The following is a 71,767-nucleotide window of genomic DNA, read 5'->3' on the forward strand; positions in this document are numbered from 1 at the left end:
GACTTCTGGGTACCACTGAGGCACGGCACCGCACTAACAGCTCCCAAAGGCCCTTGGGGTCTTGCTGGGGGATGTCCAAATGACCTGGGGCACGGCAATGAGCACGGCCCCTCAGGGCTCGGGGACGGGCACCGGTCCTGCTTTGTCCTCACTGTGCTCCATTCCCACGGCTTTTCCTCTGGAGCCCACCAGGGCTTTCCTTGTCTCGTGGGAGATGGAGCTTGATACAGTACAGACACCTTCTTACTATCGCTTTGAGTGTCACTCACTCCCGCTGAGAGGTACAAGACAGCAGCTGAGGCAGAAAAGGGATTTTTCCTCTGGAATTACATAAACTATTATTAAAAGCAGAGGATGTGTGTCACTGGTGCATATTGCTTATCAGAAAGGATGTCTCTTCCAAGCAATGCCGATACTTGCGAGCGCAGTTCAGCCTGAACTGTGAAATATTTATTAGAAAATGTTCCAGAGTGGCTTATCTATTCTTGAGACATAACACCCACCTCACGAGGGAGCCCAATCTGTACCTGGAAGAGTGCCCTTCCTCTGGAAACTCTGGAGGGCTTTAAGCACGATGAAACGAGGCTGAAAAAAATAGAAGAAAACACAAATGCCTGCTATGATAATGGATATAAACTTTCCTTGGCTCAAGATAATGAAACAGTCAAAGGGTAGGACAATATTTAAACCATCTCAGCAAGGAATTCACTGCATGGAGCCATCACACGTCAGCTCAGTTGAGTCAGAAACACCCGACCTGCAGCCTGCCCACCAGCGAGTGCGGAGCGTGGGCTCCGGTGGCCCCGGCGCTGGGCTGCGATAACCCGCTCGAGGTCTGCGGAGGAGATTTGGGAAGCCGTCGCCAACCAGCGACATTCGGAGCGGCTGCTGGAAGAGGGCTGGATGCCACGGAAAGGAGGACTAATCGCATTAGCTTATCTCAGCCCAGTAATCAGAATTAATGGCAGTGAAAGCAAGCCCTTCCAGCGGGAACCTGGCAGCCTGAAAGAGCAATTCATGGAAATGCCTCAGCAAGATGTGCCTGAGTAACGGCAGCAAAACAGAGGCCCCGGAGCGGCCGCCCCTGCGCGGGGAAGGCTTGCCCTGCGCAGCACCAGCTCGACACCGACCTCTTACCCGCGGCAGAGATTGAGAGGCAGAAGGTGCCAACAATTATGGCCATGATAAGATCTTGTATTTGATTTAAAACTCTAGATCTAAGGCCTGAAGTTTGTATCGATTTCCCGTAATAGCCTCTGACAAGGGAAAAACTGAAAGAGCCATCGGCTCCTGTACGGCATAATGTCAGGTGCCAAGTAGGAAAGCAGACCCGTGACGCACGTCTGTGTGCCAGCCACAGAGCAGAGTCCTTCCAAAAATAAATCTCTCGCTGCTTCTGGCTTATTTTACCCCACTAAAAACGCACCGTGTCTCATCTTTGAGAGCGGGAGTGACAGTCGCTTATAACAAGAACCGGAGCAGCCGTGAGCAGCACCCCCAGCTCCGAAGGTCGCGTCTCCTACAGTTCAGTCTCCTGCAGTTCTTTCCCCGGCAATACAGCCAACGCTTTCTGTTCATCATAACGAACTCCCGCACTCTAGCCTTGGACCACAGGATTTGTGGTGGGAAAGGAGACGTGTTTCAGCATCCCACAGCGTACTGACTGTCGGGGGCCTGTGCGGAGCGGGTTCAAAAGGCACAAGGAGAAAACGCCAGCACCTCTCTCCCCGCAGCCGGTGCTCATCAGCACCACTGGCCACGGGCTCGGATCGCTGCCGGGGCACTCAATCCCACCCAGTCACAAGTTGCAGCTTCCATTTTTAAGCTGGGAAACACAGGCCGGGTCCAACCTGCAAGCCTTGCTGCTGGAGCTTGTGGCCAGCAGGCACGCGGCGAGACGCAGCCAGGTGCCCTTCAGTCATTTTTGTCACCCTTCCCCGAGCCTTTGCTAGACCTAACGTGCCCTTTCAGAGGGGTCACAAGCCCAGTTCCCCCAGTACCTCCCAGAACATCACTGCAAGCATCGCAGCACAGACTTCTCGTGGCTCCTTTGCTGTCGACGGGTCCCTCCGGAGGGAGGGAGCACAGGGAGCTCCAGGCATCGCCGTCACCCCGCGCCGAGGTTTCTGTTTGAAGGCAGATCAGCCCAGCGCCGCTCGCTTGCGCCTCACCTCGCGCCAGCGCGGCTGGGAGCAAAGGAACGGCAGACAAGGCCGCGTCGGAGCTGCTGCGGCTCCTCGCTTTGCTCCTCAGTCACAAACCGGTTTTTGAGCCGAAAGAGACCCTGATCCCGGACTTCTCCTAGGAAAACGCAGAAAGTTGCCTACTAAGAAAACCAGTCAAACTGTTCCAACCACAGACCGTTTGCTGATTCCAAGAGCCACGGTCCCCAGCTCACCCACAAAGGTCTACTGTAACCCATTTCCCTTCTCCTACTAACTTTGGCTGCTCGTAGCAACACCAGATAGCCTTTTAAAGAAACGCTCGGGTAGTTTTTCCCATTCCTCTCCAGTTCTCGCCATGTCCCTGCCCAGCGGCACAGAAGCACGAAGCTCCTGGGGCAGCCCTGATCCTATGCAGCACCTTGCAGGTAATAGGAACTTCTACACATAAGCAAATTTCCCAGGTTTTGAGAGGCGAGGGATTTTTTTTTTTATTTTATCCTGGCTGAAAGCCATGTTCTGCTGGCAGCAGAGGGCAGCCGCGGCCTGCCAGGGCCCCAGCCAGCAAAGCGCTTGAGTAAGTAACCTGGGAAGGGAAGCTGTGTGGGAGGGTGGCAGTGGTTTTTACAGTTATTTAAAATTCATGAACTTGCTCTTTTGAAATTCATTAGATCCTGAAAGTGCTGCACTGCCTCTAGTTTGTCTTTGAGCAGCTCCGGTTCCTCGCCGTGGCAGAGAGGCTGTAGCCAACACAGGGTAGCCTGAAACTCAGCGTGCCATTTTATCAAGGCGGCCCCTGTTGCACTGGGAACTTCAAGCTGTTGATATTGAACTTGATCTGTTGTCATCAAATTTTCCATTACTCCTTAAGCGCAAGGCCTGGGAAACTCGCCCCCCCCCCCAGGATTATAGACAGAACGACAATGTGGGGAGCAGCAGGTGGCTGCAGCAGATGGAGGAGGACGCCCAAGTCTTGCCGTCGCGGTGGGGTAAGAGCCAACGTGCAAAGCTCGCAGCAAGGCTGTGACAACTCCGGGGCTGGCAAGAGGGGACAAGGCAGGTCCAGGGGACAGAGCCCGAAGGAAAACTCAACGGTTGTGCCCCGCCGTGGGAACGGGGGGCTCACACCCTACTGCTGGTCCCGGTCCCGCGGGCGAGGGGAGCTGTAACCGACGCTCCAGAGACAAGGCAGAAAGGGCTCTGCTAACAGTCAGTCCTAAAGCAAAGGTTTTAAAGTCAAAAAGCCACGAGCGTCGAAGCACCGTGTTCCTGCACCGCAAAGCCTTTGGAGAGAGATGCGGGAGAAGATCGTCCAAGTGAGTCAACTGTTTTCCCCAGCAACAAGTTGGGCGACTGGCAACTGCCTGAAGTAAACAGCCGAATAAAAGCAAACTAGATCACAGCAGATGAGCTGTGATTTCTCAGTCAGTGAAGCAGGCCGACCACAAATCCACAATATTGTGTATTTTATTTAAATTAACAAAACTACGTGTTTTCCAGGTTGCTTAAAGCATTCCGTAAAAACTGCACTCAATCTAAACAAAAAAGGATGTATTTTAATAAGACCCAGGGACTATTTCTGAGACTTATGAGTAGGGCTTAGGGAGTAAGAAATAAAAAACCCATGCACGCACGCACGCATACACGCGCCCCATAAACAGATCGTTAGTGTTTGACACACAGTTTGGTTTTTAAAGCTGCAATTCCCCATTTGTAAGGAGCCTTTACAAAATGCAGTGCTATACCTAAGCTGTAAAAGAAACCACGGACTCATCTATCAGAACAACATAAATATCACGTAAGAACCCAAAGTAAAAAGGACGTTAAAGTTGCAAAGTCGAGCACTCGGCCAGGAACATGCCAGAGTTACAACGATGTGCGTTAATTTAATTCACTTTGTAATTGAACAACTACTGCAAGCAGGAACATTGCTTGTACCTACTAGGACTTGTTTTCCTTATGTAAATTCCTTGTGTAAACTGCTTACAAGTTACTTTTTGCCATCCGTGTTGAAGGTGTGGTCCCAGCACCTACAGCTGGCGTGCCCCCTCCTTGGCCTTTTTCTCCTTTTAAACTACATTTCCTTTCAGTCTGGGGGCACTGTCACCCCGCTTTACAAAAAAAACCCCAAACTTACAAAAAATTGTTAGTGTTCCATTTCAAGTATCCAAGATCACCCAAAGCTACTTCCTTGAGTAGCGTTCAGCACTTTTCCTGTGCTACAGTGACTTCACACGCTCAGAGCGAGCGGCACGCGAGGGACTTCACCCGGAGCGATGCATTCAGCGTTCCTCAGCCGAGATGCCGCCGGGGATCCCGGTGGGGGCGAACAGAATGATGAACAGAATTGCTTTCTTTAAAAAAACCACTGTAACAGCTTGAATTAATACAAACAGGGTAACCCTTCCGCAGATGGGGTCCGCCCGCTGTGCTGCACCCTGATGGGAGACCCGTTCGATGGTGCACAACTCGGGGCTCCCACCAGCCGGGGGGATGTGAGATTACCTACGCTATCCTCTCTTTACAGCCTTGAGCTCTAGTAAACGGTGTTTTAAATGCTGCAAGTGCCGTTCTCACAGCCCAGCACCTCCTGGTGCGATTTGTCTGGCACGGTCAGCAGGTCCCCGTGAGAAATCCCTTCTGGGGAAAGGCCAGCGAGGGGAGGGACGGGGCGCCTGGCCGGCCCCGCACGCGGTCCAGGGCATTCCCTGGTGGATTGGGGAAATAAGGAGGAATTATCTGAACGCCTCACCCCAGCTGAAGTATTGACTTGCCTCAAGAAACACAGGGAAGGGAAAGCAAAAGGCAGGGAAAGTTGGGGCTGTATTTGGTTACTTGCCGTGCTTGAAGCGGTGACGGGGATGGTTAGAGCCGAACTGAGCCACCCCACCGGAGCTGCCGCCCCATGCAAACAGTGGGGTGGGCGCACGGGGCAGCCAGGGACGGGCATCCTGCCCACAGCCCCCAACTGACGTACACACCAGCGCGTGACAGTCAAGCCAGCATGTAATGGGCTTTAACCACACATGGTAACGCAAACCTTGGCTACAGGTGGATTAAGGTTTCACAGGTGATCTCACTTCTGACATTTCCTAATTATACTTCTGTTTTTACAGCACTGATACTCGAACAATTGATGTGTAATTTCAGAAGTTTTAAGAATCCAAGGACAACGTGTCGCCTTTTCCAGGACAGTGTTGCTACCGGTACCCACGCTGACTGCCTGTCAGCAGCTTTGGAAGCTTTCCCCCGCTCTCCCTGGCCCTTCAGTGACGGACAGCAGTAGCAGATTCTTATCTTTTAGGGACAAAACTGGGAGGTTGAGTTACATGTTACTAGCAGTTAACACAGGCATTTACTAGTGCCAGGTGATGAAGACCTCTGAATCCTCAGGTTCTCTTCCAGGCCCTGAAAGGTGTGCCCTGAGCAGCAAAGACCTTTCTGGCCGCTCTTTTTCCAGCACATGCCATTAACACTTCTCTTAACTGGTCCCCAGCACAGTCCAGTTTATGCCTCCATTCCATACTGGTTCCCATTCCCCTTGCACTGCCAACAGCCTCACAGCCAGACCCGCCCAGGCACAGCACAAGGGTGAGCGATCTCATCGTCTGCTTTTGCTCTGAAAAGCAAATATCCACATTAGCGCGTGAAAAGCGGATTTTTTTCCAAGTCCTATAATCCCTGGAAGAATCCAGCTCTGCCAAGCGTGCTCCATCCCGGCAGCACAAAGAGGAGCGGGACTGCCCAGCTCACAGGCACGGGGACAGAGAACACTGTCCCTCCCGTGGCCCTTCTCTTCTCCCCATGGCACATAAGCAGCATAAAAATGAATGAGCTGTAACAAAAAGGCAAGATGGAGGAGGACAACAAAAGCAAGGGAAGCCAAAGGGGCTGCGAACAGGCAGGAGCCGGCTGCTGGACCGTTACCTCTGGGAACTCGGACCAGGAGCGCTCCTTTCTCCCGCAGCTTAGCGCAGGCACACAGCTTTGACGTTCCCCTATATTTGACAAACAGCTGTAACGCTCACCGAGAAAGCGCGTTGCTACTTCTGCTAAGATCTCACATATTACAAAGAGTCTCCTCCTTTCCCATCCTTCATTCAAGCGACAGGCTTGCTGCGGCACTGCAGGGCTGTGCTAAAGACCTCAAACAAGGTTCCATACAATTAGAGACTGTGGAATTAAACGTTTTTAAAACGACCAACACCTTGTTTAAAGTTGTGCGCAAGAGGAGAACTCGACGTACTGAATACGTGCTCACCGACTGAGGTCCCTGCTCCACCTTTATGCACAGGCACACGGTAGCCGAATAAAAACTGCCCGATGTCAGCTCTGCCCCTCGCTAACCTCTGAGTGTGCGACTTTGCAGCCTTAATGCTTTTCTAGCAGGTTTTTACGTGCTTGAGTGTAACACAATATACATATCCCTCCCCCCAGAAATAACTACACCATATTAAAGAGTTTACAAATGTTCTGCTCGGTGTCACTGCTCTGTGAAAATACTCTAGGTACGAGGTGCTCGAGAAGCAAGTTAGGTCAGGGAGGTCTCCTCTCGGAGGGCGTTGTGCTGTCCTCTGCTCTCCAGCCCGGTCTGCGTCCCTGCTGAGGCCATCTCAGCGTTACTCCTGAGCCTCCTTGCGAGCCAGCTTATAAACCTCCGTCGGCCCATCCACGTGGGTGATGGTGGTGGTGAGCTGAAGCTCTTCCCCACTGTTCACTCCCAGGTCACCTGAGAAAGGTCATTCTTCTGTTAGCCAGGTCTCACAATAAAATATTTGACAATTAGAAAGCAAAAGGTTCGTTTTATTCCCTCCAGGCTTTCAGGAGCTACCTGAGCTCTGGACTATGCAACTTTTCTATAAATGCTCTTATTTACAGTTACTTAAATACAAGCATATCAGCAAAGGATGATTTCTGTGCTACTGAAGACTATTGATAAAGGAATCCAACTGCATTGCCATTTTCCACTTGCCCAGATTTCTATTTTCGCCTTTCCCCGTCCCTCCATTTGAGCTACTCAGTTACAACTGGGCGACGCTAAAAAGTACAAAAAACATCTAGAAGGTTTAAGACAGCCTTGGCTAAATACTCAAACCTGTCTAACCTCATCATTAGTTAAAATGTCTGCTAGGAAAAACAAACCATCATTTGCATAACATTTCAATGTGCTGAATGTGCACTTTGGTTAAAAAAAAAAGTGCACAAGAGGTATCACCCACTTTCTATCGCTTTCTTCCCACGACAGCCTTCAGATCATTTAAAGGCATTTACCATTCGACTGGTCTTCACCGTAATTCTTGTGTGACGGCGCATACAGGAACATCAGGGCAAAGACGTAGAGGTTCCACATCCCATAGATGCCGGTGAAAAAGGCGCTGTTCGCTTGTATCGTTATGTCCCCCCACTTCCAGTGGCCTTCGGTCACCTGCCCGGGAGAAAACAGACACGCATGGGCTGGTCAGTAAGACCAAATTCTGTAAAAATACAGAAGTGACCCTCTAAAGCACTAACTTAGGGTAAATCAACAAGAACAGCATCAATTCAACAGGATCGAGTAAATGGAGTATAGCAGATTCAGTGATGCAAGTCAGGCTAGGATTCTCCTCTTTAGCCTTAATCTGCAAGAAAAAAGTGGTCCTTACAAAATTATTGCACCAGGATTTCTTTAACTTTGATTTACTGTTCTTAAATGTGCCAAAATCTCTCATGTTCTGCAATATATCCCTGCCATAACCGATGTGTTCAGCAAAGATCACCACATAAAGGCCAGTACCTAGGAGACAACTAGTTACATCTGAGAACATTAGACTTCTATAAAGAGACCTTCTATAGAAGGAAAAACAGCATGAATAATGCGAAGAGCTAATGTGCTGAAGGCTGCCTTGCTGCTTCTGTCTTATTTATGACAAGATCATCAATATTACTATTACTTGAAGATAAGGCAGACTATTCACACTGAAATGCTGGCTTCCCATTAAAGAAAAACCCATGAGGGGGAAAAGACGAAAGCTAAACTAGCTTGAAAAGCGTAGCTGGACAAGATTGTTTGCGTTCTGCCCACGCGCAGTGACGGTTATGGTCATCGGCACTCAGGGATGAATCAAATTGCCAAGTGGCAGTTCTCAAACCATTGCTTCAGTCCAACAGATTCTTAAGAGCAAAAGCATCTGCTGCTGTATTTTGCATTGGGACCCACCACGTACTCCAAAGCGTTAAGTGGTGCAGTGGGGGAGAAACTGCTCCTGCACCAGTAATTCTCCAACACTGGACTTGCGAGGCTGTACCCACGGCTCTCCTGAAGCTACGAGCTGCCTATGCTTAGGAACAACCAGAAATGACATCTTTGAAACAGATGCAATCTTAAAAGTCACTTGGAGTGAACTATCAAGGTACATTTAAGTATCGATAAAAGCTCATTTATACAGGGACCACATCAGAGCTCAGAATAAAACAGGTACAGATACTGTTGGAAACAGCATGGTTGCAAAGTCAACCCAGGGAAGATCGAATTCTGTTATTTCTCTGTGGGCATACAAAGCCGTTGGATTTTTTTTTCAACGTGAACAGAAGATTTTCCTCTTGCTGAGTTCTCAGAAGTGACTAAACCATGTTGGCTGATATTTCAAACAGCAGAGCCCCAAACCTTACCGTGAGCCAAAGGCCTTTGTGAAGGCTTCAGCCTAAGCAATTTTATGGCAGTGCTTCAAATAAATGAAAACGACTTCTTAAAAAGCAACTTATTATTAAATCTGCTTATAACAGGCATGCCTTGTCAGAACAGCAAGGGAGCCGACGTCTTTAGCAGCTAGGGAATCGGAGGCTGATGTTCTCAGACAGAGCCAAGTTTCGTCACTCACCTGGCTCACGATGAAGAAGATGACAGTCATCGCTGCACAAGCCAGGGTAATGAGCATCAGGAACTTGAACCTAAAAATCAGCCCCTACTTAGAGAGAAATGTCACTGGTCACATTAACAAAATCCACAAAACCCATTTTTGTTTTTAGCATATACAAGACACAAGTATGAAAAAAAAAAAAAGGCAAAGGAAAAAAAAGGGTCCAACCCACGAAACCCCAAAGCAAAACAACCTCCACCCACTCCTCTGCGCCGTGTTCATATTCTCCGCTCCCCACACGTCTGCATTCCTCCCGGATGCTCCGAGCAGGGTGTGCATGTCTGGACAGCTCTTGCTTTCCATTACATTTGCTTTTGTGACTGATGTACCAAGAGTTAACGTGGAAGAGGAGGCAGGTCGGCGTAAGCCATGGGTTTCACCAGGGGCCAGCCTCACAGCTCATCGCTTTTGTAAAACAAACATCTGCAGAGCGCTTGCACGGCTTAGCAAGACGAGTTGGCGTTTCTACAGCACGCGTACGGGTAGCGAGCTAACCCTCACCTCCACGGTCTGGCTGGAAACTGCAGCGATTCCCAACACTTGTCAAAACTACGCTGGCTATTACAGAATAGTGTAGATTATAAGACAAACTATGGCCCATGATCACTTCGTTGGGAATTTGCATACTGTACTTGCTTTCACCAGTTCTACATTTTTACTTACAAATTCTTCTGGTTTTGTTTGTGTGTATGTGTGTGTGTGTGTTGTTTTTTTTAACCTGTTTCTGGAATTTTGGTGGAAATGTCAGTGTGTGCGTAATTACCATGCCACACTGCGACAACAAATGACTATTAATTTAACTCTTCCAGACCAGATTCATGCTTGCCAGATGTTTGTATGCAGAGCCTCTTGCTAAAAGGAAAGATGGAAAAAACCATCAATATCTTGATCACATTCTCTCAAGTCCAATTTTCTACTTTTTTTATGTGCATTCCTGATGTGTGATAATGGACTTGTTTAAATCAGAAATGACCATCATTTAAGGGAACAACATTAGCAATAAATATTTACACACACAGAGAAAAAACACTTAAGTGAGCTCCTTGTGTTTTGCAGCAGTTAAAGACCGCTAGGACAGAAACAACATACGAAATCATGGGCTAAAAATGGGGATAATGGGCTGAACATGTCACATTTTGATCCTAGCGGGACAGTTTCCCTCTGGCAACTTGGTTAGGAAAAGACAAACCCATGAATCTGAATGCATGCCATGAAAAAACAGGGTGCTCTTAGTCATATTTTCCACTAAACACAATCATTAATATTACAGAAGGAGGAACAGAGATAGAGGGAGCCGATGGTTTTACATCCCATAGTAATTTAAATGGTCATTTGGCCAATTTCCTTCTAACCTCCAACACCGGTCAGTAAGCTGGGAGATAGCAACTACTCATAAGAAAGGAGAGGTAGCTTACATACCCTCCTGACAGCTTAAAACACTTCACAGGGACTAAAGACCCAAAGAGAGAAGAAACCTCATGACAGTCAAACAAAAAAAGCATTTAGAGGATTTGAGCAACACAAAAAAGCCAATAAAGATCAGATCTTTCAATTCAGGACTATATGGCTAGAGAAGGTCTCAGTATAGACTTTAAGATCAAAAATGCATTTTAAAAATAAAGAATCTGTGCAGCAAGGAGGGATGTTACCTCATAATGAAGGCGGCGAGCCTTGCTCATGGCTGGGAGGCTTGACTGCTTTCCACTGATGTTTCTGAAAACTTGGAAGACCATAAAACACAGGAAGAGAAAATAGAGACACAAGCAGATTCCCGCGACTATAATAAAGGCCATCTGGGCAGCGTAGGTTAAGAGAAAATGCTATGAGCTAAACAGAAATAACAGCAAACATTATTCAGGCAATTCACTTATTTTAGTATCATCCTAAAGATCATCATTAAACTCCTAGCGGGCAGCAATCGCTCAGGACGGCAGCCTGCCCACGAGCGGGGCAGTGCTGGGGGAGCCCCCCAGCGAGTGGGGAGCGTGGGCTCCGAGCTGGGATAACCCGCGGAAAACGCCTGCCCGCTCGAGGTCTGCGGAGGAGATTTGGGAAGCTGTCACCAACCAACGACCTTCGGAGAGGCTGCTGGAAGAGGGCTGGATGCCGCGGAAAGGGGGACTAATTGCATTAGCTTATCTCAGCCCAGTAATCAAAATTAATGGCAGTGAAAGCAAGCCCTTCCAGTGGGATGGGAAAGAGCAGTTCATGGAAATGCCTCAGCAATGCCTGCCCCCGGAACGGCAGCAAGTGGAGGGCCCCGGCGCGGCTGCCATCACAGCTGAGGCCGTGGGGAAAGCAAGAGTGGGTGCTGCTGGAGCAGCACAGGCTCAGGGATTACCGTGATGACACCCAGGACCTAATCCCCTGTGCTTTCCCCCCAAATCATAGACATCCTGAGGAGAAGTTCAGTGCTCCAGGGATTCCCCAGGCACAGCACCAGTCCCTGGCGGCACCCAGCACCAAACCTGCCAGGACTGCTTCTTCCAAACGACACCGGCATCTCCCGCAGCGGCCAAGCCCCCCCTCACAGCCCCAGTCCGCCAGAAGGAGGAGGGTTTCCCCACACCCCGCAGGCATCTGGCAGGACAGGGACACCTCCCTCTCCTACCGATGCAGACCAAGCCTGGCCCGAGCCTGGTGGGAGGATACAGCCAGCTCCGTGCCAACTTCGGTGGTCCAGATGCTGTAGAAGGGGTTCTTCAGCTGCACTCCCCTGCAAAGAGAGAAAACACTGAGCTGCCACAGAAGCCAAGGCAGAGAGCCCCAAGTCTGCTCTGCAGCCTGGGAAGAGCCAGCCACGCTGCTTTCCTGTGGGGCCAAGGAGGAGACCAGGTGGGTGGCGTTTCTTTACAGCCCTGTGAGACAAGATACGCTGCTGGGAAACACCAGCATGCTTCAGTGCTCTCACCGGTGCCTCTCCTCGCTTCACGAGATGGGGCTGTGCATCAAGCCACGGGGGTTAAACTGCTGGTCCCTGCTGCAGGAGGTGGCCAGGAGCCTCCGCTCGCTGCGTGGGGAAGGGTCGCCCCGGGGAGCGGCACGTGCGGGCTGGAGCGCAGCGCTGCACCTACCTCTCGCACATGTCGAAGATGAAGAGGCAGAAGGAGCCAACAGCTATGGGTCCAACCTGCTTCCAGTACCCCGAGAGACGATTCCGCTCATTCTGGTCCTAATTGGAGGAGAAAAAGGAAAAGCAAGTTAGCCTGAAGTCCTCTCATCTGGAGCAAGTCCCCACAGCGCTGTTTCCAACACTCAGTAAGTACAAGGGAGTTGCCAGGTATCGCTGCAAGTGGGGCTGGAAACCACCTTCCCTTCCGTGTTGTACCCACCATCATGTGCTCTCCGCAGAAAATGATCCAAAACGACAGGAGCATGGCATAGAAGATGCCTTGTCGAATGTCTCCGAAGAGCAACATCCAGGTCCAGTCAAATCCAATGGAAAACCACTCCACGGGGATGTTAATGAACGTCATGGAAATTCCCAGAGCAAAGATGACCCTGGGGAGGCAGAAACACCATCTCTTTCCAGTTTGCAAGGCAAGGACACAGAGCTCCAGAAGCCAAAGCTGTGCATGAAGAGAACCAGAAGGAAGTCTGGCACTGTTTGGGCAGTAGTGGTGGGGTGTCACCTGCCAGCAAACCCTCTGGGGATAAGCCCCTCTGAGCAGCCACGGGCAGATGCAGCTGCTCCTCCTCTGTGGGTTTAATAATAAAGAAAAGAGAAGCTATGGAGGTCTCGAGGTCTCTTGCTCCCAGTGTGCCTGGGTGGAGGGAGGGCACAGAGAAGAGACCGTTCCCATCTCGCCAAACATGGGCTCTGCCAGGGAGCAGCGACCACCTCAGTCTGGGTCCTCTTGCTTGAGGGTCACCTTAGCCAGCGAGCAAGCGCCTACTCACTTCTCCAGCAGGACAGGAGCGCGTGTCATCAGCGTGATCCGTCTCCAGTACCAGACCATGATAATTAAAATGCTGGGGGTGAGGAAGGTCTTCATGGCAAACCACACTTTTGTAAAGCCTCCGTTTTGATGGATGCCCTAAGGAAAACCAAGGCAAAATGCAACAGCTGTACAGGGTTCAACATCACTCCGTGCTTCTCCTTACAGGAGCTGACAGGAGAGGCAAGTACACGGCAGTATGTGTAAGCACACGTAGATGCAACTATTCTTTGAAAGATGAAGTTTGCCTAACTCAGGAAAGGGAGCAGGTGCCTACTTAGCACACAGGCCACTTGAGGATGCTTCAAAAGTCCTGAAAAGAAATGTCAACGCACGCAGCTTCCACTGCGAGGTGGAGAGCAGTTGAGAGAGGGGCACTCCGACACAGCGGGGAAAAAACTGGCAGAATTGCTTTCAGAAAGTAAGAAGATACTCGTGAAGCAAAATCACCACTGGTGGAAAACGCGTCAGCCAAATGAATGCATTTCTCCAGACACATGCTGTCCCACTGATGAATGCAGCCACCACAGCCGGCTGGCTTGCTGCTTCTGCTGAGAGGGATGGTGGTGGGATGTTTTCCAGCTGGGAGCACCCACGGCCACCAAGCCTCACAGGAGGGCAGGAGCAGGGATAGCCGAGAGCCATCCCAAACATCTGCGTGGTGATGGCCAACTCCAAGACAGACCAGGTTCCCTCTGAACCCTGCTGTTCTGCTCCTCCTTAGCTGCTACCCACAAGAAGCAGGGCTTAATCAGGTGGAGGACTCTGCTCCCAGCCAGACTGTGGTGGGGAGGAGAGGGCACAGGGCAGCTCTCGAGGCCGTGGGAAGAGCCCAGCTCTGGAGATGGACGCAGGGCAGTGCAGGAGGGTGGCACTGCCCAAGGCTTGGCGAGGGCTCCTCCCTCAAAGAGGGCATCCCTCAGGATGGAGGAAAATCACATTTTCAGGCAGGAGCTGCCCATGATGAAGAGCAGAACCTTGCTGTGGATCAAAGAAGAGATCAAGAAAGGAGCTGCAGCAGTCCCCAGGCAGCCATCACAGACAGAAGACAGACACTTACCACGAGGCGGATATCCTTGATTTCTCCAATGCCCACATTAATGCCTTTCCTCTCATTCACAGGGAGACGGATGTTGATGAGGTAGTACTTGTGAGCCACGCTGCCGATCTCCATGAAGGGAAGGAAGTCACAGTCGTAGTGACGGCCTTCAGACTCCAGGGTCTAGTGAAAGGGCACAGAGCAGCAACACGGCGGTCAGCCTTGGACGGACCAGCACAACCTCCACGGGTCTGCAAAAGCCTTAACCCTGGGACCACTGCTAGCACCAAGAGCCTGTTGGCTAATTCCAACTTTCACCTGGGGAGAGCCTGTGCACGTCAGTGACTTGGGGACATTTTTCCTCAAGTTTTTGATTGTATTGGGTCATTGAGTCAATCACATTTGACCTCAAGCAGGTTCACATTTCAGGCTCTTGAATACTCTTAAAGTCAAGGGAGCCTTCCCAGATGAAAGGCTACTTTGGGATCAAACCTTCTTCCCTCAGCAAGCATAACTTGAGCCAAAATAAAAAATGCAACCCCCTAACACATGTCTTGATGTGGAGTTTCTTAAGTCCTGTTTCACTAGCAATACTCTCCTCTGCACCTCGTACGTATTTACTGCGTGTACGTGGCTGAATGGAAGCATACAGGTGTTACTGGAGACATAAGTGGGTCGCTGAAAGGGACTGTGAAATGGGAGAACAAGACAGAGCTGAAAAACATGGCATGGTAAAGAGATACCAGATTAATTTAAGCACAGGAATTACAGCCTGCAGCACGAAAAGAAACATCTGTCTTTAAACAAGCTGCTCTGTTCTCTCTGTTCTCAACTGTTAGCTGGGGTCTCTGCTCCTAATGCCTCAAGCTACAAAGCTTAAGAAATTATTTTAAGAAACTCTCACCCCACCTCTCCAGGTTCTTTGAGTGCTGCAGTGTCCCTGGTAGGTTATTTCCTTGCCACTCCTAAGAACAAGGTTTTATCCATCAAAGCAGCACAAGATGGAAAGGTCCAAGTTCTCTAGGAGAGTTTGGGGTATACAACTCTCAAAGCAATTGAGTTCCAGACAACACCTCTGCAACACCTCACATCTTTTCTTCCCTACAGTTTTAAGTCTACCCTCTGACTTCATGCCCTTCTCTTGTATCACCAAATAGAACCCATTGCATGTGAAGCTCATAAGGTTTTCAAGGATTCTGAGCCAAGAGAAAGCTGACACGTTTGAAAGTTATGATTGAACAACTCAGAGCTCCTAGGAAGCACTACGAAGGAAAGGAAGAGGACAACTCGCACCACACTCCCACACCTCCCCACCTCCTGCATCATCAAAACACCTTACTTTTGGTGAGCCAAAGGTGCATTTCAGCTTCCTGATCTCTATTGCGTGTGCTATTTCTTCCCAATCATCAAACATGTCATCGCGATATGCTAATGACACATCCAGGGTAATTTCTGCGTTTTCTTCTGCAAGAGTAAGGAGACATCAGGCTTGTTAGAGAAGAATGGTACAGAACATCAGAAGAGCAGGAGAGCCTCTAGACACTGAAAGGACCTCTGAGAGGCACACAGCTACGGAGGGACACAGAAATTTTTGTATTCCAAACACAGATAAAATTACCTTTTTCCAAAACATTTATCTCCTCTCTAGTAGAGAAGAATTTTTACTGGTCATGAAGGTCTGATATCTTTGTAACATATGACTTAACAGCTTATATTACAGTTGTGGGTGAAGAGCGTTATTTATTCATATAGCATCAGAACCAGTAATTTATATAACACCGGAACCTAGACAGCTGCAGAGACAGACAGTAAGCCAAGAAGCAATCCAGCAGCCTCTCCACCACAGGTTGGCAGAGAGACAGTAAGACAGGCTTCTAGGCAGACCTTCTGCAGTTAATGCAAGGGTGTGCAATAGGTCCTTCCGCTTCAGGAAACAACTATATTGCATCATAGGATTTGCTTTAAATCACCATTGAAATAGTGTTTAGTTACAGAAAACCAGGATGAAGTATACAACTACATATGGTTAGATAAACTCTGTAAAGGAGAAACCATGTAACTAATGGTGCATTTTGTTCATCTAGGCACAATAGCAGAAGTCATCTATCAACATAACCTTAGGTTTCTTCTGGCTGCAGGTTCACTGTCCATAAACATTGAAGCCCAACAACTTCAATAAAAAAAGTCTAGAATACAGCCTTTAACAAAGATGCATTCTACCAGAGAGATGTTACATGAAAGAAACAAAAAGGGTCTCGGAGGTCTTTGGGTGGGATGGGAAGGGAGGAGGCAGGGAAACGCACTGCTGGGAAAAGTCAAAATGCATCACCAAAAGTACAAATTGCTTCAAAATTGCCCACAGCTAGGATCCTCTGCTCTTAAAAGATAAGCCAGTGTACCCAGAGTAAAAAGAAAACACTACTCAAAGTTCTTTTAAAAAGAAAACTAAACCACTGAAGTTTAACTATGCTGGCCTTGCTGGAAAACAAACTCAGGAACGACCACACACGATGGAGTCGATGTTTTTCTACATGTGTTACTTATCTTCAGTCACTCTACAGAAGACTTTTGAAGCCCTCCCCAGCACTGACTTGTTTCTGCCTTTACAGATGCACCAACCTGCTCGTCAGTAAACACACACGAAGTTTCTATCCTGAGGTAAGGTCACCACATCAAATTTGCACGGAAACAGCTTGTCCTCTCCTGGACACGTTCAGGGTAAGAGTATGGGGTATAGCTACTTTTGAATATGCTCTTGCTAGGATGCTGCCAAGAGGTTACTGCTGCAAGAAGAAAATGGGGCTGGAACAAACTTATTCAGGTGCCATAACTGAGCCGGTTCATGGAATCAAGAGTTACAGTTGAAGTCTGCCAAGCAGCAACACATAAACATGCTTTAAAAACCCAAGGCAAGTCTGTACCAGCTCTACCAGATGTAAAATCCTCCTATTTACCAGACACAGATCCCCAAGAGGGACACATTCTGAAACGAGCATGTGCATGCTACAACCTAGCCTCTTTTCATAGATCACCAAACTCAGAGCTTGGAAAAGTGTTGGAAGACGGCTACAGAACCATCCGCCGTGGAGAAGTGTTGGAAGACGGCTACAGAACCACTTGTTGTGTTGGTGTCGAAGTACCGTGCTCTCACTGCAATGAGCTCAGGCTTGCAAGCTCCCTGGAAGCGCGCTGTGGCACGCTCCTGAGCTCAGGAGGTCAGAAATGCCTCTGCAGATCTAAGCAGACACACTCACACATTCCATCAGGGCTGCGTCACTGCACAGGCAGACACCGCTTGTGCTCTGCCCCGTAAGGACGCGGAAGGCGTACGCGATGCCAACGCCCATAGCTTTTCACCAGGAACCATCCGTATGAAAACAGGGCTGCCTGCTCTCTCAGCAGCAGCCCGCACATGAGAACAGGCTGCAAAGTCGCATCAATACTTGACAGGCTTTGAAGTTCAGCTCCGAGAAAAATCTGGTCTTCATAATTCTGAAGGGAGGCTGTTTCACGTCTAACAAGTAAGCATGAGTCTTTCAAGCACTGCGTGTCCCATACCTTTGTCATCTTTTTCAGTCATATTTTTGCTGGTAATACGTGGTGGCACACTCATCCAAAATGATGGGAAGGGGCGTGGATGGTATCTGCGGTTTAGACTTGCTATTTATACAGTGTTTGGGGGTGGCTCTGTTATGCCCCTGATGCAAATGCATCAAGATTTTTCTGAGCATTCTTTTTTTTTTTCTTTAAATACATGGGATCTATACCATGCAGATTGATACCAAGTTCCTTTCCACAGCAGCCATTAGTTAGGTTTCCATGAAACATGAATTTGCCATCTCAGATCCGCTATTTAGAAGACCAGCAAAACAGATAAATGGGAACATAAGGTTAAACTTGGCTCAGCTAAAAAGAACTACAAACTTCATTTCAAAAGCCATAAAACCAGCTGGAATGCTTGGGATTAAATCCAACAAAAACAGCTTTCATTATTTCATCTTTGCAATCCAAATGTCGCTGCTGCCATCGAGTATGAAAACGAGAAGGCAGAAGATATACTAGTGCGTGCCTCTCCAGACCAACGGATTAGAATCTCCCCCTGAATTTCCATCAGTCTCCGCATTGGGGTACCATCTCCCATTAGAAAAGTGTTTTGTACAAAGTCCCTTCAAGACTGTCAACATAAAATACATATATATGTACACATACATACACACGCACACACATACACGTCTTTCGGCACAGCAGGCTGACAGTCCCACGCTGGTCCACTCTCAGCCTTCCATCAGCAGTCCCCATCATCCAAGAGGAACGAATAAGGACAGTGACACACTGCTTGGCAGAGAACTGAATTTTCGGAAGATTCATGTTAATACCAAAACGTCAGATGGTGACTAGACAATTTAGGGGGTGCGTGCCCTTCTTGTGCACAGCGTTAGCATTCAGGGCGCTTCAGGAGTGTTAAGGTGTATGTGCACGGGACAAGAGGGAGAGAAGCAGCAGCGGATGTTCCACCATGCTTGGCTTCAAGATAAAAGGGGGTTGAAAACTAAGTTATTTATCATCAAAACAGTGGATGGGCAGAGCGAGGAAGAGGCAAGAGACTGACAAGCCAGTTTTTACTTCTGGAAGTGCTGAGAGCGAGCAGAGTATTGTACTTATTCAAGATTGAGCCACAGCAGAAGAAGAATACATGCAAGGAAGGAAGAGAAAAAGCTACTGCAAATCTGTGCTCAGCTTCCCAGATGCTAATGTGTTTGAGGAAAGCAATTACCCAGTTCCTCCATGCATGTTAAGAGCCTCCAGAATTTCCCAACAATAAAAGGTAGAAATAAGCAGGTAGAAATTTCTGTTCCTTTTCAGTACCAAGAGATGAAGTTACCCACGCCAGGAAGCTTTATCTCACAAGGACCATGTCAGAGCACCTCCATACAGCTCCAGGTTAACCTTGCCTTCACAGATCGCGTAGCCAACATCTAGATAACGTGGAGCCTGGTAAATCCTCTCTGGTATCAGCAACTCAACCGCAGAGTGACCACCTCACTGCTATCATAGGATTGTATTAAAAATCCTAAGGTTTGCTTACATGAGTACATGTTCCAGAGATGACCAACAAGGAGAAGACATGCTCCTGCTGAGGTTCCCAGCTTTGGGCTTTCTCGATGACTCTCCATTCGCAGGGCTATGAGATGCTCCTGCTGAGGTTCCCAGCTTTGGGCTTTCTCGATGACTCTCCATTCGCAGGGCTATGAGATGCTCCCAAGCAGGTCAGAGCCGTGACCCCTCTCCAGCGAGGGACTCCCCTGTACCCATTGCCCTCTGAGCACCCCCAGGACATTTTTTTAATTTCCCCCCCCACACACATTGACATTTTACTGCCAGACATTTGGTGCCCAAGATCTTTTCCGTGACTCAGTTTAAAGTGTGATATTAGCAGAGGATATCTTCACTCACATTACAATAGTCTAAAAATAGAGAAGTTGTTTCAGAAGATGGCTCCGTGCCAGCCACATACTAACACAGCTGTCTGGAAAGAAGCGGATGCAAGCAAACAGAAGAAACGCCACAATTACTTGTGTTACACTTCCACGCTTCACTCGCTCTCCAAAATTACAAAACCTATCAAAGAGACCATCAAATCAGATGAATTTGAACAGGAGTCTGCAACTCTAAGCCATACGACTGTGCTTTCCAACTGCAAAGAAACCAGAAGTTATTCTCACTTACTAACACTTTAAGTTCACTAGATACAAAAAAAGAAGAAAACAGGTATTTTTTTTTAGACTGAAAAATTGTAAAGGTCCCTCCAGACTATTACACCATCTGATAAATAGAGGCGTCATGATCTTACGTCCAGCACAGTGCAACCATCACTCTGTACTCCTCCGGGACGCTGCATTCCTAGATGTCAATTCAATATTAAGCAATTCCAGGTTTCCTCTTCCACAAAGGCAGGAAGGCCCAGGGCCCGGCTCCGGGGGTCCTGGAGCCTGTGGCAGGCGCGGAGCGCGCAGCCTCCGCATCCCTGTTCCAGCCAGGGATGGATACCCGTGAATTATTTCTTGGCACGTAGAAGGTCGTGTTGCAAAGCAGCTCAGAGAGAGGGCTGATGTTCCCTGTTAAGAACACTGCAGCTTGCCAAATGCAAATGGCCCAGACCCATGGCAGCAGACCAGCCCAAAAATACATAAAATAAAATAAAAAAAAGGATAAATATTCTCCAAGCTCACAGCACAACCTCCCACCCTTCCCTGAGGTATTCTGCCCACAAAAGCGCAGCAGCAAGATGTGCCAACAAGCAACTAAAGCAAAGCAGGAATGAATTTTTAAAGTGAACCTGATGCACAGGGAGCAGAGGGGCCGCCCAACCTGCTGAGGAAAGGTAGGTCCTCGCTTCCACGCGCTACCAGCAACCCCATCGGCGGGTGACCGCGGCGCTGCTCTGCCGGGGGCAGGAGAGGCAGCTCCCGGAGCCGGGGCGGCCACCCGTCCTGCCTGGGAGCAGGGATTGTCCTGCCCAGGGCAGCAGCTCTTTCAGAGGACGGTTCTCAACAAGCTGAACAGCCTTCATCCCTCCCCTGAAAGCACCCGGCGTGCCTCAAATCCGACGATGGGAACCAGCCCTACTTGGGCAGGAACGGAGCAACACTTCAGCTTCAAAAGAAGCCTCTTGTGTGCAGGAGATCTCTTACGGCTGGAAATCAGAGCATGGCCGCTGCTGCCCCGGGCCAGCGCCGAGGGCTCCCTGCAGCCCCCGCAAACTGGGCGTTTTACATCGCCATCCTCATGGAGGGCACCGAGTTTCCCCACCGCAGCTTCTGCGATGGGGGTACAGGCGGTTTTCAGGTAACTGCATCTCCTTTCTCTGTCCACCGCCTTTCCCCGTTCTGGAAGGGCTTTTTAGTAACTGAGCGCACCATGCACTAAGGACGGGCAAGGGCAGCGTGGGCACAGAAACAGCCTTTTCCTCAGAGAAACGGCACGTCTGAGTCTCTCCCAGCTTTCTGTGGAGGATAAACACAAGGGAAGTAGCTCAGCTTCCAAACATCTGCATTTCAAAAACATTTCTAAACACCTGCAGTAGGAAGGTCCAGAGCAAGTTCCCAAGGTGATTAAGGCTGGTTCCTCCCCTGAAGGGCACAGATCCCACAGGGCGTTTGGGGATGCGAGGCCCCAGCGAGGCCCCGGGCAGCTCTCCCGCTCCCCAGGGCGCCTTGCCAGGGCCGCCCTCTCCCTCCGCCCCGGGAAGACCCTTGCTGGCTGGAGGAGGAGGGCCGACACGCAGCCCTGCCTCCAGCCCTGCGGAGGTGAGGGGAAGCGTCTGCGTCAGGCCCGTGAGTCACCCCGCACTCGTCCCTCGCCCCGGAGGGCTGCGGCAGCCAGCGCTTGCGGAAAACCCAAGCCCACGGACTCGCAGCCGATGGGAGTTCTTGTTCCGTGCGTCGGCCTGGCTTAGGGATTGCGGGGGAAGAGGACGACCAAGCGCCGCTGCGGTGAAGAGCAGGCAGCAGTTTGAGACGGGGCTCAGCAGCGTCCCTGGTGAAGGCCAAGTAGGGGAGCATGGCTGAGCCCAGGCCCCTGCATGGCTCACACCGCCTTTAACGCCTTCAGACCACGCTGCGGGGCTTTGGGAGACCGGGATGCTTCCCCAGGGAGACAGGCAGCCAGCTTCTTCAGGCCTCCAAGAGCCTTCGCAGTTACCAGGTGGTGCTGCTTTCCTGGGTGAGCCAAGGCAGCCTCAAGACCGTCATGGCGACGGCGACTGGCCGAGGCTTTAGCAGCTGCGACGCCTTCCAGGAGCCATCCCTGGTTTGGCACTGGCCCCTGCTGGCATTAACTACAGCAGGACGACCGCTGGCTTTGAGGTGTCTCAAAGCTTAAGAGAGAAGAAACTCAAATTATCAACTTCAAAGAAGAAATGCGGTTATTTCACATCTTCAGTATTGCTTCTTCTGAGGAGCTGATTCCAAGCACCTGAACAACGAAGCTCTTAACACTGATGCAAAGTTTGCAGCAAGATACAGGGACGCACAGGCAATTGTTTTGGCTTAACAAGACTTATTTTTATTTTTTAAAAATCTGTTGCAACACAATCTAGCAAGGAAGAAATGCATTATTCACTAGCTTCTTAGATTTTACACTTAATTTACATTTGCCTTCAGCTTGGCACAAAGTGTAGGAAAATAGCGTTTTAAAATACTTTCTTCAGTCAATGAAAGGAAACCTTCAAGATGTGCCAAGTAAGCTCACACCATAAGAAGTATCAATGTTCCTCGTCTCCAAATGCTTCTTAAAAACAAAAACCACCAGCAGCTACTGAACTTATAATGACCAGAAACAGAGTCTTTCCCAGCTGCAGAATTGGCACAGCTCACCCCCAAACCTTGCTTTCATTACATAGAGGGTGGCCCAAGACCAGCTTTTCTGCTTTGAAATCTCAAAAAAAGTTCCCACCTTTGAAGGACTTGGTCACTGAACAGCACAAATAATGACTGGAAGAAAAGGCTCTTTGCACTTCCAGGAGAAACACTGTCAAAAACTTGTTTAGCATTTTAGTAACCTGCTCCCAGGTGCTCAGTTACTGACTCCAGCTCAGCAGTTTGACTTTAGAAGTCTCAGAACAAAGTGTTATTTCTCTAAATGCAGTCATCTATTGAAGTCTAAGAAGCTGAGGCCTTAATACAGTCACACAGCTCCTCTCTTTGTATTTTAAAGATAATTACAGGGATAAGAATACAATGTGTAAGCTCTACACAATCTCATTTTTAACTTATCTTAATGATGATACATTAAATAGCTCGGAAGGAACAGGTCTGCGCTGAGCAGGCAAGGCGGTCAAGGAAATGTAGAGCTGTCATGAAAGCTTCAGCAGATCCACGGTGACCTTGCCGCCAGCTCCCCCTGCACCAGCACGTGCGCTTGCTAGCCCACAGCCCCAACCCAGCAGCCAGTTTCTAAACTGGATTTGCTCCCTGAACTGCTCCACCGCACGGTTACGTGAACACTAGGGCCAGACCAAGAGACCAGCTGCAGTGAAAGAGCTGCAGAAGCCCCAGTTCAGACCAGCTTGAAAAGTAAATTGTTTATTCGTTGTTAGGTTATAGTTGTTAGAGAGGGATTTTTCCCCCCCCCCAAACACTTCAAAACATGTACGCACACGTACAACTCTTCTTTCAGTGAGGGACAGATCAGTCTTGCCCTTGCTGCTCCTGACATTTTGCAGATTTTTTTACAGGGTTGCTTTTGAGGTTGGGGTTTTTTTTTGTTTGGATTTGTTGTTTGTTTGGGGTTTGTTTTTTTTTTCATATTTTATCTTGTTCCAGGTACTAAGGGTGAATCCCAATAAGACAGCTTCTTCCACAGTTCCTGTGCCTATACAGTTCTCCAATGAATTCAGACCACTGTAGTTTCCAGGCCAAAAGGTATTTTCCATCTGCATTTATCAAATCCTAGCAGAAAACGTATCCCCACAACTGACGGAAGGTAGGGCAACTATTTCAGTTCAACAACCAACCTCAAACTGAAGAAGTTAAAGTTATTATTATGACAAAGGCTCAGCAAATAAACATCAATTCTTCTGCAACTGGTGCCCAACAGAGAATGAAAAACCTCAGACATGAGCACTCTCTCTTATGAGCTCCTCATGTAAACTTCCGGCTCAGTAATTTAATTTACTAAAAATTAATTTTTTTATTTACTTTTACTTTTTACTTCGCTTTGGCTTGCGGTTTAGAAACTCGCCACACAAGAGAGATAGGCAAACAGAGCAGAATAGCATGGCTTAAAGTAAGGGGAACTGGTAACCAGTTCAACTCAGCCTACTAACCGGTCAGAAAGCTTGCCCGGCCAAATCCGAGTTTCTGCGGAGGAGGCTGCACGACACAGCTCACAGCCAGGCACGTGCAGAGCCAGCACAAGGGATGGGTCGGGAACATGTAGAAGCAGGAGGAGAGAAGCAACTGAAAGGGCTGGGCTGTATTATCGACTGCAAAATGTTCCAGCAACACGGAATATTTTGAAAAACTACATGAAACCCAGGAACTAGGAAAGTGAATTGCTGGCTTTGAACCAGTGCAGTTGCTGGGGGTCTACATACTTTAACGGGGAACCTGCTCATCGCCTGCTTAGCTACTGGCTAGCGCAGCATGAAAAGCTCTCCATGCAAAAACACATATCGGAATGTCTCATTACTGATTCCCACCTGTAGAACGTGCTCCTGTATCACCTCGCACCATAGCGGTTAACGTACGGTGCAAAATAAAAGCAACTTCAAGAAAAACACATTGGGAAATTAGACCAGTCCGGTACCTAATGAACGATGGAGCGGGACTTACTTAGGTCGTTGTCCATCTTGAACGCAATGTCCAGCTGCATGATGAAAAGCATGAACTGGAACCAGGGGCTCATCTCCTTGATGGGGAGGGGAATGTGCACGGCGAACACAATATCGTTGGCTTCGATCTGCCTGCTCACCGCCTCGTCGAAGTCTTTCAGCTTCTCGCAGTTGTTGGGTCCCCAGGGAACTAGCCACTTGGTTTTGTGGTGGTTTTTTCTTACATCAATGCACTTCACTGCCGTGTAAGGAACAGCTGTAGTGGGGCTAGGAGCTGTCAATGGAAGAGAACCACATTTTTAGCATCTTTAGATATGTTATATAGCAGTTTCCCCACCAAAATACGCAGCTCCCCATTCAACTATCTGAAGGCAATTTAAAACAAATGCATGAAATTATTCTCCTTCACCGCTCCTTGATCTTGCAGTTAAGTAATTAAGTTTATTACGTCTACAGACATATTACTGACTTTGTAGCGTGATCAAATTAGGATTAGCTGAAGCAGTGGGAATCTGCTGGTTCAGTCTCAGATACCTCAGCTACACCAAAATCATACCAAAAGTTACCCGCATCTTTTTCTGTGCAGACACCCCTCCAGTTTGCTCACTTGAGCAAATCCGCATGCAAAGCCTGTGCCTGTATCACAAACCTAGACAGATGAGCTAATCCTAAACCTTGTGGTCCTGCAGAGCAGGGCAGGACTTACTGCAGAGACTTGAACCACGCACAGCCACACGCTTCCTCGGGCAGGAAGGCTCTTCTCAATGCTGAATGGCACAATTCTTTTTTTAAGAATCCTTGGGAATGGGAGAGAGCAGCACCACTTTGCATCTAACCCAGCCCACGGCCATCACCAACATCTGCTGTCTGCAAACTTGCTGTGGGAGCCGTCTCGGCCTCACCGAAACTCCCTATGCGGAAAACACGGGGTAAGCTGGCCACCTCTGTGACGCTCCAAAGGTCCTTGCTCACCCACGGCCGCTAACTGTAGAGAAGTGTTCTGCGTGAAGGTATTTCTTCCTTTTGCTGTAAGTCAGCTGTGAACTAGTGACTGTTACAGCCAAAGATTTGTGTCTCTCTTTCCCCTCGCCACGGGGATTTTTGAGATATTGGGAGCAAAGAAGCTGAACAGAGATCTTGGCTCAGAAATGCTCCCCAGACCATGCACTGTCCCCATCACCGCAGCAAGCGGGGAGGCTTTGTGCACGTGCACAGGGTACACGTTATCCCGACACAAGGAACAGGGGTGACGTCCCAGATCAGACAGTTAGAACTACGGAGCGGTATACTGCTCGGGCTTTACGTCGATGAGGAAACACTCCAACTCTGAAGTACAAAGAGGGATGAAAGCAGGAAAGAAACGCATTCCACCTTCAGCCAGAATTTCAGCATGTAACACTTCCACATCCGAGAGACAGAAAAGGCTTTTAGAAAAAACTCAAATACATTTCCAACATAGTTCTGCCATGCAAAGACTTCTCATGACAGCAGTTCTGCCCTGTTTCCAGTATCATTTGGGAAATAAATATTTTAATGCTATTTTAATGCATCACAGAACCGGCAAACCATGGAGGCGAGCAGAGCTGGAGCTGCTCCAGTTCCTCATCTCCCCAGCACGATCCGAGGGGTTTCCATGGGTCAGAAAGTCCAGCGACCAGAAGGTCAGTAATTCCCCTGTCCCTTACGGATCTATTCCCCTTTTGTCATAGAAAGAAGTATTTTTTGTTTTGCACAACAGCCAACTCAACGCATTTTGACGCCCAATACATTTCACTGCAATTAAACCAGAACTGTCCTATTTTCTGAAGCATTACCAGGAAGGTACCGTCGGACATGCTGTAATGAATTCCTTCCAGCTTCACAGGTTTTGGGAAGCAGATGGAGCAGGTTAGCTCTTTTTAAGCTATTAAAAGTATTTTCTTGACGTCTGTTTTCACTAGAATTTGGAGAAATTAAAGCTGTGTAATACAAGTTTGTGAAACGACATTTATGAGAAACCCCAAACTACCCAGCCCTTTTAAAAATGAAAATAAGGCTTGAAATCCAAAAATTTAAGTGCAAATTTAACCTAATAATGTAAAAATGCTCTAATGCAAGTGATAAGCATTGCAATGTTCCTATACTATGAATTAAAACAGAAGCAGCACATAGAACAATAGATATCCAGGCATATAGAATAACAGATGGCTTAATGTCAAAGTCTCTGGAAAAAAGGCACCGGGGTGGTCATGTAAAATTGGGGATCTGCTGGCCAGCCCATGGGCGCCCGTGGAAGGTTATTTCCACGTCGTCACCATCTTCATTCTAATAGACGGTCCAGGGCTTCCCGAACAGATCACAGCCCACCAAAAAACCTCCAGCAGCAAGCACTAACACCCTGTCTACAAACTTCCAAGTATTTCAACGAGAAAAACAAACCAAAAACTGAGCAACACCCACCCAGCCACCCCCAGCCCCGTCCGGGGCAGAGCCAGCTCAGGGTTCCCCAGGCTCAGCGCGCCGACATCCACACGCGCTACACCCAGATGATTCAGATCTGGCTCCCTTGTAATTTGGACGCAGCATCACGGCAGCAGCTCTTTGGGATCTGAGCCAGGAGCCCTGCGCAGCATCTTCACCAACGTGCCACCTCATTAGAAAGACGACATCCACGCTCCTTCCTACAGCAGGGGAGGGATGACTCAACGTGCGAGTCGGGAGGAAGTTATTAAAAAGCAGTTGTTTATAAACTGCCTTTTTTCAATTTTTTTTGACAGCAGTAAGTTTCTTCTAGCTGAAAAGTAGCAGTGAGGCTAGCAGAAAGGGTGGGCTAAAAGAAGGGGGATTTGCTTAGGCAGGAATACTTCCAGATTCATCAATCCACAGCCTCAGCGCATCGTGGACGCGTCTCAAACCGCCGCTGCCTCCGGCAGTGCTCCGGGAACCACAGCGAGCTCCTACCTTACAGCAGCCCCCTCCAAAAAGAATAAGCCAGAGAGAAACAGCAAAAAAGAATAAAGTCAAGCATTCGAAAGACAAACCAGAAACCTAACTGCGAGTCCAGGATTGCAGAACACTTTAATGATGTGCCGTAAGTGCATAAAACAGCGCAACATTCCTTTATCACGCCTCGATGCAGAACCTAGTAACCGTGGCTAAAACTGCAGCTTAAGCGAATATTAGGAATATTGTTGTGAAATAAGCCAAAGATTCAGGCCAAGCTCTCAGAGCTTTTTAACTTTGACACATCTTTGTGCTATTTAAAAGTAGACGTTTCTGAATTCAGAGACATTATTATTTCTACAGAGAAGACAAATGTTTCTTGCTTTGATGCAACTGATTATAGCCATAAATACATGTTTTCATCACTGACTGATTACGATTTTAAATACTTGGCATGCTAACTCAAGCATCCGCTCTGCCAAAGTTACAGTTTTGAGGCGCAAGAGACAATTACTATATATACTCCTTGTCAGGAACTGCGCAGCAAACAAAACGTCGGCACTTGGCTTCCATTACTCGTTTGGTTCCAGTCCCATTAAATTCAAGTGAGTGTTGAACCAAGTGGAAAAAAACGCTTTGTGAAACTGCAGCCAAGTCAACTAACAGTATTACAAAGTGCTATGCAAAACAAAGCTAGCACCGAGGGATTTCAGTTCAAACGTGGTGCCAAGCAGGCTGCTTTCAGGCGTTCTGCCTGTGGGCTGGTAGATGGTTCAGCTTTATATATTAAATGATATATGTCAGCCTGTAAATAATTAAATAGCCATTTGTGCATAATACAGCGGATAAGCCTCAGCCCACATCGCCGGCTGCTCGCTGGGGTGCGAAGCGCTGCAGTAATGCAGGTACTCCGGGGGGTCAGCGGGGGAAGCGAGGAGCAGGGCTTTTCTCGGGAAGGTTTTGCAGAAGTCGGGAGCACGGCTCTCCAGGAGCCGGCTCAAACAGCAGCCGGCCCCGCGAGCGTGCGTTGGGGCTGCCCGGGGAGCCCCCACGAAGGTGCCCTGGCTCCGGGGGCCGTGAGCCGGCATCGAGCCAAGACCCCTCGCTCCAAGGGGTTCAGCCTCGGCAGGGCTGGAGGCACGAGGCCAGCGGAGCTGCTAGCGCTGTCGGTGGATACTTCCAACCCCCCCACTTAAGAGAAAAAACCTTCCCACAGACAAGTTTAGAGACAGGATGATTCACAGCAAACGCTGTCGGAGCAACAGGCATGATCCCCAAGGAGCCGGCGTGCCTGCGCCTGTGGGAAGCGGGCAGGAGGTGACTGTCACCACCAGAGCCCTCCTTACACTGGTGGGACAAACCTGCATTCAGCCCTCCTCAAAAACCCAGGCAAGCACAGACGTGAAAATAAAACCCATGCAGCCTGAGCAACCTCCCTTTTTGCAGTTCACTTGTTTTCATGCTAGTTTGGGGCCTGAACACAGTTTACCCTCTTGGAAGCTTGTTTGCATACCTGCTATAAACACGTCCGCCTTAAAGGTATGTGCTGACCGGCGGGCACAGCCGGTCCATATGCTGCTGGGCAACGGGGAAGCCACCCGCTGCATCTCCTTCAGCAGAGGCTTTAGAGGTGCCTGGCTCACTGCAAAAGCCCCAAGGATACCCCAAATTACACGGGTCACAGCAGACCCTGCCGTTCCCTGCCATGGAAGCACGGCTCCTTGCAGCAGCCTTAGCCAGCGAGCCCCTGGAGCGCCTTCCGCGGCGTGGTCGCCGCTTCCCGGGGAGGATGTCTGGTGAACTTTCACAGCCATTTCGGCTACATCTTACAGGTTGAAGCAACTCTTGCACATCATTTCCGGCAAGACTTTCAGTCAGACTTTTCTCACTTTTCCTACGAAAAGTAGCCTATAGCCAATGGTACCTCGGCTCAAGCAGATGGATGTTCTCAAGCCATGTCCCCAGGAAACAGCAGCAGTTGAAAGGGATAAAGACATTTAATGCTGGGGGAAAACAGAAGTTGAATTGCTTTCAGTTTTGAATGATCCAAAACTACGCAGTCTCGTGTTAAACTGGTAGCAGTGTTTCATGCAAAACTAAGAGGAAAGTGTTGTAGAGTAACTCCAAATAAGAGGATTCAAAGGAGACATCTCGGCATACCTTATGTATCTACTGGTCAGAGAGGTCAAAGATCTTAGGACCTCGTTCAGCAAAAGATGCCATCATTTGGTTTCTCAGCACTGGTAACCACCCTCATTGCCAAGATAGAGAGGATTTCTCTCCTACATCAACTGGAATCAAAATTCTTTCACTTCACATACACTAAACAGAGCACGAGGAGGGGCAAACAGCAGTGATTCATCACACGGATGGGACACCCCAAGCCATCCATAACCATCACTGGGAGGTGTTCAAAAACGTGTAGATGTGGCATTTTGGGACACGGTTTAGTGGGCATGGAGGTGTTGGGTTGACAGTTGGACTTGATGATCTTAAAGGTCGTTTCCAACTTTAATGATTCTGTGATCCAAGGCTGCTTCTGCCCCCTCTTTATTCTCCGCAGCAAAACCCTACAGCATTTGCTGAAGAAACTGAGCACCCTGCCCCAAATACCCAAACTGGTAACTAGCGGGGTACTCTGAAGGGACCCAGGGGATCCAAGCCTGTCCAACACTGGTGTCGTGCTTTCTTGAGCCACTGGCTGAGATCCTGGTTTTACTACCACGGTCCCAAGCCTGGCTTTGGGAAACCTCAGAAGGGAAAGTTTTCACTCCGTTCAAGAGGAGTGCAACACTGTGATCAACTAAATGAAGCAAAGGGAGTATTTTCGGGGGTGGGGGAGTTGGCAAATTTTAGTTGACGCTTAACCCTCCTCATCTGGTTGCTGAAAAAGGAAAGTAAACACCCATTCCCCCGATCAATACGAGCATAATTCATTAATCACAGCTTCCCAACCTTGATTTTGTTACCATAGTTTTTCAAACAAAAGCTAGAGCTTCATATTACAGAATTATGCTTCCTTGGCCAGCGTATTAAAAATAAACCTGCTCAAAGAGCAGAGCAATGTTTGTGGCTGAGGAACCAGAGTTAGTCTGGATGGGACGGGACCTGGGGTGGTCTCTCGTCCAAGCTCCTGCTCATGGCAGGGTCAGCCGGGAGGTCAGAGTAGGGCACTCAGGGCCTTATCCCACCACGTCTTGAAGGTGGTTACTGCTCTCCAGATACTGATGTGCTGCTCTTGCTGTCCCCTCATTCCTGTTTTTATCACTTCACATACAGATTAAGTATTAAGTTACTATAGAGCAGTCAAAAGTCGAGTTTACAGAATCACAAAATCATTAAGGTTGGAAAAGACCTTTAAGATCACCAAGTCCGACCGTCAACCCAACACCACCATGTCCACTAACCCATGTCCCCAAGTGACACATACACATGTTTTTTGAACACTTCCAGTGATGGCGACTCCACCACCTCCCTGGGCAGCCTGTTCCAATGCTTGACCACTCTCTCAGTCAAGAAATTTTTCCTAATATCAAACCTAAACCTTCCCTGGTGCAACTTGAGGCCATTTCCTCTCGTCCTGTCGCTGGTTACTTGGGAGAAGAGACCAACCCCCACCTCACCACAACCCCCTTTCAGGTAGTTGTAGAGAGCGATGAGGTCTCCCCTCAGCCTCCTCTTCTCCAGACTGAACACCCCCAGTTCCCTCAGCCGCTCCCCATCAGACTTGTGCTCCAGACCCCTCACCAGCTCCGTTGCCCTTCTCTGGACATGCTCCAGCACCTCAACATCCTTCTTGTAGTGAGGGGCCCAAAACTGAACACAGGATTTGAGATGTGGCCTCACCAGTGCCCAGTACAGGGGCACGATCGCTGCCCTGCGTGCAGTAGAAGTTACTGTCAGCTGGATTATGTGCACGTACCAGTCCCAGAGCATATATATTCCACTTAGTCACCACTTTCTTTGCTCTCCCCTCCAAACGCCCTGAATCTTTGCCCTGTACCAAACAGCCACGTTTCATTCCTCAGAATAGTTTTCAGTGCTGTTTCTACGAGCCAGGAGATCAGACTGACAAAGCCTTACCATTCTGCGAAATCCTACGCTGGATTGAGGGAGGCGTTGGGAAATCCTTCTCTCGCCTGCAGCGACTGCGCTTACAATCTGCGTATTTGATGATTGCACGAGAGCCTCTGCCACGGCGCGCGTCGTATGGACGTGACAACGCGGTCGCCAACGCAGTTCACTTTTCGTCTCGGAAAAGTCACAGCTGGTTGTCCCTAGAGCTGCCAGCCCTCCTGCGCGCTGCCTCGTCCCTCACCCCCACAGATGTTTCTGCTTTTCTCCACCCAACTCCCTCCCGCTGTTGGTGCATTTACAGATGATGCTCGGTTGCCCCTACAGAAAACTTAGTGGCCCAAAGCTTAGCTGAGGTACAGAATACAGGTAGAATACAAAGAGGGAGCAAAACCCAGTAGTGTAAGGAAGCTTTTTGGTGGCAATGAACCTTGAATGAACCAATGAATCTTCAAACATGGGAAAAAAATGACATTTCACCCTCAAATTTCTACAAGAAAAAAAACAAAGTTAAAGATGTAATGGTTTAAGAAAGAAGAAAATAAAGCCGACTTTCTCCAAACGGTTATCAATCTTTAATAAATGTCCTTTCACATCTTTGTGCCATAAGTAAAACTTGTTCCTACCTATCTCTTGGGCTCACCTCTCCTGCAAAGCATGGTAGTGACGGTATGTGGGGATGGAGGAGGGTAAATGGAACAGAGAGACTCATTTAGACAAACTCCAGCACCATTCGTAGCCCACTGGAATTTCCCTGAAAGATGTTAGCAAATAACTGTAGAACTAATTTTTAAAAAATATTCTCAAAGCCCCAGTTCAAACCTTGACGGGGGTTTAGCCGGTAACGCTTTAGCATCTCTCTAGTACAGCAATAAGTAGCTTTCCTATTTTTAGTTTCAGCTACACTGGCTTTGAAGTGATCTTATCTCCATTAACATGTAAGCGTTCATTGCCCTTTTCTTTACTGAGAAGAAAAGCAGAAAATAAGATCCCGCCTGTAAAGGGGCTTACTTCAGGAACCATTCCTCAGAGAAAACAACCAACCAAACGACGGTTTCACTGTTACTTAGACTTAACTCTTTCGGTTAAAAAAAAGAAATTTACTATGAGATAAGTGAGCGCAATTTTTCTATATTTTCATTTTACAATATTACGTGTGCCTGGATTTGCATAAGAGCCACCATCACTCAGTTTATTAATTTCAGTAAATTAAAAAGCTTTAAAAAGCTCCCACGATAAATGCTAAAACAATTCCTTCCTTCTTCCCTCCTCCATACTCTCGCAAACAAGGCATTCAGCCCAATTACAAGGATAACATCCCCTCTCCCCTGCCACATGAATACTTACCTCTATCATACATATTTTGTACCTTCTCATCTAGAACACCTACAGCATTTCAAATTAACTACTGACCCTTGCTCTCGCACTATAAACAAGCCCTTTAGAAAATCTCAATTGCATTGTGTCTACATTGATTAAAGCTTGAATCCTACTGACCTCATGTGGTGTTAACTTCTCCCATGCACCAGGAACATTCTGCTTTTCTACTCAATTACCCCCTTCTGTGCCGAGCCATCGCTACCCAACGAGCACACACAATGGACTTCTGCTTCATTACACTAACCAACAGCAGGATAGGAATAAACAAGCTAATTTATCATCAGACAGAGCCTTTCCGACTAGAACAGCCAGAACCTGAACAACATTATACATACTTACTATTCATCAAGTCTATATTTACTGCAGCATGAAAGTTTTCCTTTCTACCTCCCTCTTTCCTGACTTTGATGCTACCAGTTTACTACGTTAACGAGAGCGACCACTACTGCAGCCTTTAAATTACTAGTTTGTATTACTCGTTATTATTTCACAAGCTACACAAAAGGCTTTTTCTGAACACCACAGCAGCTTTTAAACACAGAATTGCTGTACATTTAAATCATTTCATTCACCGTTTTAAAAAAACGGACCAAAACACTACCTACTAGAAGCCCACTCCCCTCGTGAAAGGTATTTCTTTCTTACCATTTGACTTCAAGCTTTATCAAGACCCCAGGGCACCATTTCCACCCTCATTTACAGCGGGAGCTGCCAGACACACTATTGTAGCTGAACACCCTTGTTTCTGTCCTCTCCCCAATAAACTGATTTTCAATACTACAGGTTTCTCTGCCATTTTGGTTTCAGACCATAAAAATGGAACCTGCCCAAACCACCAAAGCCTGGTTTGGGAGATTCCTGACCCAAGTTCACGTCCTGAATCCAGGTCTCCTGCTTTGGATGTGGAGAGCAAGCCCGGAGCACGTACCTCTTCTAGCGACAGCGCTGGCTTCTCCCCCTCGCTTGGGGGGTGTCGGGAGCCCTGACCCAGTTCAGAGTACAGCTGGATGGAAGGTGGCATTCGGCGGCCCAGACCCCCACCAAATTCCAACCTACCATCTTAACAGACGGGGCTGGGAAGCGAGCTGCCGGGATTTGGAGGTCCCTAGCCAAGCACTACAGCCAGCAGAGCAGCCCTGCTGTGGTTTTGAGGAATTTCTATGCTTCCTATAACCTTCCTAACCACGCAGTAGCTGGAGATTCGTGTGTGCAGTCATGTTGGAGGGGCGGCCGGTTTTTCTGCTCATCAAGGTTTGTTCTCCAGCGCTACTTTTTGCGGCTTTGGGCCACGCTAGCGGAAAAGTTATCCGTGCAGCCCGGCCTCTTCAGAGCAGCACAGACTGGAGATTTTCTTCAGTACGGCAGCTCTCGAAGAGCCACGGGAGCAGCTGCACCAAAGAGCCCTTAAAACTGAAAGTGCAGCCAGGATCCCCGCTGCGGGAACGGGAGTCCAAGCGCCCTGCAAGGCTGCTGCCACCGAACACCGGCCAAAGGGCTCCTGGGGAACAGTCTTGCTCGCAGAGATAAGGGATTATTCCGTCAGCCCCAGGCGAGGCACAAAGCAAGACAATCTTACGAGGCGCTCGAGTACAAGTATATTTGCTGGGAGAGCTAAATGAATGACCTCCACGGTCCGTATCTGTACGCAACAGCGGCGACAAACGCAAGCGAAGAGAGCACTAGCAGTATGAGTTCCAAAAATACAGAGAGATATATTTAAAAATATTTTATTTAAAAGAAGTAAAAGAAAAAGATAGAACTGATTTACTAATTGCCACAGTTTGACCTCCTTCCAAGCCGTCCTTTGTCCATTTTCGACTCCGATGAAATGCATTTCCTCTACGCCCAGCCAAGGTATTGAATCCCTGCAAACAGAGCTCTAAAATAGCAGCATGACCCGACGTTATCTGGCAGCTTTTCTCCCGAGCGACAGCCCGCAACTTCCCAAGTCCCACGCTAGCGATAACAAGATACCTTGAAACCACCAACTCTCAGATATGTAAAGAACTTCATCTGCCTTTGAATGGGAGGGGTCTGGGGACTCCCCCAGGTGGGGGCCAGCAGCAGTCCTGGGGCAGATGAACACCTTGCGCCCTTCAAAGGCTTTCCAAGTTATCACCTGACTTCAAAGACCAGAAATGTTATTTACTAACGGAAAAGCTTCCCGTTGCATCGCGAGCCCTTGCAGACGGGCAGCATGACTGCTGCTTGGCCAGTGGTCAGGTCAGGTTTAAAACCGAGCCCGTTTAGTTCAACGCAAAAGAAAAAGAGGAGCAGCAAGAGGACCATCCTCTTTACGTAAACTACGAGGCACGGAGTTTCCCTGATGCATCTCTCCCAAGTTCACTGTAGTTTGGAAGCGATGCAACTGTGAGAAGAGCAAAAAAAACTAGAGCCTGGGAGGATTTACAGCCTCACTGCCCGCTCCTCAGGCCCCCGGCATGGACGTTTCTGCCTGGGAACTCTCAATTTCTGGCACATTTGCCCATTCAGCTACAGTTACAGCTCTTAAAAAGAAGAATTGAGCAGACTTAAACTAAATAGACATGACCTTTCATGTCTGCTTTTTCCTCGGCTCCCAGTGCTTCTGCCAAGGCTGCAGCACCAAAGGAATGTGTCTATACAGAGGAGTCTATTGGCATTCACGTCCACGGTACAGCACCGACCTATTCAGCACAGCTTGCCCATCTTCTGGGGAGGCCAGCGATGAAAGAAAGTCAGGCACATAAAAATGGTCTTTGTCCTGGAGCCACAGACACTCTTCCCTAGCAGGCTGCATCCACATACCTTAGAAATCAGAGCATCTCTCCTGTCAAAAGACCAGTTCAGCCCTAAGAAGGTAATGAAATCCCAGGAAAGAAAATTAAATCCTGGAAGCTCACTGCTCAGGAGCCAAATCAGACATTTAGATAATGAACTGGAATTGTTGATAGCTGCTCAGCCATTTATACACATGACTCATTATCTCTCTGGGCGAGACACACAAGTAAGAGTTTTATTTGCTCCAGTCAAAACAATTCTGTTTTTTCAACCTTAAGCCAAGGCAAGGGAGCAGTGAACCTGCACCTTCTTAAATGCATCCCCCTCATCCCAGAAGACTCATGTGCTAAATAAATACCTCCACTTTTCCAATCAGTTAAATTTGTAAAGTGTACTGTTGGACACCAGACCTTCAGTGCTTAACTGTATGTATGCCTGCTCCTGGACTTTGTCTTCACTACAGAGAGGTTCTCTGGCATTCAGTCAGCTCATTTGAACCGAAACCAAGATAATCTGTGACTTGGGAGGAGGCGTCCTCAGAGTCCTAGAAGTAACTCACATGAAACAAAAGTTTTCTTCTCAATAACTTGTCTAAAGGGACAAAAAAAAAAAAAAAGACACTACATCACAGTTCTGAAGCGAGGATATTGCTGTACGGGGCTCTGCGAAGCCCTGACTTCGCCCCGTGCCCTCCATTCCAGCCTGCCCAGCAGCTTTGCTCTTCGCTGCAGCCTCCGGCGGTACCGGAAAGCCGGGGGCAAGATGCACATCCCTTCGCTTGACTAAAGTAAGGGAGAGCCGAAGCCGCAGGGAAGGTGGGGTAGTTTCTTGACTCGGACCGTTCGGTGAAGCACAAGCTTCTTAACACAACTTAACAACAAACCAGCGAGCGCGCCAGAGTCAGAGGCTGCAGGCTTGTACGTCTGCCCAGCTTTTGCGGGCACAAAGCCCACCGAGATGCATGAAACCCTGCCTGGGCGCCAGCAGCACCCAGGATGCTCGGCCTTCTCCTGCACTCTCGGGGAGCTACGGAGCATTATGAAAAGCACTCCACGCTTTGGGACTCGATTAACACAAACTTTCCCGCTATCTCTGTGAGTTCTGCAGGGATTTGAGCAGTAAAGTCTGTTTTCTTTCTTTCCTTTTTAAAACACTGTATATATAAATGAATTTGAGGATGCAAAGGAAATCAGAAAGAGGGACACCATCAACAGCTTCCCACAAGGTACACAGAGGAAGATCATTTGTAATCAAAAGCTTTGGTGTAAAGAAAACCAAGAGGCATTAAACCTGCACTAGAGTCAGGTCAGATTTCCATGCACACCACATTTCCACCACCTGGCCAGCAGTCGCAGGGAGAGGACGGACGGCATCCTAGCTTGCCTCCGGCCCTAGAGCAGCAGTTGCGGCGTGACCGCCGTCGGAACGCCTTGGTCACAACCCCCAGTAGCGAGCACGGCCGGCCAGATGCTGCAGCTGGTCCAGCTGTGGGAAGGTTTGTCCTAACGCTGAGTCCGAGGCCGTTACCAGCTAACCTGGCTCCGGGTGCTGGTCAGCACAACTCGAAGCCTGCGCCAGCCTGGTGGCACCCCGGAGGCAGCCGGGACCCAGCTAAACCCACTCCGTAGCTCGAAAAGGCCGAGCATACACACGCGTTGCATGCGAGGGCTCCCGGGAACACCGGCGTGACTGTCAATTAGCCTTAGCCTAATTTCGCACAAACATTAACGCCACCTTGAACGGTAACAGAAACTATTCCTGTTTGATCCCATTCTCCTCTAAAATACGTATGCAATCACTCATAGAGGGGTAGTGAAGACAAAGTTTTATTATGACTTATTTTATGGATCATGTTTTACCTAGTACCGATACGTCCTAGCTGAACACCTGACACACACAGTCCAGAAGCATAACCTTCAAACAAGATGTTTATCACGGAACAGAGCAGACACCAGAAATTCCGCAGGGTTTGAAAACAGGGTGGCTTGAAGCAGTGACAGTCCCAGTTGTCTGGAGCCAACAGTTCATTGCCGTAGCATGACAACAAAGAAACGGCTCAATAAAATCCTCTCTGGAGGGGTCTTCTCACTCCCTAGCTTTGCAAAGCTCCCTTAGGCCACCACAGGAGCTTCAGCCCGGTAAGTGAACGACTCCCATACACGTACATCTCGTGCTTTGCCACCACACAGTTCTAAGCAAAACCCATGCGAGCGCTGATAAGACTCCAGCTTCTAAATGACAGACCTGTTGGAAACATGCGAGCCGTATGAAAACTCGGACGTTATGCAGCTGACTGTTCAGAAACTAGCTAGAGAACCACGGCTGGCAGAAAACCCCCGTTTCACAGCAAGGAAGCTTTGTCGTCGTTGTCGTATCAGGTACCAACGCGATGCGTTTGTGTATTTTGGACTTGCACAAGTAATATGTTAAAATAGAGCACTTAGTCATTGTTTTGAAATATGACCTAACTGCTAAAGGAAAGGCTGGTTTAGCTTTGTAGCCGTGTTCCAGTTGTGTACATATTTTGGTTTGTCTAGACCTGAATAAACTAAAATAACTAGATTCTTGGTGTCTGTTTGGTGCACTGGATCAAACCAGACCAGGAACCCTATTTCAGTGACACCTCGGCTGCCATCCCGCCCCGTGTCTCTGCCGCGGCGGTCCCTGCCATGGCTGCCGGCAGTTTGGGTACCCCCAGCACCGCTTCGCTCCCCACCCGCCGCCTCCAGCCACGGACCCGCTTCCCACCAGACGCCTCGTAGAAAATGCCACGGGCCAGGGACTAACGAGAGGGGCAGGACGCCGAGCTGCGGGCCCCAGCCACGCTCCAAGCGATCGGCCGCAAGCCACTGGCTGGGAGCTCCCAGGGACATGGGGACCCCCAGGAGGGAAGGCTGTCATGCAGGACCCCGGGCTGCCGTGCCCTGCTTGCCCCTCGCTGCGCCAGATGTTGGACGCTACACCTAGTTTACACCTAAGAGCAGGCACCAAACTGCTTGGGCTTCCAGCTCCCAGGGGCTGGCTGGGAGCTGCGGGAGCCCATCAGCGCAGCTGCCCCACGGCCACCGGAGCGAAGAGGGGGATGAGCCTCTTAACTCCTTCAGTGCATCAGAAGTGGTAAATACTGCGGAGGAAAAACCAGTTTGCGTGATTGAGTAGTGCAGTTTTATCTGCTAAAAGATCAGAAGCGGGGTTTTCCAGCAATTAAAGAAAGTTTGCCCGCGGTAACGCCCAGGACTCGCCCGCAGATAGAAGATGGCTTACTGCGGCAGCACGAAGCTACCCCGCGTCTGCGCAAGACGTCGCGACTCGGCCCCGAATCGCTGTCTCTGTTGGCAGAAGAGCTGCTCGGCCGCAGCGGGCCCTGCCCGACAGGCCCTTCCAGCCCCGGCATCGGCTTGTGCCCCCCACCCAGGACAGGGCCGCTGCCAGTAAGGCGGGGAAGAGGCAAGATGGAAGACTGAACTAACAGCATCAACAGCTTTTCATCTCCGAATCCCTACGAAGCTGAGCAGAAACACCTCTGTTTACTCCCTATAAAGCTACCCGTAAGCACACCCGGTAGCAGCCCTGTGCCCAGGTGACAGCCTTTCCTTCAGCAGCCAGTTAGGTCATATTTCAAAACAGTAATTTCTGATCAGCACCTTCCTTTTGTACAAGCAATTTACTTTTTTTTTTTTAAAACTCAGAAGCAAGAAGCTACTAGAACACTTTTAAGATGAACACCGAGTCTGGCTTCTCGGCACAACACAGGCCAAGACATTTCATCTAGCGCATTGGTGTGGGGTTCAGTAACGGCTCTTGAACCAGCCCCTAAAAGAAGAAAAAAAAAAAAAAGAAAAAAGGGGGAAAAAAAAAGGCCAATCCCAATAGTCACCACAGAATAGTTTGGGTCGGAAGGGCTCTCTAAAGGCCATCTAGTCCAACCCCCTGCAGTGAGCAGGGGCACCTTCAACTGGATCCGGGTGCTCAGAGCCCCGTCCAGCCTGACCTGGGATGTTCCCAGGGATGGGGCATCGACCACCTCTCTGGGCAACCTGGGCCAGGGGTTCACCACCCTCATCGTGAAAAATATCTTCCTTCTATCTAGTCTAAATCTGCCCTCTTTAGTTGAAAACCATTACCCCTTGTCCTGTCGCCACAGGCCCTGCTAAAAAGTCCCATCAGTGCTGGTTCAGGCCCCCAAGACCTGAAAAACTGGAGTTTAATCCAATGTTTGCCACTGACTCCTTTGTGATTAAGCAAAGACAAGGAATCGAAGCGAGAGGATGAAGGAAACTAAAGTTTTTGAAAATTACGTTTAGGAGAATTCCTACGGCTCTTCAGAGCAGATCGCTGGAGAGGCTACAAATGCAAAGCACCGACGTTCCTCGGGAACACCGAATCTGCTTTCCGAGGAACGGCTGCAAATATTTCTCAGCATCTCTCAAATCGAGAGCACGGCGAGAACAGCCCAACTGTATCCTCCCGAAGAAAAAGAGCGCAACAAATGCGCCCGACGCCCCTTCAGCGCGGGGGGACCCCGGCCCTCGCCGAAGGCCGCGGCGGCCCCGAAGCCCAGCCCTGCCCGAGCAAAGCTGGAAATGGCCACAGCAGCCACACGCGTACGGCGACGGTCACGGGGAGCCGGCGGGTAACTCGGCTGCTTTCTAGTAAAAAAAAAAAAATTAAAAAAAATATTAAATTCCCGGGACTGAAGCCCGCTCTCCTCCATCTTTCTCCTTCCACCCCCCCAGCTCCTTCCCCAGGCAAAACCCAGAGTCCCCGCGCTGCCCCACGGCCCCCACGCCCGCCCGTGCGGGAACACGGCAACCCACGCCAGCGGGCCTGCGGGGGCGGGGGGCTTCGCCGGGCCCCCGGCGTGAGCGAGCGGCCCGGGGGAGGGCTGGATGCCACTCGAGAAGTTTCCAACGTGGTGGGGGGACGTGCCCGTCCCCCGGGGCTGGGCGCGGGGGGCGAAGAAGCGCGAGGCGGGGGGGGGGGGGGGGTGTAGGGCCGCCCCACGGCGACCACTCGCGTTTTCCCGTGAGCAGAAACTGCCCCCGCGCGGCCCCAAGCGGGCCGGGGGGGGGGGCTGGGGGGTGGCCCCGCAGGAGAAACGAGCCCGGACACAAGGGCGGGGGGGGGGGGGGCCGGGGTCCACCGCCACCCAACCGCGCGCCACCGCGCCCCCGAGAGCGCGAGCCCAGCCCCGGCCCCGCCCGCAGCGGCGCCCATTAATTGTTCCTTTTCTTTTCTAATTTTTTTTTGTTGTTATCGCTACCGCAAGCCGTGAGGTTTCCTCCTGCGGCCGCTTGGGAGGCCGAGAAACGGGGAAGGGCAGAGGTACGAAAAGAGTGAAGAATTTATTTTAAAAAAAAAAATTAAAAAAAATTAAAATTTTTTAAAACCCCCAAGTTTGCAATGCGCGGCTTCCCTGCGCGATCAGTCGCCATGCTGAACATTCCTCCCCCCTCCCTTCCTCTTTCTTTAAGTACAGACTGAAACCAGGCCAAAAAAACCCCCAAAAAAACAAAAAAAACTTTTCTCTGCCCCTTCCTTTCTTGCAGGCACCGGAGTGAAATGTGCACAAAGAGGCCCGGGGAGCCGCGTTTTCTTAACTGCGGCAGCGGGGCTAATTAGCTCATGGGAGCGAGCCGGGGACACTGTAACAAGTAGCTAAAGAAGAGGGGCGAGGAGAGGAGGAAGAGAAAGTTTGCACCTCCAGCACTCACCGATCAGACCTCCCACCAGAAAGGCGATGACTTGGAAAACCAGCAGGATCCCCCCGACAATGCACAGCTTTTTGGTGCTCATGTTCTCGATGATGGCCCCAGCCATCTTCGCCCGCCGCTAGCCCCCCAGCCGGGGGGCCCGGGGGGGGGGTGGGTGGTGCGGGCAGGCTGCGCACTGATTGCCCCGGCCCGCCGGTTCGAGCCCCGCCGCCGCCGCCGTGATTGTGGCGGCCGCCCGGCTGCATGGGGCTGCTTTAAAGGGGCTGGGAGCGGGTCACATGACGCCGCCGCCGCCCCTCCCCGGTCCTTCAGCCCCGCCGCCGGGCCCGGCTCCCCACCCGTGTTTTCTCCAGGCGTGGCTCGGTGCACACACCCCCACCCCTTCTCCCCCGCCGCCGAGCAGGCAGTGGCCGCGGGGTGGGACACGCACACACGCGGGGTGGGACACACACAGACACACACACGCCACGGGGTGGGACACACACACACACACGCTCCCTGGGGCCAGCAGCCCACCGCCGCGTCTCTCCACGGGACCAGAACCAGACCCCGACCCTCGGCCGTCACCTCGGGTCCCCGTCAGCGCCTTCCCGCCCCGCCCGCAGGCCCGGTGCTGCGCGCCCCGTCGGGCGTGCGGCGGGGGACACGGAACGCCGTCACCCACAACCGCAGCCGGGCGGGGAGCTGCTGAAAGCACCCCTCGCCAACGAACAGGCCGTGAAAGGCAACAACTGGCGACAAAAATGCAGACGGGAACCACCAAAATGGAAGATGGGTCAAATACTTAGAGGCGCGAACCCATAATAATCTGAAGCAAATAGGAACGAGAGGGAAAAAAGCGCAGAAAGAACAAACGCAAAAGACCCGACGGCAATCGCAGTCAGGTTGCGCTGGCAGTGCCACGTGGCAGCCCTATAGCCGAACGCGCTCGGTCCGTTCGGGATACGGGCACCGTCTGCGTGCCCTGCGCCTTGCCCAGCCCCACGGCAGCTTCGTGCGTTACACCGGCGCAGGTAAGCGGCGTCGGAACTGAAGCCGGAAAGTGAAGGAAGAGCTGGGAAGCAGAGGGTGCAGGGTTGGACTCGTAAGGAAAGGGCGTGGGAATGGTCACCCTGACCCCACCAACGGGTGGTCAGCGCAAGGAGGTGAGCGCAAGAACTGTAGGTACGTGGCGTTTTTCTGGTTTTAGGAAGAGGTCCCCTTCAAAAAGGGGGACAGAACAGATGCTGGCAGAATGCTGGAGGCCAACCAACTATGCAATGAGGTATTTTGCGTGGCGCAAGATGCGATGCTACGATCAAGATCCTGGATACAACAGAATCCGTCTGAAAAGGACTGCAGAGTCGATCCCCAGATCCTTATGCTGGTTTTCTAGCACCACGTCCTTGGCTTCCAAAGTTGGTCTTGAAAAACTAAATGAAATCAAGCTCATCTGCTACTTCTGTGATCTTTTCTTGATTTGCAGAGCTAACAAATTCTCTTCCTGCGACCATCAGGCTAGTAATGTAAGTCGGACTATAGGTGTCAGGGATAACTTTAGGTATCTTGTGACTGTGGGACAGTTTAATCTTCTAGAATATTGCAAACTTAACTTTTTTTTAGTTTAGTTTTACATTATGGTTATGACTTCATTGTTAGAAATTGCTCTTAATGGACAAGCCCTTTATACCCATTATGAACCCACTAGGATCATCCACGCAGATGTGCTTCCAAAACCAAAGCCTGTTAGTGGCTTTTTGCCAAGATAATTAAAGACTAAAAATACCAATACTTTATACTGGAATTTCAAAAAAATCCCATGTAGAACATTTTGCTATTAAAAAGGCTCATTCTGAAGTACCTAATACTAATTTTTAGGATGTCTATCTAACACTAATGTTGATTCTGAATGATGACTCTTGCTATTTTCTCTGCTGGAAATGGCAGAAGCTTTTGAATTACTTCGGTTCCCATACAGTCTGCAATCACCGCTGACTAGGAGAGAGACTTACAAGTCCAGGCCACCCTTTGAGGCCCCACAGTTTTTTCCAGACCTATATGACTGAACATCTTTGGAGCCACGAGTGCCACTAAATCCAATCTATCTTAATCACAGAGTGGTGGGGGTTGGAAGGGACCTCTGAAGATCACCTGGTCCAACCCCCCTGCCAAGGCAGCATCACCCAGGGCAGGTTGCACAGGAACGCGTCCAGTCGGGTTTGGAAGGTCTCCAGAGAAGGAGACTCCACAGCCTGTGCCAGGGCTCCGTCACCCTCACAGTAAAGAAGTTTTTCCTCACGTTGAGGTGGAACTTCTGGTGCTGCAGTTTGTGCCCATTGCCCCTTGCCCTACCACTGGGCACTGCTGAAAAGAGACTGGCTCCATCTTCCTGACAGCCACCCTTCTGATATTGATAGACATTGATAAGGTCCCCTCTCAGCCTCCTCTTCTCCAGACTAAACAGCCCCAGGTCTCCCAGCCTTTCCTCATACGAGAGATGTTCCAGTCCCTTAATCATCCTCGGAGCCCTCCGTTGGACTCTCTCCAGAAGTTCCCGGTCTCTCTTGAACTGGGGAGCCCAGAACTGGGCACAAGACTGCAGATGAGGCCTCACCAGCGCGGAGTAGAGGGGGAGGAGAACCTCTCTCGACCTGCTGGTCACACTCTTCGTAATGCACCCCAGGGCACCGCTGGCCCTCTTGGCCACCAGGGCACATTGCTGTCCCGTGGACAACTTATTGTCCACCAGGACTCCAAGGTCCTTCTCCATGGAGCTGCTTTTCAGCAGCTCAACCCCAAACGTGCTGGTGCATGGGGTTGTTCCTCCCCAGGTGCAGAACTCTACACTTGTCCTTGTTAAATTCCATGAGGTTGCCCTCCACCCAACTCTCCAGTCTGTTTGGATCCCACTGAATGGCAGCACAGCCTCCTGGGGTATCAGCCACTCATGACTCTACAAAAAGTTACATGGTGCAGTCTTCCATTAAATGCCCCGTTTGTTCCAATCGATTTTTTTCCAGGACAAAAATGTAAGAGGTAGAGCTAAGATCCTGCCATAACAAAAAAATCTTAAGCAAAGAAAGTAAAATAACGAAAACACAGGAAACAATACTTCACATTTATAAGGCTCTTTCCATTTCTACCACATTCCTACATCTTTAACACCATAAAGTTTAGAGATATTAAATCACATGTGACTTTTGACATGCGTCCAAAGGGCATATAGAGGTGTACAGTAGTGAGTTGGGACCTCTCTTTTGACAAAAAATCACCAGACAAAATCACACGAGAGAGAAACCAGCCCAAAGCGCATTAGAAAGCACATCTCTAGCCCTCGCTTTGCCTTTTCAACTGTTTACAAATCACAGTTTCTGGCTCTCCAAGGTCTCCAGAATCAATCTTCCAGGAACTCATCTACTTGCTGCTTATTACATTATTTTTTCCTGACTGCTTTAGGCTGTTTTGAGAGCCTCAGCTATTAAAATAGCTGTCCTACAGTCAGCCTCAGGCAGGAGGAGGAGTCTTTCCACAGAGAACCCTTTGCAGGATTGGGCCTAGAGCCCAGATTTTCAACGGGGTTTAGCTGCCTAAAGATGTAGGTAAGAGCTCAGCAGGATTTCCACAAGCTCCTAATTTTGGGGGCTTACATGTCTATGCTACAGGTTACTGCAAAAGTTTTGAGAAGTGTCTTTGGATGTTCAGTTTGCACAGGGATCGAACTCTCGGCAAGTTTCAATATTTTTTTCTCAGCCGTTCTCTCATTCCAACTGGACAGTTAATCGAAGTAATTTGAAAAAAAAAAGCTAGAATTTAGAGGTATCTTTCAAATGCAAGTGTAAAAGAAGGGCATACCCTACAAATACAACAGAAAACGTGACAGAGGAACTTCTATGACCTGGCAGTCAAACGACATGACCATAGTAATAATTTCTAGCTTTAAAAAGCTAAAAAACCCCAAACAAAACAACAACCACCAAACCCCAAACCACCCCAAAATCAAAACCCCTGCCACAGTTATTCGGACTTATGTTGCTGCGTAGAAGTCCAGTATTGAGCTGCTTCATTTTTGCTTTACAGAGGCAAGGTTTTTTTGCTATTAGTAGCATTGCTGTTTACACCAGCATAACAGTGGACTCTGACCCCGTATGTAAAATGCAAAGCGGAGTAGTGGACAAAAAGCTGATTAAATCATGGTCACCTACCACCAGATATAATCTTTTGAACTCTTGTTTGTACTTGTCTACTTTATTTACTATATAGCACGCAACACACCAACAACAGACCGGCGGGGATTAAGCTTTGGCTCTGGTCTCCAGTTTGTAGGCTGTATTTTTTCAGCGTGGGTATTGGCGTTGCTTGATGCTAGGACTGCAGTTTCTTGTTTTGTTTGGAATACACCTAACGCACTACAGAGTCACCCCTAGTAATAAATAATGTATAGTTTGCTGCTACGGGGGAAAGACGATTAAAAGCGTTCAAGAGCACTGCTTTACTTCTCAGTACTGCTCACCGCCTTCCTAGGTATCTTTTATAGTTCTGTTCTCTTACAAACACTGATAGCATGGAAAATTTTCTCATAGAACAGGAAAAGGGCGTTTTATGTTATTTGTAGTGCACAGATGGTGGGGAAAATTTTATCGTTGTAAGAAAAGCCTCTTCCACGGTTCGTAAAGATACTCAAATGTAGAAGGTAGTGCGGCACGTGTCAACAAAAAAGCGTGGAGGGGTTGAGATCAGTGAGTAGACAGAGATCTACAGCTTGTAACTGCCCACTGCAGTTAGGGTTAGGAAGAAAATCGACAGGTATGCCAAGTTTCGTCTTATGTAAACCCCACTCTAGAATGCAAATATTTCGAGTGATTTCCAAGCCCCATTGTAGTTCAGGGCTAAGCATTCACTCACTTCTTACGAACCAGGGAAGTTGAATTTTCCCCACTGTTTATACATCTGGGAACTCAGAGCTAGGCTTAATTATTTTATTTCTTTCCTTTTTCCTGCATGGCACCTTTTACTTAAGTGCCACCCAGCCTGCTAGATCTGAGGTCCCATGCTGTTCTTCAGGCTTTACATGTGCAACCCGAAGCTCCACCTCTGCCGGGAGTCACGGACTCCTCGCGTAATTTCTTTGATGACAATATGGCAAGAAAGAAAGGAACACAAACTTCGCAAGGGAATTACCCGGCCACCCTGATTTTAATCTTAAAGCACACAATGACCACAAAGAGCTGAGAACAGACGATCTATACAGTAGACCCCCCAAACGCCCGCTCCCAGCCACTCTGTACCTACCGGCCTCCTCAGCAGCACTGGGGTGGGTGGCAGTGTCCACCTTGGGTCCTTCAGAGCAACTGCCGCCACTCAGCTGTCCCTCCATCCTGTGCATCCTCACCAAGTCCTGCCTGTCTCCGTAAGGAAGCGGGCAAGAAAAGCCATCCTTCATTGGGTGTGGACCAGCATTTGGAAAACATCGAGAGAACAGCCCCAGACAACTCTCCTGATGGCTCTTCTCGGATACGCTTTCCATAAGATGACAAAGCCTTCCTCACATTAGGATGAAGCTTCAGTTGGGGCATCAATGCTTCCATTCAGTATGCGAGACAAAACCGAGCTGATAATTTGACAGAGAGCACATTTTAGCTTGTCAGACTGAAAGTGCAGACTTGTGATTTCCTGAAGGAGGAGCCAATAACGGTGCATTAAAATAATTTCTTAAAGCCTGTTTAAATTTTGAAACCTTATTTATAGTCTTCACAGTTACCATGTGGTTAAAAGGCTCAAGCCCTCCAGAGCAAATCTGTGGAAAGCCTTTTATTCGAGTCTGCCAAGCTGTCTCTTGCAACTATTAATCCAATCACTGAGAGTCAGAGTTTCTGCGACGGGATATCTGAACAAGTCTAGGGCAGATTCATTATTAGTCTATCACTAAATTTCCAAGTTCTTCCATCCAAACCTCTTCCACAACATAATGATCATCTGGCAGTAAGTACAGCTCTACTTGAATCCTTCTATGTGACTGACTGAGTAATCATCTGGAGGCCCAAAAGATTTCTGTCACCAAAAACACTCCCAACGCCCCCCGCCCCTGCCTTGACTACCTCCCACCTCTACAAAATCCATTTAAAAAAAGCCACAGTTCAGAAGCCACATAACTCGGGTCACTCGTCAGGTTTTGCTAATCCACAGTTGGGGGCTGACAATATACTGCGCTGGCCTGGCCTAAATTTGTTGTACCGATTCAAATGGCATCCCTGGTATTTTTGACAAGAGTTTGTGTGATCAGTGTGCAGTGGACCACGCATCGTCAGCCAAAGTTGTGCTCAGCCTCTCACAACTTTGCCATGGACCAGTTTGCTAGTTCTTCTTGCCTGAGTTTCTCGGTCCTCATGAAAATGTAAGCTTGGAGCTCGGCTCTTTCGTTGTTTCTTAGAACTATCTCTATAGCTGGGCCTTTCCTCAGCCACCATCCCTCAGACTGGATCTCCCATCTCGCATCAAACTTCTGCGATGGCTTTTACCACGGTCGCTCCACCTCTCATAGGGCTTCTCGCCTTGTGTTGAACCTCTACATCAAACCCTATCCAAAACTTGTCACTGCCGTTCCAGTCTGGCACTTCTCTACCTACGTGTCGGTGTTTTCATCCACTCCAGTGATGGTCGTCACCGATACCAGCTGAAATATGGCGCAGCTGAGTCAAGGGCCTTCAAGGAACTGTGTATCCGAGTAGGTACCACATGCAGGAGCCGTGAAACGGCAGAATGGCTTCAAGCGCGCATCCAGGCTGGCAGACTGCCTTTCCCCAGGTTTGTAATCTCCTCAAAAGCAAGCAAAGAAAGTTGTATGAGTAATAGATACGGACACTTCAATATTAAAAATTATGCCCAGCATGCCATTGTAGGACAGTAACATCATCAAAAGTAAATTCCTTCTACTAGCTGACTTTATGTTCCCATGAATCCAAGCCCTTCCGTGTCTAGTACTGAAGACTGAACTTGCAAATGCAGCTAAATTAAAACCACAGCCATTTTCCGTAGTCCCATGAGAAGCGGACAAATGCACATGGGCTGAATATTTGTAACGGTGGTACCCGCTTCAGAATTCTAACACCGAGCAACACGCTTTCATTCAATTTTAGTAAAAGCTGATATTAGTTAATTAAGATGTTGGAGACACAAGAGATTTAATCAAGTTCCAGTGGTAGCAGTCTTGTAACATCAGATGAAACAGTCAACAAATATGAACTAGGTGTATCATTTTATTCTTCTGTTACGTTAAATAACATGTGGTTTTGTAGGTTGGCTATATTCGTTGCTGTAAAAAAGGATCTGCGATTCTCAGTGTTTGCAGTCCCGTGTGTACACGCAGTACTATCAGTTAATGCAATCTGAAGAACTCGGAAGTCTTGAGAAATTAGAAATTTAAAGTTCAACTAAGGGAACATATGCAACCAGCTAGTGTCCTTGTGCGACATTCTCAAAATACCACCTAAAACCAAACATAAAGCCTGTATTAGTTTTAAGGATCTCCTAGAAAGAGACATCTGTTTTGGAACACTCACAAAGGGCTATCGCCAAAACTATCCCGTAATAGTTATAAGCTGTAATTTGACATTTTAGATACACATTCCTCTTGCCAAATAATATCATATTTTTACTCTTGGCAGAGAAAATAAAGAGAAGCATACATCCAAGATGAGTAATTTAGTACAATGTAATCAAGGCAAGCTGCCCCACAGACTAGGGACTGAATTAGAGTTAGCAAGATAGGGTTTTATTGTCCTCTTAAATAAAACTGCGTGTATTATACAGGGAAAAAAATTAGAAACAAAAAATGGTTTTCTTGTTAATCTTATTTTCCATCTGAGCCCAACTGTAGGCTTTTATTCCAAGAGCAGATGATGAGAGGTGGCGTGGCTAAAGCAGTTATTGCTGTGAGCTGTGTTCCTTGGAGGCTTCCATCCCTGTAGATGCACATTCCAGTCAAGGAGCCTTCTGCTCCTCAGCTGTGCCAGTTCACAACCCAGCATATTTATGTTAACTGTCACTGATTTCAAATCACGTCGCGATATTGGGCTATAAACAGAGCTGGGCAAGAAGCACAGGCAGACCCCAAGCCTGCGAGGAGGTGATCCACGGCCGACCAGGGCAGCTGGCAGTAAGGGTCGCCTCAGTTGTCACAGATTAATCCACCTAAAATTAGGAGTTACAGCTCTACGTCTCTGGGCAGAGAGGTGCCTCGTAGCTGGAGCAGTAAACTACCTTCACTGACTAGCAGCATTTAACTGAGCTTAAGTAACAAAAACATTTAATGTGGTCAAAGGACTTTGTATTACTGATCTTGCCATCCTCATTTTACTCAGAGCCTGACATAGTTAATGAAAGAGATGGCTAATTTAAGGGAAAAATAATCTGTGGTCACTAATCTTAACGCAACGGCTCACGTACAGCGGTCTGGGATCTTAGTCAGCCCTTTGCCTTTCTGCTCCCAAAAGCGAAGTTGGCAGAATGACGGCGTCTCAGCTGCCCCAATTAACAGCTCCGTATCTTCGTGCAAACCCACCTAAACCAGCTGTAAGGCAAGTTCATGTTACACTACGATAAAGAGATTAGCTAGAGCTTGTCTCTCAGCATTCTTTGAGTTCTCTGCTTTAACTACAAGGAGGAATGACCCAGATACTTTTCAATATCGGCTTCTCTCACATTCTGGTTTTTTAAATTAGAATAATTTCCTTAGTTTGCTATCAGGCGTTTCTTTAAAGTAAAAGCAATCAGTATAAGCACGTATCTTGAACTCTGACATGGATTTTATATGTTATTTAAGTGCTTGTTCCATTTTCTGAGAACATATACCATGTATTTGTTAAACAGAATATTGTTTTTAAGATGACTTATGGTATATTAAAAACGCATCAATATAAGCAAAGGAAGCAGATGACTAACAAAACGATATATTTAAATATTTAAATGTAACTTGGACTGCGATTAAGCTAATGTTTCCCAAATGCTGTAATATATCCTGATGCAAATGACTGTAGTTATTCTACAATAGAATCACAGACATTTCAGCTGGAAAAGACTGATTTGGTTACCTTGTGTGTTGCTGTCACTGCAAAAATTTTGCCCAAGTGTATTTACTGGTTCAAGCAATGAAAAAAAATGAGATGAAAGGGTGAGAAAAGTAAACTCTATTCCTTAACTTAAAGCCAGTGTGGCTCATGACTTAAGAGAATGAATGAATTTCTAGAGAGAGCTCTGCTCTCACAACAGCCAAAAACGATGCCCATCTCCTGTCAAGGACTGATGGCAAGAATGGAAAAAGAGGGAGAAAGTTGTAAGATCATATATTCCTCCTTACAAAAAAAAAAAAAAAAGAGTAGTATATTTTTAGGACATCTGATTCACAGAATCACAGAATCATTAAGGTTGGAAAAGACCTTAAGATCATCAAGTCCAGCCATCAACCCAACACCACCATGGCCACTAAACCATGTCCTGAAGTGCCACGTCCACATGGTTTTTGAACAGTTCCAGTGATGATGACTCCACTCAACCAGTGTTGATTCTGTAACAGTAATAAACCCTGTCTAAAAGAATAATGCAAACCATGTAGAATGTGTCACAGTAAGCCACGTTTCCTCTTAAGGCAAAACAGAAACCTGAAATCATTGCCCTGGAATGCACCGAAACCTCTTAGCACGAGTTCCTGAAATATTCATGAACATTAAGAAAATAGCAAAGTTTTTGGAGAGCGTGCTATTTAGATGTAGCTTGCTATGTACATGCCATCCTCTAAGCTCTAAAAATACAAAAGGAAGGCTTTTTGCAGAAAGTAAAAGAAGTAACGGGGACTCGGGAATTTTATCTCCGGGCTGCCACAGACCACACACTGTTGATTAACTCAGCTCCTAAATTACTCATCCTAACTGGGAAAATTCTTATGTGACAGGGTGTTTGCTAGTGTAGGTCAGCGAGGGGTTCAGAATTTTAAGATGAGAAGATATACTAAATGTGTAAATTATTAATAAAGAGTAGAGGAAACACTGAACTGTAATATACCACCTGAATTTAGATTTAACGTTAACACTCCAAACTCCTGCATTTTTGTTACGTTTGGAAAGTTCAGAGGCAGGCACCTTTTAAACCTCAAATGCTTATCTTAACCACTGCAGAAAAGGAGGAAGGAGGAAAAAAAGAAAGGAAAATGAGAAATGAGGAGACGTGAACTTCAACTGCAGGTACGCGAGTGCGCAGCAGCGCAAGCCGTCCCCGTCACCGCTTCCCGTCACTTCTCCGTCGGAGTTTGCTTCTCGTATTGTGGGGCTACGTGCCGCGGCTTAGGCAAGTCAGGAGCTCCCCCGGCGTGAATTAGTCATATTGAAAGAGGTTTAGGAGCGTGGAAACAGCAACTTCACATTAAGTGCTGGGAAATAAGCGCTGAAGAGACCACTATTGAATTTTATGTATTTTGCAAAGACATAAATATTCGGAGAATAGCAAAAGACGCTGCTTGGCATAGGCAGACAGAAAGAAAAATCATTTTACCTGATTACTCGCCCCAGTTGCAGACCTGGCATCCGCTCAGGCAGCCTCTCCTCTCCCCAGCCCCGGCCGCACGAATTAGCCCCGCTCCGCGCTGGTGAAGCCGGTTGTGGTACCGTACAGCGAACCCGAGCACGCTGCAGAGAAAGAAAGAGAGGAGGAAAAGGAGGTGGAGAGCAAATTGTTTCCAGGTGTAGCCTTAGATCGTCTTACATTCAAAGGCTTGGGTTGCTTGAAGCGTGTCTCACGCGGGCGCTTTGTCCTGTCTCCGCACGGCACAGACTGAGGAACTGATCTGTCCGGGAGATCATTTTTTTGTTGGAACTGGGATGTAGATTTTTGTTTTTCCAGCTGAATTTGTTTCCCATCCGGTTCATCAAGAGGCTGCGCAAATTCTTGTACAAGTGTTTTGCAGGGCGAACTGGATGAGGAATTCATCCGTCTTAAAAATAAATAGGGGAAGGGGGGTAAGTTATTTCAGTGCTTCTAACCTAATCCCCAGCCTAGCCGCACAGTTTTACCGACATCACATTACGACACGGGAAGAAGCAGGAGGGCTGCGAAGTCAATCCCTGTTACCAAAGGAAACGCCCCTCCGCTGCGGGCGCCCTGCGACGCGGCCGAGCGCGGCGGCGGCGGCACGGCCACCCTACCCGCCAGCCCCGCCGAACTGTCCTTGGGAGCCCGGGTCTCTCTTGTCCCACTCGCTTTGCGCAGCTGCTTTTGAGAATGGAAAGCTGGTGTGAAGTCCCCCAGTTCTGCTTCCTAAAAGACGCCTTTTGACTCCGGCGCTCAGCCGTTCCAAAGCTCTGTACCCCTCTGTGGAGGTCGTCCTGCCTCCAGGGCCACCCTCCCGCTGGAAAGACGAAGACGAGACGGGAATTTGCCAGATTGCTCCCGGCAGAAGCATCGCAGCTCGCCCCACCAGAGCTAGTGCCGAGGGCTTTCGCAAGGCAGGTTCCTCACCGCTGGCCGCTGCAGACGGCGCGGTGGATGGAAGCAGCTTGCTGTGGATTTGGGGGTAAACCAGCTGATCCTTAGGAGCTTCTTACCAGCCCGTGTCCTCCCTGGTCCTCTTAGCCCGGGCCCTTCCATGGCACCGGATGGCCCTCACCTGCGGGTTTGGGCCAGCCTAAAGCATCACCTAGACACCAGGTGGCAGCAGCAGATCCAGAGACAAACATCACAGCTGAGCTCAAAAGGAGATTTGTGTCTGGAGGACCGGTTTGCCCATTTACGATAAACCCGCCCGCGTACCGCGGAACAGGTACGCGGCAAAGCTTTCCTGCTCCTTCTAAGCTGCTGATTCAGAGTTGCATAAAGGCAAGTCTTCTTGGAATGAAAATATAATCTCACAGGGCAAAGGCAGAGTTAGCGGTCATTTCTGTTCAGCGAGGAGATGACACGGCTACGCGATCTAAGGACGCGGGGGCTTTTTTTGTTCTCCATTGAGTGACTTTGCTTCTCCTATATGTACCTGAAGATAAAATCCAGTAGAAACTTTGCAGAACGACCGGGGCATGGACTGTTCTGAGCTAGCGGGAAGCAAACGCCGTGTACGTTTGCCGTGGCATGACTATTTCTGGCAACGCTCTCACAGATATTGATCCCAAGTCTAATGCCGTGAATAACATTCTGATCTGGAGGTCCGACTCTAACTGCTATCTTTATAGGTGTAGCAACTTATTTTGGATTTAGTTATTTTTAAAAATAGCAGCCAAGCTTCCTAAAGGGCGCTTAATAAAAACATTTGAATATGTATATATGTAATATCGAGTTACATCCTTGTATTGCATCTGAGAGCTTGTTACTGCCTAATAGCGTTAAGGTTGATTAGAGCTGCCTACGGATGTGCGCGGAGGACTGCTGCTCATGCAGCGGGAAGCAAGAATTGCTCATGAAACAGGACTCCATCTGATAGAAACATAGAAAAGTCACAGAAAGAAATATTCCTTCTTGTGCAATGATCTTTCTAATGAATTTTGCATTTCTGTCCAGGTATATTCATTACAGGTGATACTGTACGGTGTCTATTACAGTTAGTTCATTAGATCTTCTCAGATCAAACTTAGCACTAATCTTTAACCCAAACCTCTCATCATATAGCATATTTGATGTGTGCAAAAGAAACAGGAATAAGGGAAATTTATTTCTTTACATAAATTTTTAATGCTTATGACCGTTTGGTGACTGAAGGCTTCATCTTCTCAGACTGTTATCAATACGTATCTCCGTCAACAGGAAGAAGGAAAAAGAATTTTTTTACAGTGGACATTCATCCTCTTTAAAACAGAACTGCCATTAAGATGGAGCCCTGCCAAAATATCTGACATTTGATGTACTTAAGATACATTATTCATGAAACTTTCACAGGGAAATGGATATAATAAGCCAAGAGACATCTGTTAGGCACACAAGGAGAAATAAGAACTCTCCTGGCCCATTTGCACCATCAGTTGAGCTTCTGTGGTTGCTTTTAGCTTGCCGGTCCCCTCATCCTGCACCAGCGTCCGAGCTGGAAAGCCTGTTCGCTTTTTCCTAACCTGCTGACTGTTCAAATTTGGAATATGGTGGGAGGTTGAGGGTGAAGTTACAGGAGGTGGAGCGAGCTGATCTGAGAGTTCTCTGATCCTTAAAGGGGGAGGAACCATTCCTCCTCCTCACAGCCATGCGTTCCTGAAGCTTATCATGCGCTGGCTCTGATGCTCGTTGGGCCCCTCCAACTGCTAACCAAGCAGAAAGCACACTTTTTATCTTGCAAAACTAATAGCTTCTTGCCAGTCAAATCTGCTCACCAAAAGGTCTAATGAGTGCTGTACTTCCAATAATAGAATGGAAGCAGAACCATAAGGTTTGGACTAAAGGAAAGGCAGGAAAAAGAGGGAATACAACCTCTTCCTTATCAAATAGCACACAAAGTCTTTGTATACCTGTGATCCGTAAAAAGAAAAATCAGTGAAAATTAACAACAACCAGTCCATAGTCTAACTAGCACAGCTATTCTGCCAGCTAGGAGTAGGCAGTGCCGCAAAGAGATTAAAGCGCCTTCAACCGAAATACTTCATAAATAGGGGCTCAAAGCTTGATTTTGGTGCCTGGTAAGACAAATGCAGCCGCAGCTCTAGGATGGAAACATGCTGTAAGCATGTTACATGCTGTAAGGTTATGAGGAATTAGAATGACTCCTGCCTCAGAACAGATTTTGTTGAAGTCAAAACTCCAGATTTGCAGCCCCTCTCTTCTTCTGCTTTCACAAAGAACCGGGACCATGACTTTAAAGTAGCTTTACGATTCCCATACGCTGTGCCGTACAAGGGTCTGAGGTTGCTGTAATTACACTGGCACCCCAACCGCAGAATACTGCAGGGCTTTCCAGATACCTCTCCTGTCGTCTCGTACACCCCCACGACTGAGCGCAGGACTGGTACAAATCCCTGACATGAGTTTTATTTGGCTGAGAAAGCTTCTGCTACAATTGGTATTCTCAAGCGGTGGTTTCCACCCAATTCAAAAGGACCCATCTAAAGCCAGATGGTTTTGATTACAGGATGCCTTGTTTGTGCCAGAGGTCTGAAACCTCCATCCTCCCCTGCCGTTAGGAATCGGTGCTGAGAAGGAGGGCAGGTCCCCGAGCACACCCACGGCGGGCGGCCGCGGGGATCAGGGCTGGCTGGGAGATGGATGCAGCCTCGGGCATCAAACAGTGCTGAACAGTGAAAATGCTCTCAGCAGAAAGAGGCTTTAGAAGAAACGGAGGAGAAAGAAAAAGCACAATAAGCCTTGTCTCTGCTGCTGCATGGCTGCCCACCACCCTAACAGCGCAGGGAGCTCTGGCGGATCCCTAGCACACCCCAAAGCAGACCCCGTAACTCGCGCCGAGGGTTGCAGAGGGGTGATCTGACAACTTCCGACTGCAGACTGACTGAGCAGCTAAACCAACCTGCCCTGCATTTTTTTCACCATTTCTTATCAAAATACTGACCTGATACAGGGAAGATCTTACAAAACATAATGAAGTCTGCTGCTGCCAAGGAATGATTGCTGCTAGCTAACATTTATTTTTCCACAATTATATTCAGGGCGGTTCAGGGCTCGGTTGTCCTTTCGAGACAGACCAGATCAAGGAGTGGTGCATACAGTACATCATCCCAGGATAAATCCGGGGAGGCTCTATGACTCAGAAATGAGTCACTGCTCCTCCTCTGTTCCTTCCAGACTCTTGGGGGCGTACCAATTTATTGTCGGTCTGTATCTGCAGTAAATTATTACCCCCAGCTCAGCTCTCCTGCGCAGAAGGAATTCAGACACGTTCTGCTCGTCCCTCGCCTCTCAGGAGGGGTAAACCGGTGAGCAGACGCGCTGTAGGACTGCGCGCTGAGACGCGAGGGCCTGGTAACCTGTACAGAGATCTAAGAGGAAAGGAGAAAAATGGGGGAGTTATTTTTTCTTCCTTGAATGACATGCTGTCCAGGTTAATTATTTGGAACTAGAGTGTTCCTACCAAACCCCCCAAATCCCAATTACTAAACTAAGACTGACCTTTCAGAGAGTTATTTCTAAGAACTTGGATAAAATAAGATAGTATGACTCAAACAACAGGAGGAAAGTGTCTGCATCATAGTTAAGCCACACAAATTGCTTTCACTGTCAGAATCAAGTATTCTAAAAAAACCCCCCCAAGAATGATTAATCTTTTTTTCTCTTTGGCAAGACAGATTGAAGTATCCCAGCAGAGCTAGACGGGCAGTGTTTAAACAATGCCTACTTAGTCTCCAGCAAGTCTTCACTAGTAGGAGTACTAGCTTTAGGTCAGAAAGGAAAAGAATAACTAAAATAGCAGGTTTTTACATATGCACGTACAAGATAAGTATATTCAGAGCGTCACAGAAAAGCACGAAAACGTACTGAATAGCAAATAGGCCTGTTCAGTTCTTCACATCCAAAGTTCAGGAGCCTGAGGACACTGAGGATACAGTAGAAATACATAAAAATACGATTTTTCCAGCAGCGATGCTGATTTAAGAATTTCTTCCCCCATGCCATTAAACTTCATCCCTGTGCTCATTTTTCCACCTACCTCCCCCCGGGTTGTGTTTCATGAATCAGTTTTTAATAGCAGCACCGGCTTAAGGTACAACCCCTTTACCATCTCCGACTGCTTATCCCCAGCCTTGTGGCACCCTGGCACAACTGTTTGCATGGCCAAGTGGTAAATCACAGACCATCATTATTGTATAGAAAACGATTCTGCTGGCCAGCTGCAGGCTGCCAACTGTGGCGTGGCTGATCGCTGGCAGTCAGCACAGCTGGGGATTCCTCGGGATCACTGTCTTCACGGAAGGAAACCTGGAGGGACACGTTTCCAATAACACTGCAGACCTAATGAGTGCGCAATTTTATGGTAAGACCTAGTAGGGAGGCTGCCGGGCCACTGCTTTGTGCTGTGTTCTTCTAACACTCATTTATCACAGTATTTCTGATACTCGTTTACCGTTTGCAATGCTCTTTGGATAAATATGCTCCAATAAAGAACATGGGCTCCCACCCAGTGACTCCTATGTATGATCACAGCACAGCTACGCAGCAGTAGTACACGCGGACAATGCTGTGGGGGCTGGAGAACAGAAGATGATTAATACATATGGTGGGATTCTGTGAAGAGGAAAAAAAAAGGAAAAATTCAGTGGGTATTTTACCACTGTGGAGAACTACAACAATAAGTCATAACTGAACAATGATATCCTAGAGGAAAGAGAATTCCCCATAAAAAGCTCCTTAAGAATAGCTTCCCCGTTGCATCACAGAAACGTCGTTTAGGAAATTTAAGATCAGAATAAGAACGACTCCAAAGTGGCAATAAGACAGGCAGTCAATAAATTCTCCCATCCCCAGTTTCTGTGATGCTGTGGCCTAACATTCAAAAATATATCCACTCTAATTTTGTCTTAGAGAATTTGGTAACTCCGAAAACCAGATCGAAAGCTGGAAGAGCGAGGTGTACTTGAATTTGGATTCCTTCCACGCCTAACCTGGCAGAGCGAAGCGGCACCGGCGCTACCAGCTGAGGCCAGTCCATCCCCTGGAATGCAGCCACCGGAGCCAGGCTGATGGATGCTGACAGCCCCGCTTTCATCTGGCCGTGTCCCCGCCACCAGCTGCGCCGGGGAAAGAAAGAGCGTGCAGGAATTCACAGCATTCCCCCTCTGATTAATCCCCGGCCGTCCCGCTGTGCCTGAATGAGCTGGGCTAGGGATTCGTAGCTCTGCTGGGGGAGATTTGCCGATTTCTTTGAGCCCCCCGGGGCGAAGTGATATAGAGAGCAAATAACCAGCAGGCAGTGCCGAAGCGATGTAACGGGCCAGGGCACAAAAGCCCCTTGCCTCTGCAATGACGGTTGGACTCGATGATCTTAAAGGTCTTTTCCAACCTTAATGGTTCTGTGATTCTGCTCTACCCACGTTTACTGGTCTTTTCTCCGTATGCGATGGGGAGTGGGTGCAGAGGACAACATCACGCTGCTGCCACATGCTTTACGGGTGATTTATAAAGCACACCCCGACTTCCCCGGGAGAATTCTATGCGGATTGGCCAAGTTACAAGAAAAGGCATAAATAATGTTTAAGCCAAGATCCTGGGAGCACAAAGACAGCTTGGCTGCAACCTGACAGGTGATCTGAGGGTGAAGATAGGTAAGGGCAAGGGTCCAAGGCCCCGCGGCTGGTCCAGCCCTTGGCAGCCGCCCCAAACCCTCCACCCTGGCTCCCTCCTTTCCAGGCTGGACAATAATTACACATAAAATTAAAATGTCATTTTTAAAATGACACTTAACATAGGCAGAATGGTGGGAGAGCTCTGGAAGTGCCACACTTCAGAAAGTAACCCAAATCTTGAAGAGAGTCACTAAGGGATCTGACTGGTTGACCTAAGGACTATGCGAAAATGTGCATGTGAATTCTAACTATAGTTATACAGCCCTTGCTATAAAATAACATCACTGTACCATCCTGATGCCTGCAAAAATTGGAAGGTCTCAGATGCTCATAATTAAGATGAAAAGAATTTGTAAGTATGCACAAAGCTTCTCATGTCTCTGTTTGTCGAAGTAAGTCTCTCTAAGAGAGATACGAATTTTCTTGCAGTACACCCTTGAGCGAGCTCCAGCTTTTATTTTTGAGATCCAGAGGAAGAAAAGGTGACAGATGATCTGTTTCTCCCACCTGTGTGATTCACACATAGCTAGTAAGCTCTGTCATTTATAAATCAGCAAATACTGCAAGATTTTGTAATTTTTTTAAACTTTAGTTTTGTTATTGTTTTGTGCATGTTTTGAAATCTAGTATGATGACTCTGAGAATATTTAGATATTACATTTATTTATATAAATGTAATAAACACAACTAATAAATACAAAGAAAACAGAAACTGGCATCTGAATTATTTGGCTAATAAACATGAAACACACAGTTCTGAATATTGCACTGAAAAAATTCACAGCAGATAACTTGTGATCATGTTGTAGCAAGAGAAGAAATGAAAATGCATCATTTCAAACACTGGTATAATTCAAATCTATCTCCAGACAAAGCGGACTCATTGGGTGAGCCGTGCTCTTGTGGATTAACTACTCAGCCCAGCCAACAGCTTGCACTTTTGCCTTCACCTTTTCTGAGAAGGGGTGGAGGGTGAAACTGTAATTCTGAGCAGCCGTGACCAACCCCACTCTGCGTAAGCTACCTGTTCCGCAGTGCAGCCAGCTGGCAGGCTCCCATTTTCTCTCTCTTAATATATTGATATTGTTTTAGATTCAGATTACATAAAATTTTTCACTAATTTGATACCTTTACAAATGTTGCTCCTGAATTCTGAAGAATCAGAATGCTGCTGCAGTTCTGGTATAAAAATTCCTGACGCCATAGCCACTTCCGCGGTAGATAATTATTACTCTGGCATTAACGAAGCTGTTAAATACACTGCTGCTCTTCTGCTGAGACCAGAGGATAATGGTGCAAGACCTAAAAATTAAGAAGTTGGATTATATTTTCGAAGATAAAAACGTTACGACTGGAAATCTCTCTGAGGTTTTTGTGGAAAAATTCACTCTGACAACTGCATATCCCAGCCACGGTTTCTTGGCTTTCTGTAATATCCTCTCTATGAACATTTCAAAGTTCCCTGTTTACAGCAATTCTCGGGTTGCCAGTGTGGACTGGATTGACTGGAGGGGCAAAGAGGACTACACGTTCAGTCCCCCAGCTCCATCTGCCGCAGGAAGAGCTCAGTGCCAGCCGCTCTCCCGGATCACGGGTACGTTCAGCCTTACTCACAGGTACTTCTCATCCCAGCGTCAAAACCAGAGGAAACCCAGACAACGTGATTAAGCGATGTGCTTACTGCTGGGTCTGGAACCGGCGAGTTTCCACCTCCAGTTACAGAGCCCTTTCTCTCTCAGTCCTGATCTTACAGCGTTGCTATAAATACTGGATTAAAGTACCTTGCAAGGACAAAATTTAAATTTCCTTCCATTTCTTTAGCACTGCTCATTCAGTTATCTAGAACAGCTTCTTAAAAGTACCAGGTTGTTTCCAATTCGAAAGCCTGTGTTCCTTTTTTGCTTTATTACTAACAATACCAGCTCAAAATTACTCCATTGGAATTGAGAACCCACTGTTAGGCATTTTTTGTCATCTTAAATGATTAAATTGTGGTCATGAAGGATGAACGCTGAAAAAAGGATCTTGCCAGACAAATGGGCAAAATTTGAAGGTCTCTTTTATGCAACAGCGAGGTTGAGAGCTGCAAAGGAACCATAGGTGACCCTAGTTCAAAAAGATTTCGAATCAAAAGATCTATCCAATGACTTAGAGGTTTCAAGAAGGCTTTATCCATCGGTGTGTTTTAACGGCTGATTTGAACAATCTCTGAGTCTTACAGCCCTCATTCTCCAGCCCAGCTGAAGAGCTCCCCCGCAGCGTCGGCGCCGGCAGCTGTTGAATAAATGTTTCTCACACTACAGCTCAATTAAGTCAAGGATATCAGGGGGAAGATGATCCAAGTAATTCGCTAGTCTGTATAGCAGAGGTAACCCACAGGAGGCTGGAGAATTCAAAACCCTTCCATCGGACTTTTAAAATGTACCTTAAGACTTTACAGGGTGTTTTGACTCTGATTTTTCCTTTTCATTCTTTTTCTGGTGTTGTTAGTTGTTCGCTATGTTTCACAATCCATGTCATGGACCATATACATAATTTGTAATGCACCAAACTAAGCTACACACATTACCGATAACTACAATGACAGCAAAGCAGCGTACCATGATATAACGTTGCAAGGGAGTACATTCAAACCAAGTATAAAATAATTCCAGCATGAAGATACAACAGAATTTTCTGCAAAGATTTACAAAAATATAAGCATCGCATAAAAGGATCTGTGATGACTATTAATTTTTTACCATGTTTCCATGTGAGTTGTAAATACTCACATAGGTGGTTACCAGCAGGAGAAATGTAAGCTACTTGATGTGCAAGCCCACTGCTTCTTAAAGATTGTGGTTTTCTAGCCCTGATGCTTGCCATAGAATTAAATGCTAGAGTGACTTTTCAGAGCAGCACTTCTGATCGTTGTTTGTGCATTCTGTTCTTCTGTTACTGCAAAATGTTAATTCACATGCTACCAATTACTGGATCGCTGACAAAACAAGTCACAGCAAGAAGAAACCCTCGTGGTTTTTATGATAATAGTAAGTAGAATTCAAGACAACATTTCATGCCAAATGGATCAGGAAAGCAGTAACTGGAGAAGGATTTTATGGTATCACTGCAGTATCTTATCTGGCAATAATAGCTTATGTAATTTTCTATGTATTGCTGCTTAATACTCAGTTCCTTGCTGAAACTTTACACTAAAACTCAAGGCAGAGATATTCTACAAATCATGGCAACTTTCATGGAGTTCAAGGTTCCGACACGAGCTTTTTGTCTTCAAAAAATGTCTTCCATGATTTCAAAACAATCCAGCTTTGCCAAGGACTGAGGACTCTGTCGTGGCAGAGAGGGACCAAGCATTTGGGAACTGGGGGCTGGAAACCGTGAATTAGGTGCACATACGTGCATGCACACACACAAAGGGAACGTACTAACCACACTTCTGAATATATTTTGATCATTCTTTCTTCTGAACAAAGATTTTTCATTACAAATAAACACTAAGGGATTGGGGAACTCATTTCAGCACATATGCACATATATACACATCATATGTATTTATATATATAGATATACACACGCTTTTTATCTTGGTTGCAACAGGGTGATCGAACACCTAATGTGTCTTCTGGTTAGGCCTTTTTAATGGTTAAATCCTCGACACTGTAAACAGGAATGAATAAAACCTCTACCTGGATGCACACAAACTTTGGCATCGACCATTCTGCCTCGGTTCCTCTTCCCTCCCTACGAGGCTGATGGCTCCGTTCGCCGAAGGCTGGACCAGGCTGCCCCGGGGCTGCTGGCTAACGGGGTGCCCCGGCTCGAGCACCCACAAGGCTCTTCAGGTAGATTCAGTGTACCCACCAAGATCCTGAAAAAGTGCAAAAAAGAGGACAGAAAACTACTTGCAGGGCTTTTCTTCGTGATTTTGGTACGGTATCACTCTGTCCTCTTCACGTGGCACGCAAATCACAGTAAATGGTATTTTTATCCCTTTCTATGTTACACGGTTGCAAAAATTGCTGACAGAAACTGCCAACATGCTCCACTAATAACTATAATGCTGTTTCACCGGCATAAATGTCTTTGTACATTAACACAGACCATCTACTTTAGGGGCTTTTAATGATGCAACTACACTGACATTTACAGCAACGGAAACCTCTCTGATAGGACCTCAGGGGATCAGATTCTAAGGGGATATGTAAAAAGCTGGCAACTGGTTAAGAGTCTAAATGGAGAAAACATATGCATCAAGAAGGTGTGGATATGCAGATTTGGAACTACACATTTAGACCCAATTCCTCTTTCAAGTAACATTTTTCTGACAACAGAAAACAAATACGTCACATCTGCCACAAATGTGCTGTACGTAACAACGGTTCCTACAGCATCGATATTATATTTACTTAGTGATTCATCCCCTTCCTCTGTATGTTTATCTAACTACCCTAACCACATCCAGTTACCAATTACTAGCTAGAAACGGCCTTACAAAACCATGTTCAAGGGACTCTAAGCAGTCGAATGCAGGCTGAGGCTTTGGTGTCACCACTCATCACCGAACATTTGCACAGGAGAATAAATCAATCAGCACTTTCCTAGAATAATATACCAGCGAGCAACCTAACTATTTGCAATTGAATCTGCATCTCCTCTAGCCAATAAAAAGCTTTCTGATGACTCTAGAGACTCTCAGTTAGGTCTTTAAAACGGAGGAAGCAACAGATCTTCATATAGTTGTTGCATATTGAAACTGTAAAACAGTCTTTCAGAACCCATTCAGTGATTTCAGGCAACTGTACAGATAAAAAACAACAAATTATTTGCAAGCTCTGCCACTTCAACCCATGAAAAGTCAAATTTTATCTTTTTTTCTCATTTGCGTATCACCACCAGTTACCTGGATTCTCAGAATCGAATTCTGTTCTCTTGAGCTTGTATCAGTGCAATTCAGGACAGACGCTGGTGCTGCTACAGGGAATTGTACGCACTATCAGACTATGCCTTAACTAGACTACAATTCTGCTCTTTTCGTTCTGTGCATTTTTTGCCGGAGTAAGACAAATCAGAAACTCACATTTTTCAGTAATGTAAGCAAGTGTACATCCCTGTCTTCTCCAAATGAGCTATGTTTCCACACTTGTAATTATTACGGAATTATTAATGGTTTTGTAAGCTCTTTGTGGCAAGAGACAAATGGCAAATCCAACGGCCATGAACCGGAGTGTCACTCTCTTTCTACCGCTGTTGGGGCACCCCAGGAGCACCCAGACCCTCTGCTCACCCGTCTCTCCTTTCTGTACAGCTGTGGTGGCTGGTATCTCATGGCATTTGAGCTAATGCATCTGTCCTCAAAAAGCCAGCAGTGAAGTGACGGGAGTAGCATCGCAAGTGGCAACTGCAAAGCAGCTTCCTTCGCTCACAGCAGTTTTCACGTGCTTTTCCTGGGATGGACTGAGAGTCTGGGAAGGCTAAACTGGAATTAAAAACCACTGTGATCCTATGTTTAATTATGTGATAAATAAATGTGGATAAGGTTTTGATGCTAATACGTATTTTTTATAGGTGTTGTAATACAGCTACTGTGTCATATAGCTGTAATGAACAAACGTGAAAAAAACTTCCATGACTCAACTGATCATCCTCAACTTTTCACACAGTTTGTGAAGGCATACCTGGCTCTTCACATCTCACTTTGTGTGTGGATTCATAAAATCTCAACTCATCCAAAATAAGAAGCTAATCAGTATGGGAGCAGCCCTTCATCTGATCTACTCTCAGTGGAACTTACATTTACTTAAGTTAGCTGAGTATCTGGCTCCCAACTTCTGACGCATTTAGTCTCACATCTTCAGATTAGTTCATTTAACTCCTCGTGTTCTCTTGTATTTTCAAGCAACTAAAATAAGCTTCTTAACATTTCATATCAGTTCCAGACACTGTGCTCAGCATATCTGCCAAGGCTCAGCTGTTCCTTTTGTATAGGTGCAAATACGTCAAGTGGGCAAATAAAATTACTTTTTTGTCAAATTTGTTTTGAATCAATTGACTCTATTTTAGAATGATGTAAGCCCTAAAAAATCCTGTGGGACTGTCTGAGTCTGTTAGCACTTTTAAGTAAACAAACAAAACCTGCTTTAATTTAGACAAATTTCCAGGCCACAATTGTCAGAACACCACTAAAAGCTCTTGGGTATTAAAAAACAAAATCTAAATAAGAAACAGAAGCTACATAAGGAGGAGGGTTCTGTGGGAACCTTCCCGCCTTTGGTCTGACAATCCAAAAAGTGTGTTCTGGTTTCCCCCAGCATCCGGTGCACTCCAGCAAGTTTCTAAATAAAGTTGAGTAAAAACTTCACTCAAAGCTTTAGTGTTCCTTAAATGGCATGTCTCATCTTTGCTGGCAGAGCTGCAGCTCATGTTAAAGTAAGCAACCACATTAACATTTTTCCTAAATGCTACTCTATATATTCTAAATGCTCAGCTCAAAAGTCGCTAAAATAAGCACTTAAAATAACAACTTCAAACACTTGCACAAGGCTGCATCCATTCAGAAGAGCATTTTTTTTCTTACTTCACTCGATTTCCTTTCAGTGTTCATTAAACAAAGGATGCTCCATGCCATGACAAGAGAGAAAGGCTGGGTTTCAGCTTGAGGACTAAAGTAAGTCAATTAGAATCTGTTGGCTCCTAATTACAGGATTTGTTATTTATCCCAGGCTGCCTCCCAGTACAAAAACCTGGCGACTGATGCCTTCTCTTCGTGATAAACATTCACTTATGCAATGAAGATTAAATGTTTCTTTTTCCTTTACTCTGAGGAAGCAGTGTTCAGCTTTCATGAGAGTGTTTAATCCCCTTTTACGCCCGAGTAAAAGCAACCTGCATTGCATACAGCATATTCTGATTGTGAACACAGATTCTATCTACTGGAAAACATGTAATATAATGTAAGCCAATGCATTAACTGCGAAAGGTATTTAAAAAACATTCTGCAAATTAAGACCACATAAAATGAAATTGCTATGCAACACTAGCGTTTTAGAGATAATGTATCTTATGAAAGTCTAACACTTAATTATGGAAAATGAAATAAGAAGCATGAAAATTATAACTGAACAGTAGTCCCTCTGATACACTCACAGAATAGTGTACTAAAAAAATCTTATGAATCTAGGGAAATGATATATGGGTCAACTTAAAAAAAACCCCAGAAACAACAGGAAGCCCAAATCTCACTTTAAATACATATTCAAGCATTTGCATCAGCAATTCTTTCTTCAGCAAGCTGAGCACCCAGCATTTTCACTGCCATCAACACCTCTTTGAAGTTTAGACCTCCTCAAATGTATTCTCCTGCTTTACATGAATTTCTGTCACCACTCTTTCCTTCCCCATTATCACCTGCACCACAGAGAGCACAAAAATTCACATAAAATCCCACAGGAAATGCAAAAGATCTATATAAAGCTGCAAAGCGTCTTCTGTCTCTCATCTTTAGCTCTTTACAAGTTTCTCCAACTGTTGGGAGAAGAGAGTTCTGGTTACACCGCGGAAGGAAGGAAGACGTGAACTGAAATAATCAACAACCACCACCACAAAAGCCCCAAACCAGCCTGAATGGTGTAGCAGGCTCCTAACTTCATACAGGGGCTACACTGGGAACCGCTGCGTGGCTGCATCAGTGCCTACACTACGTGTTCAGATCGGGGGGTTTGTTCAACAGTTTCATTATCAGTAACAAATGCCCACCACTCACCTCATTCTGGCTGCTCCAAAATTAATGAGAATTTTAGGAGAGTGCAAATCAGATCTATGATCCTATTTTTTTAAAGGGATTCTTTACAAGTGCAGACACTTGCATGACTTAGCATGACCGTCTTCTACCCCTGGAGTGTCTGTGTTGCCCTTGAGCGCGATGTTTGCCCTGAAAGAGCAGCCCTGCCCGCTCCTCCCTGGGCTCTCACTGGGTTCAGCACGGACCTTCATCTCCCTGCCACGGGGTTTGGGACAGCAGGCGAGACTGGAACATCCCAAGAGGACAGCTGAAGCCCCCCACGGCAGCGGCACTGCTTCCCACAGCTCCACAGTATCAAAGACAGTCCCAGCTGCTTTAAGTGTAAAAAACACGATTATTTTAAATTACTGTAGCTCAGCAAATCTTAATTATTGTCAAGATTTTTTTAATAACATATACAACTTATTTATCTACAAATTCTTTCTCCTGCCTATGCTGGATACTTATGTTCACCAACATATAAGTCATTGCTTAATTATCGCTACAAAGCCTTATTAATATGTATGGCTAAAGAGCTCTCTGGCAGGAATGCATTTTAATGAAGTTGCCGAAAGGCAACAAGCAGTAATTTCTAGAAGGTTATGCCATGACTAACAATAGCAAACTGACTGAAGCTGCCCAGGGACAGGATGAGGTATGGAAGGAAAAAAAAATCAAATTCATTTTAATATTTTAATGATAAACTTAATTAGAAAGTGTTTAGGCATTTTGAGCAGTTACAGCGTTGAACGGATTGCAACTATTCTTGAGAGAAATGGTGTCACTCAAAATGTCATCTGCAAGTGCCCAGCAGCATTGTCTGTAGGGCATGTAACGTGCTGCATGAGAGGATGACGTGGAAAGTGAGGCGTTTTGTGGCCATCCTGTATTTAATGGCGAGCAAAGCACCAGCGTGTTATTTTTGAGGCTACAGTCAGGTCTGTAACCTCCCATATTGCCCAACAACACGTAATTTACAAATCAAAACACATATGCTGTGTATATAGTTGCACTTATTTCCTAGAGCAGCAATCCACTATGCTCCTTGTGTTACTTTTACGTTCGCCCTTCAACACTACCAAGGCGAGGTTACTGTTTTCGCAGGGTTACCCAGGCCGTCCTTCGGGGCCCAGGCCCAGTGCCCGCCACGCCGAGGCTCCCAGAGGGGGCTGAGGCGGCGGCCGCCTCGGCTGGGGAGGAGAACCGGTCCCAGGGGGGCCCCAGGGCGGTGGGCGGCAGCACCTGAAGCAGGGCACCGCCGCGGGACACCCGGGACCGAGCGGCACGGCTCCTGTGGAAGGCACGGCAGGAGGCACCCGGCACGACGAACCCGCTCAGGCTGTGTGGGGCCGCGGGCGGAAGGCTGCGACCCAGCGCGGCCAGGCCCGGCCCCGGGGCGCAGCAAGGCCCCACCGGCGGGGCAGGCCCGGCGCGGGGCAGAGGACGCCCGGGGCAGAGGACGCCCGGGGGCGGGCCGCCGTGTGGGTTGCGGAGCCGCCCCGCGAGGCGGGCCCGGCCCGGACTGCTCAGCGGCGGCTGCCCGAGTACGAGTCGGAGGGGCGCGGGGCAGGCCGCGGCGGGCGCGGGGCGGGAGGGGAGGGAGGGGAGGCCGCGGTGTAGGCCGGGCGGCCCCGCCGGAGGGGCCGCGGCCCCGCGCTTCCTGCCCCCGGCGCTGAGGGGCCGCCCGGCCCCGCCTCCGCCTGCGCCGCGCCCCGCAGGCCCGGCCGGGCCCGCTGCGGGCCGCATGCTCGGCCCCCTCGGCCCCGCGGGGCGGCGGGGGGCTCTCCCGGCCGGGCAGGGTGCGTGTGGCGAGGTGGGCGCCGGGGGTGTTCCCTCACGGTCCCAGGGTGAGGTTTGGTGTCTGCTTTGCCTTGCCAGCGGCGGGAGTCTGAAGTTTATTTTTTGTCAATAAATGCTGTTTCTTCTCCCTGCAGTCCCCGGGGTCATGTGGAACACTGTGGCTTCGTGTTCCCGTGGCAGGCTGGCCCCCAACGCCACGTCTCCCCTGCTTCCAAGGTTACAAACCTGGAATCGTGTGTTCGAAAGGAAGTATCAGGAGTTGTGTCATGGTGCACAGCCAGCACACATGCTGCAGAATCAGGGGTTGAAAAGGACATGCGACGTGCTCCCCTGTCGTTTAGTAAGTAATAAAGCAAAATACAGGCGGTATGCCAAAACTTACCCTGTCTTAGATGGACGTATCCTGTCAGTGTATCGACATGTGTTTGAAGAAAATTTAAGGAACAGTGAGGCTGTTATTAAAAGGTAATAAACCGTTTTTGTGGTGTTTTATTTTTTAAAAGTTGTTTTTTTACCTAACCATTTTGAAGCTTAAACTACTTTCCTGGGTGCTCTTTGCTCAGGCAGCTTCTCTGCGGAGTGTATTTTAACAAGGATCAGCACTTAAAAATTTCAGCCCCCTGAAAAGAGGTGCCTAAATACTGACTGAAATGCCGACGCCTAGGTGCAGGCTGTATTTAAAATAGTGCCGTGTGACATTGACTTGCATATATTGCCACGAAGTATTTTTTTCTAGACCTTCATACAGTTTGTTTTGTGGTTGATTTTGCATGCAAAGATGTAAATGGTGACAGATCCCTCCTGAAAGGGTAGGTGACAGTCGTTGCAATTAATCGTGATTCACTGATAAAAGCAAGAAAATGTATTTTATGTGTTTGTCCTTAAAGACTAGATGGCAAAAAAGGCCTTTGTTCAGAGGAATGATACATGAGCTGCAAGCAAAGCTGTGGAAAACACACTGTGCCCTCCTGTGGTGGCATTTATGACATTATTAAAAATCCTTAGCTTTTTTCTCCTGAGGTTTTTCAACCTCTACAGTCTGCAGGAAGCTGCAGTAAGATAACAGTGTCGTGCATAAATAGTTATGTCAAACAGTATTTTTAGTTAAAGATGATGCATCTTGGCAAAAAGTAGTTTAAATAAATGAAGAATCTGGTTTATTTAAGACCAAAATTGTTTGAGATACCGCATTTGTTTACAGTTTAATTATCTTTATCTGTACTTGATGCTGCCCTGACAATAACATGGGTAGTCACTTCCTCTCCTGATGATGGTAGTGACGCTGTCCTGTCCACTACTTTTAAAGTATATCTTCCATGCTGTAGAGTGTGCATTTTTCTAGATTTAGTAATTTATTCTACTTAGCAGTTACTGATTTTTGTCAGATAAACTTGTTGAGGGGAACTGAGGGAGGAAGCCCTTGGCTGGATTCTTCCCTAGAGTGGTCGGAACATGGAGGTAAATGTCTGTGCTGAATTAGGACTAGCGAATTATGATGGCTTTATTAATAGCTGCAAGTTTATAGGCCAACATTTTTGCAGGGCAGTATCTCTCAGTCAGCTCTGGTCGCTGATGATCAGCCCCCCAGTCTGTACTCCACTGGTGAGGTTGTTGGCAGAGATTAAGTGTGATCATATATTGTGAAATATGGTGTGTTGGGAGTATATAGGCTATGATATGGACTTAATAACGACCACGAGCTATGAACATAACCTACAGATAGAATACTTATATTATTTCACTTTTTTGGGGGTCCTTATTAGCCAATTTTGAATAACAAAATGAAAATGCTTGCTTTAAATAACAAACCTTTGCTTTTTATTGCACTTTGTAAGAAACAATAATCCAAAAATGTGAATTCATCTTCATTCTCATACCGTTGATATGAAAACTGTGCAATACAGTTAAGTACTATGTTAAATCTCCCGAAGCGTAACTTGTAAGTAAAGGTGGTTTTCATTAACTGAAATTTTGTTTTTTAAATCAGATACTCAGAATTGCTAGAGATGGCCAGTAAAGGAGGGGGAGAAGATGCCATCTTGCGTCACACTCAGAGAAACAAGAAGCTGTTTGTTCGTGAACGCCTGAAGTTGCTACTTGATGATGAGCCTTTTCTTGAGCTGTCTCCACTGGCAGGCCTCAATATGCCGTATGGTGATGTCCCTGCTGCTGGGTGCCTTACTGGTAATTGCTAGCAAATGTAATATTAGATGTAATGGGAAATTGAGGAGGTTCATTCGTTTCATTGCTCATATCTTTAAATATGATTCATATTGGATCTAAAGATAGATATGGGCTCAGGGTATTGTTTTGAGCAGCCCATGTTGGAGATGCAGCCCAGAGGGAAGAAGGATTTTGAACCAACATGATCCTTAACATAATTTGAGAGATGCTGTTTGGGTGCCGTGATGAGTAAGTGATTGTAGGCAGCATACATTAGTTGTAGTCTGTGTGTGCTGCGCCCTTTCCTGTAGTAACCAGCCTTGCTCACTGAAGTTAAGGTGTTTGTTCTTGACAGGAAAGGTTGCATGTAATCAGGTTTATGGAATATTTTAGTATCTTAAGAATGTGCTTTCCTGGGAAAGTGAACATCAGCTCTATCCAATAGCAGCTCCCAGCAAGAAAGAGTTCAACCACAGCTATATTATTCTGCAATTTTTGCTGGGAAGTCTGGGAGAAACCTTTAAAGAAAAAATGTTCTTTAATTTCTTCTAGATTCAGTAATTTATTCTACTTACCAGCTACTGATTTTTCTCTCAAAAAATTTAGGAGGATATGTCAAATAAGCTGTTGTCTGTTAAAGGAAAAGGGGATCAGGTTACTGTGAGACACAGGAGCTGTGACATTTGTCATATTTTTCAAATTATAGACAAGTCTTTTCATTGCACTTTGAAGAGCGGTTCCAGTTTAAAAAGTAACTAGAAGAATAGAGTATGAAATCCTATCTTTTGTCACAGATTGTTACATTTTTCATTTTTATATAGGTAATTTTTAATTGCCTTCCCTGTTATCTCAAGAGTTGGAAGCTAAAGTATGTATTTTTTTTGTCTTATATTGTCGCCAGGAGTAAGTAAGTTTATTTCAGGTTCTGTCTTCTGTCATTCAGATTTTTTTAAATTTCATTGGCTTTCAGCTTGTTATTCCAGAGAAGAGCTGTAAATTTCTTCCCTGGGTGGTATTTGCCACTTAATTTGCAGCTTCTTGGTATAGCATTACCAAAAGAACATCCTAGCTATAAGGCAGCCTCCTTGTTTTCTCTATGGTATTTTAGAGAGTCCCGAAAAATATCTCTGGTGCCTGTTACAGGAATTGGCAAAGTCTGTGGGGTCTGGTGTGTCTTCATAGCAAATGATGCAACTGTAAAAGGAGGAACTATTTATCCCATTGGAGTGAAGAAACAATTAAGAGCTCAAGAAATAGCGATGCAGAACAGACTGTTATCTGTGCACCTTGTTGACAGTGGGGGAGCATTTCTACCACTACAGGTAATATTGGAACCACATAGAAGAAAATACCTATGTTTACCTTAATCATATGAATTTTTAGCAATAAACCTCAGATTTGTGTTGTGTTTTCTTGGCCGTCTAGACTTTTATTGTCTGTTATATTTAAACTGAGTTTTGTCCACAGATTGGAGTCTAGGAGATGATTTGAAGATCTGTAACAGCAGTGATCACTTTGGCTAATCTTGCATCTAGCATCTAATCAAAGTTCAGAAACTTGAATGTCAGTGGGGGCCAAAGTGCC

The 71,767-nt window shown here is 47.4% G+C and overlaps 2 protein-coding genes across 3 annotated transcripts in view; one reads left to right on the forward strand and one right to left on the reverse strand.

The window, feature by feature from the left end:
- Positions 1-6,781: 6,781 nt before the first annotated feature.
- Positions 6,782-41,414, reverse strand: WLS (Wnt ligand secretion mediator; the record flags this gene model as incomplete). Of its 2 annotated transcripts, XM_082003014.1 has the most annotated exons (12): positions 41,219-41,414; positions 24,370-24,642; positions 15,375-15,499; positions 14,057-14,218; positions 12,959-13,095; positions 12,391-12,559; positions 12,133-12,230; positions 11,711-11,774; positions 10,708-10,851; positions 9,020-9,103; positions 7,434-7,587; positions 6,782-6,891 (listed from the first exon to the last, which is right to left on the reverse strand). In XM_082003014.1, exons 1-12 carry the CDS (start codon positions 41,322-41,324, stop codon positions 6,782-6,784), a joined length of 1,626 nt encoding a protein of 541 aa, XP_081859140.1. In that variant the 5' UTR covers positions 41,325-41,414. The 2 variants fall into 2 exon arrangements, with proteins under 2 accessions (XP_081859140.1, XP_081859141.1); XM_082003015.1 differs by lacking the exon at positions 24,370-24,642.
- Positions 41,415-68,165: 26,751 nt separating this feature from the next.
- The window catches only part of LOC309407588 (biotin-dependent 3-methylcrotonyl-coenzyme A carboxylase beta1 subunit-like), a gene marked incomplete at its 5' end in the record, with an annotated part of 12,746 nt that continues 9,144 nt past the window's right edge, over positions 68,166-71,767 (forward strand). The window contains 3 exons of the mRNA XM_082003156.1: positions 68,166-68,485; positions 70,008-70,204; positions 71,327-71,505. Coding sequence (XP_081859282.1) covers positions 68,166-68,485; positions 70,008-70,204; positions 71,327-71,505 — 696 coding nt within the window. The remainder of the gene's footprint in view (positions 68,486-70,007; positions 70,205-71,326; positions 71,506-71,767) is intronic.

This window comes from Phaethon aethereus (assembly GCF_964289735.1).
Source record: "Phaethon aethereus genome assembly, chromosome: 8".
Taxonomy (NCBI): Eukaryota; Metazoa; Chordata; class Aves; order Phaethontiformes; family Phaethontidae; genus Phaethon; species Phaethon aethereus.